This window comes from Bombina bombina, chromosome 2 (assembly GCF_027579735.1).
Source record: "Bombina bombina isolate aBomBom1 chromosome 2, aBomBom1.pri, whole genome shotgun sequence".
NCBI lineage: Eukaryota > Metazoa > Chordata > Amphibia > Anura > Bombinatoridae > Bombina > Bombina bombina.
Window position 1 is genome coordinate 53,890,724 of NC_069500.1, and position 72,089 is coordinate 53,962,812.

Consider the following 72,089-nt stretch of genomic DNA (forward strand, 5'->3'; position numbering starts at 1 on the left):
GGCATATTAGGGGTTAATAAGTGTAAGGTTAGGGGTGTTTAGACTCGGGGTACATGCTAGAGTGTTAGGTTCAGACGTAGGAAGTGTTTCCCCATAGAAAACAATGTAGCTGCGTTAGGAGCTGAATGCTGCTTTTTTGCAGGTGTTAGTTTTTTTTTCAGCTCAAACTGCCCCATTGTTTTCTATGGGGGAATCGTGCACGAGCACGTTTTTGAAGCTGGCCGCGTCCGTAAGCACCGCTGGTATCGAGAGTTGCAGTGGCGTTAGATTATGCTCTACGCTCCTTTTTTGAAGTCTAACGCAGCCATTCTGTGAACTCTAAATACCAGCAGTATTTAAAAGGTGGAGGGGGAAAAAAGGACGCGTAGCTAACGCACCTCTTTGGCCGCAGAACTCTAAATCTAGCCGTATGTGTTTAACTCATTTGCACGTGTTAAGTGTTTAAGACATAGTTATATACTGCAATAATACTTTGTAGTTTTATGTCCATTCAAGCAAATGGGCCCAATGTACAAAGCGACGGACGGACCAGGTTCTTGCAAGTACTATTGAACAAACAAGGTGGAAAAAGAGTTAAAAAGTAGTGCATGAGCGAGTCTGCACTGCAAGGGATCCAAAGTAGCATTTACTGCCAGTATTTGGAGATGTATGCTTTACAGGAGAGGACAATAACCTATTAAAGGGATTGTAAAGTTGAATGATTTAAAGCCCAGTATTTAAAAAATACTCTTAAAAACATGGGCACTTTAAGTCACTGAACTTTACAATTACTTTTCTTTTTTAAATACATTTTTGTTACGCTAAATTTACAGCTGATCCTTCGCACGCATCTCCTTCAGTATTTAGAATATCAATGATGGTACGGCTGCCAGCAATCGTTGTGTGCCTTACGAGCTGAACGCAATGAATGGAGAAAGCCGTATACATCATTGATCTGCTAAATACTGAAGGAGATGTGGGCGGAGGATCGTTGGTGTGTAAGTATTTTAAAAATGAAGTGTAATTGTAAAGTTTAATGACTTAAAGTGTCCATGGTTTTAAAAGTATTTTTAAATACTGGGCTTTAAATCATTCATCATATATCACTGGGTTGGGACTGGTGTTTTTCTTATCTACACCGGTCCTAAATACTTTAACCTATAACTAAACTTATTTGCATGAGTAAAATATTTTGCTTTCTAATATAATTGCAGTTTTTAGATACTTTGGGGCCGAATTATCATTGTACAGATGGACATGATCCACTGTAGCGGATCATGTCTGCCGCACATCGATAAATGCCAACAGCATACGCTGTCGGCATTTATCATTGCACAAGCATTTCTTGTGAAATGCTTGTGCAATACGGCCCCCTTCAGATTCGTGGACAATCGGCCACTAGCAGGGGGTGTCAATCAACCCGATCATATTCCGATTGCTGTTTGCCGCCTCAGAGGTGGCGGACGAGTTAAGGAGTAGAAGTCTTAAGACCGCTGCTTCTTAACGCCTGTTTCCAGCGAGCCTTAAGGCTCACGCGGAAACACATGCATTGGGGCGAATTGACGCTTTGATAAATCTTTATGTGGATAATATATGAGCTCTCACAAGAAAGGGGATTTAAACACTTGTACTTATATAGGTTTAATGTGACTGATTCCACATATTGGGGAGTTACTGTTTGTGGTAGCAAAACTTTTTTTTTAATTAAATATTATGGGTATAATAATATAATAATGTCATGTTAGATATATACATGGTAATACAGGGGTCAAATTTAGTTTACTAGAAGTGATGTGCAAAGTGATTTACACAGGTTTTCAAATCTAAGGTTTATAAAGGAGAGTGAATATATTATTACAGCAGAGAAATATTAACTCTATTGTGTGCTAACGTTAGCATTTCTTCAGCACAAACAATAGCTCTTCGGTTTTTGGGCTTATAGTACAAGTTAATATTTTATTTTGTTTTTTCACTGGGGCAATAGTTTAGGACAAACTAGCATCTGCATAGACTTCTATGGGGGCAGGCAGTCAAATTCATAATGGCTTGAGTGCTAAGTCAATGGTGTACTAAGCTTATGGTGCGCAAGAAGAGGAGTTATTTATGTTCTTCTCTGCTATACAATTAATAATAATGGTTTATTTCAGGTCGTAAAAAGTTACATTTTACAGTGGTATTTTTGGTTGTGCTTGAGTGCAACACTTAACTCACCACGTAAAATGAGCAAACTAATATCGCTTCATACACTATCCAATAAATGTATAGAGTGAGCTAAATAATGTTAGGCCATGTTAAAGGGACATTAAACACTAAGGGCTACATTATAAGTTCATTGAAAAAGATCGCTTCTGCGAAAGCCCTATTTGCGCTCCACTTAGTAATGCCAGTGCACGCAAATGTGTTCTGTATTACAAGTTAGGTGCAATGTGAATGCGACCTCACGTTTGCATTGCATGGAATCTTTGCGCTCAAAAGAGTGCACTTCCTTAGGCTCAAAAGGGATCCTCGTTCTCATGCTGTAAGACATATTAATTCATAAATATATATATGTATATAAGAATATACATATATATTTACAGGGAACACACAGTTCCCATAGACCGCAACGTAAATGCACTTTTCAGAATAATTTTTTTCTAACACCCCACACACGCTCACTTAAACCCCTTATAACTGCTTTGTGCAGTTTTTTTTATTTATTTTGGGGGCTATTGGGGGATATTTTGATAGTTAACCAGAGATCTGGTCACTGGTTATTTTCGGAGCTCTAATTGCTAGCACAAGCTAGCAGTAGCAATGACCAGTCACTTTTTATGGCTGGTTATTTATCGCGCTCCCGTAAATGGGCGAATTTGCCCTTTTACGGGCGTTCGATAAATGATCGCTCCACTCAATTCAATTAAAAGATTAGTTTGAGAATAATGTGTAGATGTATTTTTTACATTTTCATTAACTGTTTAAACATTGACAAAATAAGTGTAAAAATTTAGTGTCTATAAAACAACGGGAGCTGCCATGTTGTAACTTAGGTTACCTTCTCTGCTGTAGCCATTTAGGGACAGTTATAAATAGGTCACTAGAGTGTGCAGCCAATGATTGTGTGGAATAGAACAGTGTTCTGCACTTCCATTTCTAACAGGAACTGACAAGCTCACAATTTCAAAACGGAATTACAAAAAAAGGGGACAAAAGTATATTGCAGATTTTTTTATATTTATATGATTTATCATTTTATATTACCATCTCAAAGTGTTTAATGTCCCTTTAAGATGCTTTGATTCAAATATTTAGTTATCCACTTGTAACTACAGTTTTTGCATTATTCTTTATGCAATGTCCTGCAAAAAAAAAAATCCACCTTGTGCCCAAAACCTATATTGTTGACTATCAATGCATCTACCAGTAGTGGCCTAAATCATATGTGTAGTGCTATTGCTACCGTGAGAAGCACAGACGCGATTACACAATTCTTTTACTGCTAGAAAACATGTCACAAGTTTAACGTGCAAAACTAATCATAACCTCACTTGTGCGAATTCCCGGTAACTAATGCTCTGTATACTTGTAATGGTAGACACAAAGTGGAAAAGCTCATATTGTAAGCTTATAATTAAACTTTGTACTCGGGCAATAATCAATTTAATGCTAGAAATATTAACCAAAGTGAAGTGCTGGGACTTCAGAAACATGACCTCTTAGGTTTTATTTTCACACTATTTCAATAATTTTCACAAAGAACATAACTTTTGGCATAAACAAAACTCACTGATGCCATTTGTAGATGTACTGAAAGGGACACTGTGTTGTAAAATTAGTTTCACCTTGATGTGTTAACAGTGACTTGTTATACCAGCTGCAATGTTTAAAATAGGAAATTATTCCTTTAGGTGCATTTGGCATATGAAATATCTGCCTATGCTAATTTAAACCACAATCTGGCTGAGGTTGCAGGGAGTTCTTATCACAAGAACTGCTGGTGCAATGATAAATGCCAACAGCGATGTGCGGCACACATGATTTGCTATAGCGGATCATGTCTGTCCGCACCATTATACATTCATTCCTTAGAGAGAACAATGGAAAAATTAATATTTAAGTTTCCTTCAATCTTCTACCCCTTCTACCCCCATTGGGTGCTTGATTTGATATAAAATCTATTGTTTACACAACTTTTCTACCAGTACTTAAGTTTTGAAATATACAGTAAACTTGGGGAAAATGTTAGTTCCTGATTTGATAACATTCAGTGCACAGAACAAGTTACCCCACCACACTAAAATGTGAGCTCTTTTGATATACAATGTAAATTTAGATTTATTGTATGTGAACATTATGCAGACAGGTTAATGTGGTGCAAAGCCATCAATATCTATCCGAAAATCAATTACTAGCTGGCTTTGCATGAATCATCTGATAATGACCCTTTCCTAGGTTCAATAAAATGATAAATGAGACCACAAGTCACTTGTAAACTGCAATCACCCATTGATTTGCCCCACTGGCTACCTACAGTAGAAATAAATCCTTCCTCTCCTCCAGGACCCTCAACTCAGACATCTGGTTTTAGAATATGCGGGGGATTTATCAAGCAGCCGATGCTGCTTGCTCTACCTAAGGTTTCAGGTCCGCCTGAAACCTAAGTTAAGAAGCCGCGCTCTAAAGACTGCTGCTCCTTAACTTGTCTGCCACCTTTTAGGTGATCAGATGGGATCAGGATGATTGACAGGGGGGGCATTGCACAAGCATTTCTTGTAAAATGTTTTTGCAATGTTAAATGCTACAGCTAATCATGTCTGTCTGGTCTTTAATACATTTTAAATGTCTGGTCTTTAATAAAAATTGTTTTGGCAAATTAGTTATGTTAAGTTAAATCATTTTTTTCTGATCTGTTCGTTTTTTCAAATCCATTCTTTATTCATAGGCATTATTCTATTCTAAAGTTTAGAATAGAACTTGGATCAGCCAATAGGATTTTTCTACCTTAATTCCGATTGGCTGATAGAATTCTATCAGCCAATCGGAATCTAAGGGCCGCCATCTTGGATGACGTCATTTAAAGGTACCTTCATTCATCGTTAGTCCGTCGGAAGAAGAGGATGCTCTTGAAGATGGACCCGATCCGCACCGGATGGATGAAGATAGAAGATGCCGTCTGGATGAGGATTTCTGTCCATCTGGAGGACCACTTCTGCCCATCTAGAGGACCACTTCTACCAGCTTTGTTGAGGACATCTTGCCGCTTGGATGAAGACTTCTCCCGGTAAGTGAATCTTCTGGAGTTAGTGTTAGGTTTTTTTAAGGGTGTATTGGGTGGGTTTACTTTTTAGGTTAGGGCTTTGGGCCTGCAATAGAGATAAATGCCCTTTTAAGGGCAATGCCCATCCAAATGTCCTTTTCAGGGCAATGGGGAGCTTAGGTTTTTTTAGTTAGGCTTTTATTTGGGGGTATGTTGTGTGGGTGGTGGGTTTTACTGTTGGGGAGGTCGTTTGTATTTTTTTTTACAGGTAAAAGCTGATTTATTTGGGGCAATGCCCTGCAAAAGGCCCTTTTAAGGGCTATTGATAGTTTAGTTTAGGCTAGGGTTTTTTTTTATTTTGGGGGGGCTTTTTTATTTTGATAGGGCTATTAGATTAGGTGTAACTAGTTTAAATATCTGTAATTTGTTTATTATTTTCTGTAATTTAGTGTATGCTTTTTTGTACTTTAGCTAATTTAATTTAGGTAATTGTATTTAATTTAGTTAATTTATTTAATTATAGTGTAGTGTTAGGTGTTATTGTAACTTAGGTTAGGTTTTATTTTACAGGTAAATTTGTATTTATTTTAGCTAGGTAGTTATTAAATAGTTAATAACTATTTAATAACTATTGTACCTAGTTAAAATAAATACAAACTTGCCTGTAAAATAAAAATAAACCCTATGCTAGCTACAATATAACTATTAGTTATATTGTAGCTAGCTTAGAGTTTATTTTACAGGTAAGTATTTAGTTTTAAATAGGAATAATGTTGTTAATGATAGTAATTTTATTTAGATTTATTTAAATTAAATTTAAGTTAGGGGGGGTTAGGGTTAGACTTAGATTTAGGGGTTAATACATTTAATATAGTGGCGGCGACGTTGGGGGCGGCAGATTAGGGGTTAATAAGTGTAGGTAGGTTGCGGCAATATTGAGGGGGCGGCAGATTAGGGGTTAATAAATATAATGTAGGTGTCGGGGATGTTGGGGGCAGCAGATTAAGGGTTAATAAATATAATGTAGGTGGCGGCGATGTCCGGAGCGGCAGATTAGTGGTTAATAAGTATAATGCAGGTATCGGCGATGTCAGGGGCGGCAGATTAGGGGTTAATAAGTGTAAGATTAAAAGTGTCTAGACTTGGGGTTCATGTTAGGGTGTTAGGTGTAAACATAAAATGTGTTTCCCCATAGGAATCAATGGGGCTGCGTTACTGAGTTTTACGCTGCTTTTTGGCAGGTGTTAGACTTTTTCTCAGCCGGCTCTCCCCATTGATGTCTATGGGGAAATCGTGCACGAGCACGTATGACCAGCTCACCGCTGACTTAAGCAGCGCTGGTATTGGAGTGCGGTATGGAGCTCAATTTTGCTCTACGCTCACTTCTTGCCTGTTAACGCTGGATTTATAAAAACCTGTAATACCAGCGCTGTAGGTAAGTGAGCGGTGAGAAAAAACTGCTCGTTAGCACCGCACACATGTTCATAATGAAAAACTCATAATCTGGCAGTAAGATTACTAAATAATTAAAACTACAATTACAAAAAATAATAAACACTAAAAATACAAAAAGTAAAAAAAAACTACCATTACAAAAAATAAAAAACAAAATTATCCAAAAATATAAAAATTATTCCTATTCTAATACCCCTTTTAAAAAAACAAAAAAACAGCCAATAGGATTTAAGCATCTCTCATTCCTATTGGCTGATTCAAATCAAAGTTCAGATATTGCGACAGTGTTAACGTAATGGAATGTTGGCAGCGCAAGGACAAAATAATTAACTTGGATGCAGCTTCACTGCATCCAGGTGAATTCCGAAAATTTTACCACCCTGACATTTTCGGAATCCACCGGGATGCAGCAAAGGCAAACGGAGCATTATTAAAAAAAAAAAAACACCGCCCGCACGAAATATAACAAAAAAAACCTCCTACACAAAGTAGTAACACATACACCGCAAAATCCCACAGCTAAATAATAAAGTAATTAACCCGTTAATCACTTAACCGTCAATCACCCACATCGGAATACACCTAATTACTTTATTAACCTCTAAACCGCAAAACCCCCACATCGCAATAAACCTATTACCCTATTAACCCCTAAACCGCAAAATTCCCACATCTCAAAAAACCTTATTAACTTTTAAACCCAATAAACCGCCAAAACCCACAACGCAAATAACTATTTAAATAAATAACTAAGTACCCTAACCTAACACCCCCCTAAATTAACCCAAATTACCTAAACAAATAAATTGTAAAGTTACAACAAAAAAAATAAGTTTACAAAAAATAAAAAAGGCTAACATTACAGATAATAAGAAATCAAAATTACCAAATTTTACAAAATTAAACCTAATCCCTATGAAAATAAAAAAGCCCCCCAAAATAAAAACACCACCTTCTCTAAAAATAAACTACCAGTAGCTCTTAAAAGGGCTTTTTGCAGGGTATTGCCCCAACATAATCAGCTCTTTTACAAAAAATACACAAAGTCTCCCCTAACAGTAAAACCCCCCAAAATGAAAGAACCTAACACTAAAAAACCTAAACTACCCATTGCCCTGAAAAGGGCATTTGTTTGGGCATTGCCCTTAAAAGGGCATTTTGCTCTTTTACTGCTCATTCCTAATCTAATTAAAACAAACCCCCTCAGAAAATTCTTATAAAAACCCTAAGTCTAACCCCAAGGTTGGTACTCACCGTTCCTGAAGTCCGGCGGAGAAGGTCCTGTTCCAGGCGGTGAAGTCTTCTTCCAAGCGGTGACCTCTTCTTCCAGGAACAATCTGGCATGGAGCGGAGGGCAGAGCTGAAGACCGATGACCGTGGAGCTGAAGACCGGCGACCACGGAGCCATGGAGCGTGGAGGATCCTCTTTGTGCCATACACTGAATAGTGAATTCAAGGTAAGCAATTAAAGATGGCGGCCCTTGAATTCCTATTGGCTGATTGATTCTTCAAATTCAAATCAGCCAATAGGATGAGCTACTGAAATCATATTGACTGTTTACATCAGCCAATAGGATTTCAGTAGCTCTCATCATATTGGCTGATTTGAATTTGAAGAATCAAATCAGCCAATAGGAATTCAAGGGACGCCATCTTTAATCGTGTATTTGGAATTCGCTATTCAGTGTACAGCGGAGATTGTACGAAGAGGATCCTCCACGCTTCATGGCTCTGCGGTCGCCGGTCTTCAGTTCCACAGTCGCCGGTCTTCAGTTCCAGCTGGTCGCCGGTCTTCAGCTCCACGGTCATCGGTTTTCAGCTCTGCTCCACGCCAGATGTTCCTGAAAGAAGAAAGAAGAGGTCACCGCTTGGAAAAAGACTTCTCTGCCTGGAACAGGACCTTCTCCGCCGGACTTCAGGAACGGTGAGTAGCAACCTGGGGGTTAGACTTTTTTTGGGGGGGTTTGTTTTATTTAGATTAGGGATGGGCAGTAAAAGAGCTAAATGCCCTTTTAAGGGCAATGCCCAAACAAATGCCCTTTTCAGGTTAATGGGTAGATTAGGTTTTTTAGTGTTAGGTTCTTTTATTTTGGGGAGTTTTGTGGGTGGGGGGTTTACTGTTATTTTTTGTAAAAGAGCTGATTATCTTGGGGCAATGCCCTGCAAAAAGCCATTTTAAGGGCTACTAGTAGTTTATTCTTAGAGTAGAGGGTTTTTTTATTTGGGGGGGCTTTTTTATAGGGATTAGGTTTAATTTTGTAAAATTTGGTAATTTCATTTTTTATTTTCTGTAATGTTAGCCTTTTTTATTTTTTGTAAACTTAAGAATTTATTAGTTTAGGTAATTTGGGTTAATTTAAGGGGGTGTTAGGTTGGAGGGTGTTAGGTTATGGTGCTTAGTTATTTAAATAGTTATTTGCATTGTGGATTTTGGCAGTTTAAGGGGTTAATAAGTTAATTAGGTTTATTGCGAAGTGGGAGTTTTGCGGTTTAGGGGTTAATAAGGTAAATAGGTTTATTGCGATGTGGGGGTTTTGCGGTTTAGGGGTTATTAGTTTAATTATCTTTATTGCAATATTTAAGACAGTAGTCGATTATAATTATAGTATTGCTACACCTGTAGCTTAAATATTTATATAAAAGAAGAGTTACAAAATACGTTGTTTCTACATCTGAAGTCTCTGGTCAGGCTTATTGACTAGTACATATATAAAAACAAAATATACTGTCAAGGAGAAGGCAAAATATAATTGTTAATTAGTATTGATGAGGATTGTCTAATGTGTCTGAAGGATTTTCATTTTAACAATATCCCTAAATGAAATTTGTACAATTAACAATTCCTTTGCAGGAGTTAAACATATAAAAGCAATGGGGCAAAAATAAAATGTTTTATTACATTAGAGCATTTTATTATTTCTATTTTGCTGTACACAAGTCTCTTCTATGATCATTTACATTTCACACCCCAAAGAATAATATCCTGAGAATCCCAACATAGGGGAATACACTGTCAAAAGTAGGAGTGGGCTACCAAAGATCTACTATATACGTTTCCGCCAATATCTCCAGAATCCCCAGCAATGTTTTGTAGGTGTGGCCATTACGGAATAGTAAAGCCACGGTGTGTCATGGATAGAATCTGGCTAGCTGTGGGCAAGGACTGGAATGTCCTGAGTGGTGTCAGGGGAACACCAAGATGGGGCTAAGTAGAGTCTGGGCGTATCCTGGTGAAGTGGTGGTAGGAAAACATTATGGGCTAAATTACATATGGAGTGCAACTTCCCACTTCTGCGAACCCGTAATCTGCACTGTTTTTTTTTTTTTTTTTTTAATGTGAGCAGTACTGAGCGCAAGATTACGGGTTGAAAGCTATTTTTTGCAACATTTTGCGATCATATTGGTGCACACAAAGTGCAATCGTGAACACGTACCCATAGGGGTCGGTTTATCAAAGGCTAGGCGAACTCCGTATGTGCTTTGCCTGTAACTGCGCCCGAGCTCGCCTCCGGAGGAACGCACATGTGTGCCTGAATTTATCCAAAAAATAGACGTAACTGGGGCGTAATAATGATAAATTTCCCCTGACGGAAAAAGCATTTACTCCCTATTTATCACAGTACATCCCTATAAATATTTAAGCCGCCATGTTTTGATAATTAAAAAAGCATTTTTTTTTAGGTATATATTTTGCGCATATTTATATTATATAATGTTTCCGTGCTGTTTTTGCCACATGTTGGTAATTTAAGATCACAAAAATCAATGTAAAACTCTTGGTACCCGTATGCGCCTGTGAAAGCGCAAATTTTGGCAATTACAGTCTTTTCTTGGCACAGAGCCTTTGAAAAATGAGTTAAAAAAAGAAAGTACTGCATCACAAGATGTAAAAGCATTTATGATAATGGTGTTCGCCTCAGTCTGTATGGTGAAATATAGAACAAGCAATTTAAGGAGAAATTTCACTTTCCTATGGGCGCAAAGCAGTGATACACACAGAGAAAGTCTAGCACTCACTTACAAGCTCTCAGCTAAGATTAAAAGCAAACATGGAAGGGTTAGTTACCACATTTGGCCAAATGGGACCAGCCCAGGTACCATGACAAGGTCCCTTCCAAAAACCTGGGACCCTAAAACAGCCACATAATGCAAGCTCTCAATACAACAAACTGGGAACAAGTGAAGGGTGCACAGGTGTATGTAATCACCCCAGACATATACAAAATACAGAAGGGGACTGCACTCTCATACCATGAACCTGCAACATGCTCAGCCCTGGGTGCTCACTGGCACTCACAGGAAGCTGTGCTGTCCCCAGAGTCACAGGCAGTTAACCCCAAACAGGTCTGGGTGCAAGAACCATAGGGAAAATTACAAAACAAATTAATACCATGACAAGGTCCCTTCCAAAAACCTGGGACCCTAAAACAGCCACACAATGCAAGCTCTCAATCCAACAAACTGGGAACAAGTGAAAGGTGCACAGGTATATGTATTCACCCCAGACATATACAAAACACGGAAGGGGACTGCACTCTCATAACGGAATGGGTACACATCCCATGAACCTGCAACATGGTCAGCCCTGGGTGCTCACTAGCACTCACAGGAAGCTGTGCTGTCCCCAGAGTCACAGGCAGTTAACCCCAGACAGGTCTGGGTGCAAGAACCATAGGGAAAATTACAAAACAAATTAATACAACACACAGAGAAAGTCCAGCAATCACTTACAACCTCTCAGCTAAGATTAAAAGCAAAAATGGAAGGGTTAGTTACCACATTTGGCCAAATGGGACAAGCCCAGGTATCACAACAAGGTCCCTTCCAAAAACCTGGGACCCTAAAACAGCCACACAATGCAAGCTGTCAATCCAACAAACTGGGAACAAGTGAAGGGTGCACAGGCTTATGTAATCAACCAAGACATATACAAAACAAGGAAGGGGACTGCACTCTCATACCGGACTGGATACGCATTCCATGACCCTGCAACATGCTCAGCCCTGGGTGCTCACTGGCACTCACAGGAAGCTGTGCTGTCCCCAGAGTCACAGGCAGTTAATGCCAGACAGGTCTGGGTGAAAGAACCATAGGGAAAATTGCAAAACAAATTAATACAACACACAGACAAAGTCCAGCACTCACTTACAAGCTCTCAGCTATGATTAAAAGCAAAAATGGAAGGGTTAGTTACCGTATTTGGCCAAATGGGACAAGCCCAGGTACCAACACAAGGTCCCTTCCAAAACTCTGGGACCTTAAAACAGCCACACAATGCAAGCTCTCAATCCAACAAACTGGGAACAAGTGAAGGGTGCACAGACTTATGTAATCACCCCAGACATATACAAAACACGGAAGGGGACTAACTCTCATACCGTACCGGGTACACATCCCATGACCCTGCTGTGTCTATCTGCAAGTCTGCATCATGTCTCCACATGGAAAAGAATTGCCAGAGGAATTGAAAGATCTTATTGTGAGACTTCACAAAGATGGAAAAGGATACAGGAAGATTGGTGACCAACTAAAAATCAGTCAAAACGCAGTTGCAGTAGTAATCAGGAGGTATAGATTGATACACAGTGCCAAAAATCAGAGCCGCAGTGACTGTCCTCCTAAAATGACGCCACGGACAGTGCACTACTTGCACAATCTAGCTCTGAAAAACTGGCAAGTGCTTCAGATTTGCCTCAGGGATTATAGATAGAAATTGGAGTTTCTGTGACAGCTCAGACAGTGCTAAGGATAATGCATAATGTCAACTTCTATGGACAGCATCCAAGGAAAAAACCCTTGCTTGCTCTTCGGCACAAAACTGCAAGATTTTACTTTGCTAAACAACATGAAATGCCTGATGAATACAGGAAGCACATTATTTGGTAAGATGGCCAAGACCAAAATACAATTTTTTGGCTCAGATGGGGCGCAGCATGTTTGGTGTGAACCTGGTCAGGATTATTACAGTAAATGCATAGTCCCAACAGTGAATCATGGAGGTGGGAGTGTGACGATATGGGGCTGCATCACTGCAAAAGGTGTTGGGGAGATGACATTTATAGATGGCATCATGAATGCCTGGGATATACCAAAATACTGGCTGACAAGATGACTCCCAGTCTCCAGAAATTTGGCAGAGGATGAATATTCCATCATGATAACGATCCAAAGCACACTTCCAAAATCACAAAGGAGTTTCTAAAGGAGAAACAAGTGAAAACTATGACCTTGCCAAGTAAGTCGCCTGACTTGAATCCAGTAGAACACCTTTGGGGTATTTTAAAGAGAATGGCAGAACAACACAAGCCCTCCAGCAAAGAGCAGCTGAAAAATATTATATCTGAAGAACATCTCTCCAGATATTTGTACGACACTGGTTTCCTCCACGCCAAGGAGGATTGAGTCTGTCATCAAAAATAAAGGTGGACATGCAAAGTATTGAAAAAAATAAAAGATTTGAATCTCAGTAATGAAAGGTGCACTGACTTGTTGCATGGATTTCCTGCTTTGAGCCCGGTATTTTTAATAAAGTAAATCTAAACTGTTAGTTTTTCATTTTACATAAGAGCAAATACCCTACTGTAAAACTTAAACATAATACAGTTACTGTTAGGTTATACAATTTTGAATCATTTGACATTTACGTGATATTGCACTGGAGTGTACTCACCTCTGTTGTATACTGTATGTCTATGATTAAAGCCATTTAGAGGTTGAAACGTTACCATAAACCATGCATTACTATGTTTTTATTCATGTAATATTTTGTATAATTGTTATTAAAAAGTTAAATACATTTTTATTTATTTATTTGCAAGACTTCTTCAAGTTAGCCACATTTAAAAATAAGTTTTAATTTGAGTTTTAAGGCAGCCAAATATATTCCTCTAGATTTTAATGACCACATATTAATCTTTATATGATTTGTTACTGATTTATACATTTTTCTGCTTGATTTTGTTTTGCATTTCCAGCTTCTCCCTTTTTGTGTTGTAAAAGATATAAAATCTTTAATAATACAATAACTAATTTTAAGATTTCTTTTAACGTTAAAGGGACACTGAACCCAAATTTTTTCTTTCGTGATTCAGATAGAGCATGAAATTTTAAGCAACTTTCTAATTTACTCCCATTATCAAATGTTCTTTATTCTCTTGATATCTTTATTTGAAATGCAAGAATATAAGTTTAGATGCCCATTTTTGGTGAACAACCTAGGTTGTCCTTATTGATTGGTGGATAAATTCATCCACCAATCAAAAACTGCTGTCCAGAGTCTGAACCAAGAAAAAAAGCTTAGATGCCTTCTTTTTCATAGAAAGATAGCAAGAGAACAAAGAAACATTGATAATAGGAGTAAATTAAAAAGTTGCTTAAAATTGCTCTATATAAATCACAAAATAAAAAAAATTGGGTTCAGTGTCCCTTCTAAATATTCTAGGTGGTTAAGAAATTACTGTTTGGAAAAAAAAAATAGAAAAATATTAAGAAAATTTTATGTGAATCTGTAACTGCAGATGAACAGTATATTTTTCAAAATCTCTTACTTAAAAAATTAAACTAAAAAAAATGTCAGACTATAGTGATAAATGCATATGGATTACTTTTACAATGACATACACCATTCCATGATTAAAGATTAGAAAAGTTGCTCAAGCATAACCTAATTAGTATTTTTTTATGTTTTAGAATATACAGTGAATATTCTAATCCTAGGGTATTGAACATTCCGCTGAGATTGTTTTCAAAGCTTGGAGCTGTTTTACAATTCTCAAAGACAGCAGCTACAAGTATGTCAACCACGTATTTTTCTTGTTAAAGATGTCTTCAAACATTCCATAAAAATTCATTACACAATCCCAAATTGCCCCCAGAGCTTGCATCCAATTACCTAATTTAAGGTTTAATAATGAATCATGATCAATCTCATTAGACCTAAATGCAAACCCCAATTGCAAACAATTGTGAAGTTTAGAATTTTAGAAATGTTAATTATAAACAGTAATTATTTTTAAACTTCAGATAATTCTGCACTTTCTCCTTAACAAATTAGAAGTTTTGAGAGCTACAAAGTATGCATGAAAAGTAGATAGCTTATTACTTTAACTCAATCCAATCAAGTGTCAGTAGAAGGAATATGGAGCCATTTAAGATGCAACTTCTGTGTCATTGTGGTGCAGGCTCACTCAAACGAGTGTGTACCTGCACGTTAAAGGGACACTTAACCCAAATGTTTTTTCATGATTCAGATAGAGCAGCAATTTTAAGACAATTTTATAATTTACTCATATTATATTTTTTTTTCTTCGTTCTCATAGTATCTTTTGTTGACAAAGCAGCAATATAAGCTTACGAGCCGGCCCATTCTTGGTTCAGCACCCTGGATTTTGGCTGCATTTAGCCACCAATCAGCAAGCACTGCCCAGGTGCTGAACCGAAGATGGGCCGGCTCGTAAGCTTGCATTCCTCCCTTTTCAAATAAAGATACCAAGAGAATGAAGACAAATTAATAATAGGGGGCCAAATTATCAATGTGCGGATGGACATGATCCGCTGTAGCAATCATGTCCGCCGCACATCGATAAAGGCCACCAGCATACGCTGTCAGCATTTATCATTGCACAAGCATTTCACAAAAAATGCTTCTGCAATGCCACCACCTGCAGATTTGCGGCCAATTGTCCGCTAGCAGGGAGTGTCAATCAACCCGATTGTATTTGATCGGGCTGATTGCTGTCCGCCGCCTCAGAGGTAGCGGACAAGTTAAGGAGCAGCGGTCTTAAGTGTGACCGCTGCACTACCACAAAAAAAAGTTGAGAGCGGCAGGGAAGGCGAAGGAGGGAGGGAGTGGTGATCCAAGTGGATGGGGATTTTGGCCCTTGTATACTGGCTTTAGGGCTAGTAGATATATATTTTATTATAATTTTGGCTTGATTTGATTGCAAAATCTATGCTTTTTATCACTAAATAGTCTATTGTTGGTAAAGAACAGTGGTGAGGACTCAGTAATAACCCATTTACATCTCTGCAACATTTGGCACAGTGGGTGATGGAATTTTTATTGACCACCAGTAGGAATATTGTGGGCTTGATGTTACTAGCCAAAGCTTGCTCACATTATTCCTACCTAGCTGATCTCAGAGAGGACAAACCTTTGCACCTCATCTGGTTAAAGGGACAGTCTACTCAAAACTAAACTTTCATGATTCAGATAGGGCATGCAATTTTAAACAACTTTCCAATTTACTTTTATCATCAAATTTGCTTTGTTCCCTTGGTGGTATTTTTGAAAAGCTAAACCTAGCTAGGCTCAAACTGATTTCTAAACAGTTGAAAACCGCCTCCTAGCTCAGAGCATTTTGAAAGTTTTTCACAGTTAGACTGTGCTAGTTCACATGTGTCATATAGATAACATTGTGCTCACTCCCGTGAAGTTATTTAGGAGTCTTCCCTGATTGACTACACTGCATGTCTGTCAAAGGCACTTAGATAAGGAGGCTGTCTGCAAAGGCTTAGATACAAGGTAATCACAGAGGTAAAAAGTATATTAATATAACTGTGTTGGTTATGCAAAAACGGGGAATGGGTAATAAAGGGATTATCTATCTTTTTAAATAAGAAAAATGTTGGTGTAGACTGTCACTTTAAGTATCCTTATTTGACCCGCACTATAAAAAGAATATTACAGTCAATAGCAATACCGCCATCCTAAACATAACTGAAAGCCCTATTGAGTTTACTGGCTTGTTTTAATATTAACTACTTAATGATCACATGACCTTCTGTATCCAATAAAATTGAGAGTGTGTGGTCTCCATCAATGAAGCTAAGAACGTGACTTCTGAACATTCTGGTGCATGCGTCCTCATGCATTTGCAAGTTAAGAAGCAGCAATCTGCATCACATGCTATTCACCTCGGAAGTGGTACATTTACATCAACCCAGGTTGATTTATCATGTATGTCAGACATACAGGGGGATGGGCTGAGCATGTTTTTGCTTGTGCACTGATAAGTGACGGTGGCAGATGCTTCCTTCCTAGTTACAAATATGGGCTAAAAGGTTCTCTGGCTGGGAAATTTGCCTGTTCACAGATTAATTGATTGGGTTTTTTATAAAATTAAATATATATATATATATATATATAATTTTTTTAATTAAAAGTATCGATCTAAATTCCATTTGGTAAAACAATCGAACAATACTGGATGGAACAAGTTTTTTTAGAACGCTGGTTAATTTTAGAATTATTTATTTGGCATTTAAATAAAGTTTAAAAATATTCACTGAATTGGTATTTCATGTTGCAATTTCTAAGTACTCTGTGGTGAATATTTACTGTGTATGTGATTTTATTCTTTATGTTTTTCCATTATTAAATTAATGGTTACAGTTTGCTTTTATTGGGGTGCTGAATAATCTCTTATTTGCGGTGTAAATGCTTCCTGCAAGAAAAATGTATTATTTACGCAAAGCTTCAATGATCCAGCTGTATTGATCAATGGAATGCCTTGCTAATTTGCAATGTGGATGTGTGCGAGCTGGCTAAATAACTCCTGATAAATCAGAGGTATGTATTGTGGGATGAAATTAACTGATATCAAGACTGCAAGAAGGTCAGTAGATTGGCCTAGGATATAATGTAATCAGTGGCTGTCCTATAGGTGTGCTGGAGGGTGCTATGAGCATCAAACTGCAAGAATAGCACGCTGCTTAGCTGCAAAGGGCAACACGTGTCTACCAAGCAGCTCCATTAATTACGTGTGCTGTGTATTTAAAAATTTTCACCACCTTTGACAGCCCCTCCAAATTTTAGGTTTTAGAACCACCAGTGAATGTAAAAGTATAAAATAATGTCAGATAATGTGCCAGATTAGTGGAGTGCAAAAATGTGCACTGGTATTTGAAGTTCAGCAAAATATTAACGCGAATAGAGCACGCTTCTATAGGCTCCAATGGGGGCCTCGTTTGAACAGCCAATAGGATTTAAGCAGCTCTTATTCTATTGGCTGATTCCTTATCCAATAGAATTAGAGCTGCTTAAATCCTATTGGCTGATTTTAACAGCCAATAGGATTTTAGCAGTTCTCATTCTATTGGCTGATTTAAATCTTTTAGCCAATAGGAATGCAAGGGACGCCATTTTGAATCGCGTACCTTACATTGAAGATTCAGTATACGGCGGCGACCGTATGAAGTGGATGCTCTGTGCCAGATGTCTTTAGGAAGGAACTGCTCCGCGCCAACGGGATCAAGATAGAAGATGCCGCCTGGATGAAGATTGAAGAGGCTGCCTGGATGAAGACTTCTCGCTGCCTGGATGAGGACTTCTCCGCCGGGATGAAGATTGTTCAAGCGGGACTTTAAAAACTGTAAGTGGATCATTGGGGGTTAGTGTTAGGTTCTTTTAAGGTTTTTTGGGTGGGTTTTATTTTTAGATTAGGGTTTGGGCAGTAAAAGAGCTAAATGCCCTTTTAAGGGCAATGCCCATATAAATGCCCTTTTCAGTGCAATGGGTAGCTTAGGTTTTTTTATTTTGTGGGCTTGGGGGGTGGGGGTTTGTAATGTTATGGGTGTGGGTTGTGGGTTATGGGTGTATGTATTTTTTTTTTCAGAAAAAGAGCTGATATCTTTAGGGCAATGCCCTACAAAAGGCCCTTTTAAGGGCCATTGGTAGTTTATTCTAGATTAGGTTTTTTAATTTGGGGTATTTTTTTTTTAATGAGTATTACAATAGGAATAATTTTTATTATTTTTGATCATTTGTTTGTTATTTTGTGTAATGCATTTTTTTAGGGGGTGTTTGTTTTTCTTTTGTAGGAAAAGAGCTATTACAGTATCTTTAGGGCAATGCCCTACAAAAGGCCCTTTTAAGGGCCCTTGGTAGTTGGGGGGGGGGGTTGTTTGTTTTTTGTAGCAAAAGAGCTTTTTAACTTAGGGCATTGCTCTTCAAAAGGCCCTTTTAAGGCCCCCCAAAAGACTCTTTTAAGGGCCCTTGGTAGTTTGGGAGATGTATACTGTTAGGGGGTGTTTGTTTCTGTAGCAAAAGAGCTGTTTAACTTAAGACAATGCTCTACAAAAGGCCCTTATAAGGGCCCCCAAAGGCCCTTTTAAGGGCCCTTGGTAGTTTATTTTAGATTAGGCTTTTTTATTTTGGGGTGTTTTTTTTTTTTTTTTTTTTTTAAAGGTTATTACAGTGATTTTCAACCTTTTTTTTGCCGTGGCACACTTTTTTACATTAAAAAATCCTGCGGCACACCACCATCCCAAAATTTTACAAAACCACACATTGTAGCCTAATACAGCATATATATATATATATATATATATATATATATACACACTGCTCAAAAAAATAAAGGGAACACTTAAACAACACAATGTATCTCCAAGTCAATCACACTTCTGTGAAATCAAACTGTCCACTTAGGAAGCAACACTGAGTGACAATAAATTTCACATGCTGTTGTGCAAATGGGATAGACAACAGGTGGAAATTATAGGCAATTAGCAAGACACCCCCAATAAAGGAGTGGTTCTGCAGGTGGTGACCACAGACCACTTCTCAGTTCCTATGCTTTCTGGCTGATGTTATGGTCACTTTTGAATGCTGGTGGTGCTTGCACTCTAGTGGTAGCATGAGACGGAGTCTACAACCCACACAAGTGGCTCAGGTAGTGCAGCTCATCCAGGATGGCACATCAGTGCGAGCTGTGGCAAGAAGGATTGCTGTGTCTGTCAGCGTAGTGTCCAGAGCATGGAGGCGCTACCAGGAGACAGGCCAGTACATCAGGAGACGTGGAGGAGGCCGTAGGAGGGCAACAACCCAGCAGCAGGACCGCTACCTCCGCCTTTGTGCAAGGAGGAACAGGAGGAGCACTGCCAGAGCCCTGCAAAATGACCTCCAGCAGGCCACAAATGTGCATGTGTCTGCTCAAATGGTCAGAAACAGACTCCATGAGGGTGGTATGGGGACCCAACGTCAACAGGTGGGGGTTGTGCTTACAGTCCAACACCGTGCAGGACGTTTGACATTTGCCAGAGAACACCAAGATTGGCAAATTCGCCACTGGCGCCCTGTGCTCTTCACAGATGAAAGCAGGGGCACACTGAGCACATTTGACAGACGTGACAGTCTGGAATCGCCGTGGAGAACGTTCTGCTGCCTGCAACATCCTCCAGCATGGCCAGTTTGGCAGTGGGTCAGTAATGGTGTGGGGTGGCATTTCTTTGAGGGGCCGAACAGCCCTCCATGTGCTCGCCAGAGGTAGCCTGACTGCCATTAGGTATCAAGATGAGATCCTCAGACCCCTTGTGAGACCATATGCTGGTGCGGTTGGCCCTGGGTTCCTCCTAATGCAAGACAATGCTAGACCTCATGTGGCTGGAGTGTGTCAGCAGTTCCTGCAAGATGAAGGCATTGATGCTATGGACTGGCCCTCCCGTTCCCCAGACCTGAATCCAATTGAGCACATCTGGGACATCATGTCTCGCTCCATCCACCAACTTCACTTTGCACCACAGACTGTCCAGGAGTTGGTGGATGCTTTAGTCCAGGTCTGGGAGGAGATCCCTCAGGAGACCATCCGCCACCTCATCAGGAGCATGCACAGGCGTTGTAGGGAGGTCATACAGGCACGTGGAGGCCACACACACTACTGAGCCTCATTTTGACTTGTTTTAAGGACATTACATCAAAGTTGGATCTGCCTGTAGTGTGTTTTTCCACTTTAATTTTGAGTGTGACTCCAAATCCAGACCTCCATGGGTTGAAAATTTTGATTTCCATTTTTTAATTTTTGTGTGATTTTGTTGTCAGCACATTCAACTATGTAAAGAACAAAGTATTTAATTAGAATATTTTATTCATTCAGATCTAGGATGTGTTATTTTAGTGTTCCCTTTATTTTTTTGAGCAGTGTATATATATATATATATATATATATAAACACACACTGTACTGTGCTGTCATGCCATGCCTCCTACAAACTATACGTGACATATTGACATTCATTCACAAACAATCATAATGATTGTCTGTGAATGAATGTCAATATGTCATGGCTGTAAATGATGCCTGCCTGTCTGCCTGATGAGCCTGTCACATCAAAACAAGCAAAATTTTAAAAATATGTCACACTGTTGTGAGTCTGCCGCGGCACACCTGAGGATCTCTCATGGTACACTAGTGTGCCACTGCACACTGGTTGAAAAACACTGGGTTATTAGAATAGGAATAATTTTTATTTTTTTGGATAATTTCTTTTTTTTGTTTTTTTTTTGTAATTTTAGGTTTTACTGTAAGGCAGCTTAGGTTTTATTTTACAGGTAAGTTTGTATTTATTTTAACTAGGTAGTTAGTAAATAGTTAATAACTAATAACTAATAACTAGAAATAAAAATAAAACCTAAGCTAGCTATAATATACTTTTAGTTATCTTGTAGCTAGCTTAGGTTTTATTTCACAGGTAAGTATATATATTTAGTTTTAAATAGATATTATTTAGTTAACAATTGTAAATTTAATTTAGATCTATTTTAAGTATGTTAAAGTTAGGGGTTGTTAGGGTTAGGTTTAGGGTTTGGGTTAGGTTTAAGGGTAGGTGTAGGGGTTAATAGTTTAATTTAGGTTGTTGTAATGTGGGGGGCTGGCGGTTTAGGGGTTAATAGGTTTATTTAGTTAATCATTGTAAGTTTCATTTATCTCTATTTTAATTATGTTAAAGTTAGGGGGTGTTAGGGTTAGGGTTATGTTAGGGTTAGGGTTATGTTAGGGTTAGGGCTAGGGGTTAATAGTTTAATTTAGGTTATTGCGATGTGGGGGGCTGGTGGTTTAGGGGTTAATAGGTTTATTTAGTGGTAGTGATGTGGGAGGCAAGAGGTTTAGGGGTTAATAGCTTTATTTAGTTGAGGCGATGTTGGGGAGAGGCTGAATAGGGGTTAATAGATTTATTATAGTGTGGGCGATGTTGGGGTGTGGCAGAATAGGGGTTAATAACTTTAGTATAGTGGCGGCGATATCGGAAGCGGCAGATTAGGGGTTAATACCTTTATTTAGGTGGCGGCGATATCGGGAGCAGCAGATTAGGGGTTAATTACTGTAGGCAGGCGTCGGCGATGTCAGGGGCAGCAGATGTTTTGACTCGGGTTTTATGTTAGGGTGTTAGGTTTAAACCGTATTTTCTTTTTCCCCATAGACATCAATTCGGGTGCGTTACGGAACTTTTCTTTCCTCGATCGCAGGTGTTTTCTATTGATGTCTATGGGGAAAGCGTGCACGAGCACGTCAAATCAGCGCTTGTTTTTGGTGCGTTATGGAGCTTAAAAACCCCATATCGCCCACACAAGCCTGTTTTTTTTAAACTTGTAATGGCAGCGCTATAGGGGATTAAATAATGACACTTTTGTTGCGTTCGTTAATTTCCCTTTAGCGATCAAAGCTCGTAATCTAGGCAATTGTTAAGTTAAATGGGTGTATTCTGTGGAAGTGTTCAATATAATTATAGTTGAGTGAATGTTAATGTCAACAGTAAAATTGGCTGGTATTTAAAGTTGCAAGTGGAATTAATAAAGGTAGATTATCTATCTATCTATCTATCTATCATCTATATATATGTATCTATATATCTATTTATCTACCTATCAATCTGTCATTCATAGGTACAAATATGCATTTCACCCAAAGCTTTTTTTTTTTTTACAGCAGATGAATACAGGTGTGGCAAGATATTTATATTTTAAATTATTTACTTATTTATGTATGTATTTATTTATGTATTTTATTAAGATGAATTTCCTTATAACAAGTTGCCAGTGTTGCTTGAGATTATTTTTATCTGGAAGTCTAGAATGAAGCATAAGAAAACTGCACATGCCCCCTTGTCTTTATATTTATAGAAATACTTCCACCACAAAACTCACTTTCCTGACTGGGGTAAAATACAGTATGTGATATTTTAGATAATGCTTTATAATTTGCCTTTTACTGGTCCATATATCTAAAGGTTAAGGGGCATATGTCGGAACAATGTATTTCCTCTTTGACTGTCAGGATATTTTAATCCCTAGTACAATAAGATATATTGGTCTGGTTCAAGATCTTCTGGACAAAGTGTTAATCCAGTTTTATTTATGACATTATTATAACTGTGCCATCTGTGACAGATATAAACATGGCTCTGAATGGTTAATAATTTATTACGTGGTTTATAAGTGGTTAACCCTTTCTATAAATGGATGACATCATTATTGCCCTATATGTAAGATATAATATGGATTCCAAAGGTTTTCCCAAGTCTATGCAGCTTATAAAGGGATTAAACAATGCTCTGTATTTGGCTGACACACACATTCTTTTTACATTTATGAGCAACAATGTATCGCTATATTAACTAGACTTGTGAAAAACATTCATATAGATCCCACAGGCTAATTGCTTCTGGTTTAGTATAATTTTTAGGTGAATTTCAATAGTTATTGATAAACATTTAAGGCTAAGAAGTATTTTTAAAACAGTGCTCTAGTAGAAATTGCTATAGGCCAGCTGTGTATAGTGCATAGGTATCCTATGGATGACTGGAAGCAGGTTGATTAGATTGTGGTTGAAAATTGCCTGTTCTTAGTATGAAGAAACAGCTCAGATTATTCAAGTCAAGAAACAAGCAGATTTACTGCTCGCTTACAGTTTATTTTTTATGATTGCAGTAGCTTCAGATTTGTGTTTGTTGTGTATATTTGTCATATGTCATTGTCATTGCTTCCTGATATTGCCTCATTAAACTACATATGGGCTTGGAGATAGCGTACAGATGCTGATCCATCTACAGCAGCTGTCATTTTAAATGCAAAAAGCTTTCTATCTGGGAATTCAGCCACAGGAATTATTCTACATATGCACTGCACTGCTCACTTTTTTATTTGTATGAAAGACAAACACAACTTGAGAGCAAATATTCCATGGTTTATATACAACGTTTATACTATTATGTTCTTTCTTTTGTAACATGTGTAACAGATGGTTTTCCTCTTACATTGCTGAAAAATGGTAACATGTTTTTCTTTAATTTTTGATAATTAACTTCTTTATTTATGACATTTTAGGGTCAATTCTAATCTTTCCAAAATACATTTTTGATATTTGAAAAAATAGGATGGTTTGTTATTTATTTAGGGCCAGATTACAAGTGGCGCATTTAATATTTTTTTCTCTAGGACACTAACTGCGCTTAAATTAAAAAAAGAAAAGCGCGAACGCATTAGCATGTGCATTACAAGTTGAAAGTAAAAACTTAGCGCATGAGCACAAGACCGAGGTGCACTAACTTCAGGAGTTTGGATATTGTGACTACGCTAACCTGTTCTTCCCATAGACTTCTATGGGGCACGTTATCCTTTTTTCGCTTGCATGCTAACCTGACACTAAGCTAGACCAACTGCGCTAAACCCGAAGGTGTTAGAAATACTTTACACTCCAATGTTCTTTACATAGAAGAAAATGTTCTGTTAATTTTTAAATATACAAATTCAATATATATGTGTATATATATATATATATATATATTATTTTTTGTAAAATATATTTTTATACCTATATATCTATAGGAATATATATAGCTATATATATATATATATATATATATATATATATATATATATATATATATATATATATATATATATATATATATGGCTGCAGCACACCAAGTTGGAATTTATAACATTTTTATTACAAGCAGTGAAATACAGGCGACGTTTCGGGCTTCTGCCCTTTCTCAAGCCAAGTGATTAGTACATAATCCAACTCCACCCTTTATAGGCAGTACATGTGACAAACTACAGGTGTAAATAATTACAATTGCAATAGTGTATCTTCTTTCAACAAAAGAGAAATAATAAATAAACAATCAGTGATTTTGTGGCATAATCATAACTATGCATATCTTGTACAAAAAACCTTGTGATTCTAAACATTTATAATTATTTAAACACCTTCTTATTGTTAAATACCTAGTGATAATATGAGAAAAAGATATATATAAAAAGTGACCTTAACGGTTCATTATCTTATCTGTGAATTATGTGATATATTTTCTTGTTAGTGAATTTCATTACCATCTATTAATAATATTAGAAAAAACCTTTATTTTATTAAAAACAATGATCAAACTAACAACTAAATTCTAATCTTGCAAGATATATTATTTCTCTGATGGATGTTAACAGGGGAATGCACACACTCAATTGTTATTTACTATATGGAAACCATCAAGACAGCGTTCCAAAGAAAAAATTTATAATCCTTTCAAACAACCTCTTTTTATATTATGTTATTCAGCACATTTCTTTTTCAAGTTGTTCTTTTTTCTTTATGTGAATCTTGATCTAAATCATGGAGAAAAAGTTTACAATAAATTATCACAATCAACCCATTATAGGAACAAAAACAGGTTATAATCTTTATTTAAACCTTTAGGGTGCATACTTTCTAGTCTATTAATCCAAATAACCTCTCTCTGTTGTAATTTTTTAACCCTATCCTGGCCCCTTCTCTGTATCGGAACATGTTCTAGGATTTGAAACCTTAACTGGTTAACATTATGGTTTTTTTCTTTAAAATGTGCAGATACAGGCAAATCTGAGATGGCTTTACGTATAGTGTATTTGTGTTGTGTGAGTCTGTCTTTCATTTTTTGAGTGGTTTCCCCCACATATATTAATCCACAGGGACATTTTAGAGAATATATAACATGATCTGTTTGACAGGTAAATAAACCATTAATCCTATATTTTTTACCCGTATGTGGGTGGACCACCTCACTACCTTTAATCACACAATTACAATGTGAACAATTATAACAGGGAAAAGTACCTTTCTTTTTTGAAAATGACATCCTTGTCTTACTGCTGCCTATATCAGTTTTAATTAAATAGTCCTTTAAACTTTTAGGTCTTTTATATGACAGCAATGGGAAAGATTGAAATTCTTTTATATCCTGATAATTATTTTTTAAAATATGCCAATGTTTTTTGACTATACCAGATATCTGCTTACTATTAACATTGTATGTACTCACAAATGGAATTCTATCCATCTGTGTGTTTTTCAATGTTTTTTGTAGGAGTTGATTACGAGGGATTTGATTAACTTTTTTTAATTCATCTTCCAATATTTTTGTCAGGTAACCCCTTTGTTTAAATTTTTGACCCATTCAAGCAACCTTTTATTACATACATCTTCATCGCTCACTATTCGTTTGACACGAATGTATTGTGACTTTAATATTTTTTTCTCTAGGACACTAACTGCGCTTAAATTAAAAAAAGAAAAGCGCGAACGCATTAGCACGTGCATTACAAGTTGAAAGTAAAAACTTAGCGCATGAGCACAAGACCGAGGTGCACTAACTTCAGGAGTTTGGATATTGTGACTACGCTAACCTGTTCTTCCCATAGACTTCTATGGGGCACGTTATCCTTTTTTCGCTTGCATGCTAACCTGACACTAAGCTAGACCAACTGCGCTAAACCCGAAGGTGTTAGAAATACTTTACACTCCAATGTTCTTTACACAGAAGAAAATGTTCTGTTAATTTTTAAATATACAAATTCAATATATATGTGTATATATATATATATATATATATTATTTTTTGTAAAATATATTTTTATACCTATATATCTATAGGAATATATATAGCTATATATATATATATATATATATATATATATATATATATATATTTAATTCCAATGATAATTGAACTCACACAAACCGATTAGTCTTAATACGAGGATGCAGTATACACTTTATAATCCACAAACAATTGCACTGGGTTTGCACTGGGTTTAAGATCCACTGAAATCCTTCAGGGAGTTCACCCCTTCATCTATGTCAGGGTTTTTTCCCTCCTTTGTTTGACATGTGCTGCTGGCAGCCATTTTACTCACCTCTCTTGCTGACTCTGGTGCATACTGTGTGATGCTGCTCATTTCCTGCACTTCCTTTTATGGCCAGACTGGTGTTCATCATCAATGTGAGACAGAGCTAAGGTGGGATTTCTCATCTTGTTACTTTCTGACACAGCTCTTGCCTGGGCTAATCCCTTGTGGGAGACTAATAAACCTGTGATTTCAAATTACCCTGAATTTGTGGCCTCCTTTTGAAGGGAATTTGATGTTCCGGCTCGCTCCTCCTCTGCTGCTAAACGACTCATGTCCATTCAGCAAGGTACAAGATCTGTTGCTCAGTATGCCATTGAGCTCCGTACGCTTGCCGCAGAGGTAGGTTGGAATAATGAAGTCCTTGTTGCCACCTTCTTTCATGGGCTCTCTAATGCGATTAAAGACGAAGTTGCTGCCAGAGATTTGCCAGAGGATCTCGAGGCATTGGTGTCTTTTTTATCCTAATTGACATCAGACTCAGAAAGAGGCCCTCTTTCAAGGAGCGCTTGCGGAAGCCTCCTGTTCCATTGTCTCCTATGTGTTCATTCCCACCCATGCCTCCCTCTCCTCCCATGCCTCCTAGTCCCGAGTCACCAGGTACTGCTGAGCCAATGCAGTTGGGATTCACACGTCTCTCCGCGGCGGAGAGGGCCTTTAGGAGGAGGGAGGGGCTCTGCCTCTATTGTGGGTTACAGGGCCACCTTTTGAAGTCTAGTCCTACACGGCCAGGAAACGCTCACACCTAAGGTCCTGTCGGGGGCAGACCTTGGGTGGTTTATCCTCGTCACCGCTAAAGGAGAAACCTTTGGTCACGGTTGTCCTTTCCTGGGTGGACTCCTCCATAGTCACCCAGGCTCTTGTTGACTCCGGTGCTGCGGGCTATTTAATTGACAGTGCTTTTGTATCAAAGCACTCCATTCCTGTTTTGCCTCGGTCCATTCCGCTTGCTATTGAGGCCATTGATTGCAGGCCCCTTCAGCCCGCACTCGTTACTCATGAAACTGCTCCGTTAATCATGGCTGTTGGGGCTCCATTTTGAAACCCTCCAGTTCCAGGTGATAAACTCTCTATGTACACACACACACACTGTATATTATATATATATATATATATATATATATATATATATATATCCTCTCCAAGAACACAGGCACTCACTGGTCTTTATAAAAGGTAATCCTTTATTCAATCCATTAAAACGATAATAATACCATGACGTTTCAGCACACCATCGTGCCTTTATCAAATGTATCAAAATATTAAAAAGTTTCATATCAAACTTACCCTAAATCACCTCTTAAATACTACTGGAATATAGCACATGTCGCCAGCTCATCGTGTGTAAAATCGGCGCCTGACGTCATCAGGGAGCGCTGATCTGTGCGCCCTGTGAGATCGTAGGGCCGACGTTGCCATGGCAACATGTAAACTATACACAGTTACTCGGCGAATGTGCAATAGACCAATAGATATATTTGCATATCGAGTGTGTCGCCGATTACACATACTGACAGAGTTCCCCATACTTATTATAATGGGGCAAGGTACCGCAAATCTCCAAACTATTGGACAAAACGATGTCTATATCAGCGCAACACTCCCAGCAGATAATACTAAAAATAAAGTGCGTAAAAAACATAGTGTATAAAATTCAAAAATGTGTTAGAAAGGAGCATCTATATAACATTGTATCCATATCATAATGAGTGAAAAGTATCAAAAAAGCATTTGATGTCATCGTGACAGTAAACTACTTCAATTTACATATAAGGTGAGATACTAGCTCGCGTTCATGCCTACTAGTATTATGGTAGAAACATGGGAACAATATGTGAGAGATGATTATATGTCCATTTTTAAGCCCCATACGCTATAACAGGACAAATCTGTGTAGTCTGATTATGTTGCAAAAACAGAATTTATCTAGTAGAAAGGGCTGAAGTCCAGTGAGGTATTGAGGCCATGTGGAGAGATGGTATTTAGCCTGTAAATCCACTTGGTTTCGCATTGTGGTAACAGGTTCCCCCTGTCACCTCCCCTTGGGAGTGGGGGTATATGATCTATAAGCATTGTGCGTAAACTTGAAACTGCATGTTTATATTGGATACAATGCCTAGCTACTGGTTGTTCTGATTCACCAGTGCGTAGGGCCTCCCGTATAGCACACCGGTGGTTTGCCATATGCTCGCGGAAGGTTGTTACAGTTTTGCCGATGTATACACTGGAACATGGGCAAATAATCATGTATACTACATATACGCTGGTGCAGGTAAGGCGATGCCTAATGTCGAATCTTTTGTTGCTATGGGGGTGCTGAAACTAATTGCCCCTAAGCATACCATTGCAGGTTACACATCCAGAACAGGGAAAACAGCCCATCTTTGTGGGTTTAAGTCATGTATCCTTTTTGTAATTCCTTATTGGATCTGACTTAACCAATATGTCCCTTAGGTTATTTGCTCTTCAGTATGCTATTCTGGAGGCAGCCACCCTCCCAAATGGTAGTGTGGGATCACTGCCTACCACTGGCCAATGCTTCCGGACCGCCTCAGTGAGGTGTCTCGAGCCTGATGTATATGTAGTAACCATGTTGATCCGGTCAGGGTCTGACTTGGTTGTCCTTTGCCTTTTTTCCAGATTAGTGGAATCCATAAGATCATCACGTGCCCTCTTAACCATCTCTCTAGTATAGCCTCTCTCCACTCATCTCACTATTGTTCCTAATGACACGAGTGAGTTGGGAGGTGACAATCCCTTTCTTTTGGTGCAGAGGGTGAAAACTCCTCGCATCCAACAAGGAATTGCGGTCAGTTGGTTTAGTATAAAGAGAGGTACCAAAACGAGTGATACCCTCTGCATCAACTTTGAAAATATTAAGATCCAAAAAATGTACAGATACTGTACTGTATTCCAACTTAAACCTGATTGGACAAGCCATGGTGTTCAAATGTAACACCCACTCAAGCAATGCTGGCTCACCACCTCTCCAAACCAAGAACACATCATCGATATAGCGTGTGTAGTACATGATGTTGATATTATCATGTGGCCGCATCAGCGTGTGTTCATACCACGCCATGTAGAGGTTTGCATAAGTGGGTGCCACATTCGAACCCATGGCTGTACCTGCGATTTGCAAAAAATAGTCATTTTCAAATTTAAAATAGTTCTTCTCAAGACAATGTGTTAACATTTCGCAAAGGAACTCTATGGGTGGACCATTGTACAAATCATTGCCCGTCACCATGGACCTGACAGCCTCCACACCCTCATGATGAGGTATCACAGTGTAAAGGCTGTCCACGTCCATGGTGACAAGCACATCATCAACACTTAAACCAACATATTCCTTGAGAACACGAATCATATCTGGGGAATCCTTTAAATGAGATTCAGTATGCTTAACAACATGCTGGAGGTGCGAGTCAATGTATATGGCCAAACTGGACAAAATTGAACCCCTGACAGACACAATCGGTCTGCCAGGTGGATTTTGAAAGGTTTTGTGCACCTTTGGCAGTAAGTAGAGTACAGGAACCTTTGGATAATCTGTAGTGAGAAATGTCTGCTCCTGTTCACTAAGTATACCTGCCTCAAAGCCCTCCTGTAGAAATCTGTCAATGACCCTTTTATAGGTTGATGTAGGGTTACCAGATAATTTCTTGTACATTTGGCTATCTCTTAACTGTCTAAGTGCCTCATTCCTGTACTCTGTATAGTCTAAAATGACAACAGATCCCCCCTTATCCGCAGGGCGGATAATGATGGATGTGTCATTTTTCAGGTCCGTGAGTGCTTGGGCCTCAGCTTTACTCAAGTTAGAATATGTCTTGTGTTGGGGTATTTGTTTGATGTCATGGCTAAGAGCCCGTGTGTATCCTCTGATGGAGTTATGTGTATTTGCAGGTTCAAAGGTGGATTTTTTCTTGAATGGAGTGGGGACATAAGTATCATTTCTAAAATGATCTCTTAGTTTCAGCTGCCTTTGTAACTTATGTATATCCACCAGCATATCAAAAGAATCAGTTTTGGGGGTCGGTATGAATGATAGCCCCCGATTTAACAGGGATATTTCAGCTTCATTCAAATGTCTGCTACTGAGGTTAAATATAATATCTACTTTTTCCTTGCCAATTGTTTTTTTGTGGCCCCCCCTTCTGATTTTTGTAGTGGGAATAGTTGGTGGTTTTGCTGCCGAGCGTGTCCCCACTCCTAAAAAAGAATTGGAGTGTTCGCTGTTGTTAGTATTACTCTGGCTAGAGGTGATACCCTCCGGGCCTGAGGAGTCTCCTCCACTGCTATCGACTATACTTAGTGTGTTTCTAGGGCGCAGATTACGTCGCCGTCTATTCTGTGTAGTGTCATCTTTGCCATATAGCCACTTATATACACGTTTCTCTCTATAATCAGTTTCAACACTGTTAAGTTTCTTATTTTTGAATGCAATAAGATCACTACGGTATTTACTGACTATACCTTCCAGTTTGGTAACCCAATCCTGACTCTTATCCTCCAGCAGGATGTGCATACTGTTTTGTTTAATGATGTCAGTTTCATTTTTAATTTTATTCTCTAACCTAGTGACCTCCTCTATCACCAACAACATAAGGTCATAGGAGCACTTGTTTAACACGGAGCACCACCTCCTACAAAATTCAACATTATTGCGGCCTAGGGTGGGTATATTTTTCACCCTAAATCCCCTTGGGATATATTTCTTCCTATGATACCCAGATAAAAAAACTGCATGTAAATGATAATCTATTTGCTTCCTCCTTAAATTTAACAATTTATGATATACGTTAATGGGGGTGTCACCCCCCAACTCACTCATTTCGTCACTTATTCTTATTCTCTCCGCATCGTCATCTGTAAACACCAATGGCTCTGTGTTGAAATCTTCATCCTGATACAGATTATCGAACTGTGCTGACATCTTTAACAGGAATTTTAACAGTTAGTGCATAAATAGCAAGTATACAAGACTGTAAGCCGGTAGCTCAGTGTCACATACAAATGAACATCAAGCAATGTATATCCGATGCTCCTCTAGTTATGTACTTAAAAACAGGTAAAGATTAGATGTGAAGTTTCCAATATCAAGTTAGCATATCCATGTAACAATTATAATGCAACATCCACAGTTCATGTGTATACAAATGATCGGAGTGCTTATCCCAAAATGCAAAAGCATAAATACAGTCCAGATAGAGGACAGCACAATCCCACACCAACTCAACTGCCAAGGTGCACTGCAAGGTGCATCAGTGTCTGACGTCATCAGGGAGCACTGATCTGTGCACCCTGTGAGATCGTAGGGCCGACGTCGGCCCTACGATCTCACAGGGCGCACAGATCAGCGCTCCCTGATGACATCAGACTCCGATTTTACACACGATGAGCTGGCGACATGTGCTATATTCCAGTAGTATTTAAGAGGTGATTTGGGGTAAGTTTGATATGAAGCTTTTTAATATTTTGATACATTTGATAAAGGCACGATGGTGTGCCGAAACGTCATGGTATTATTATCGTTTTAATGGATTGAATAAAGGATTACCTTTTATAAAGACCAGTGAGTGCCTGTGTTCTTGGAGAGGATACGAATTGGCTTGCAGTGCACCTTGGCAGTTGAGTTGGTGTGGGATTGTGCTGTCCTCTATCTGGACTGTATATATATATATATATATATATATATATATATATATATATATATATATATATATATATACACTGTATATATATATATATATATATATATATATATATATATATATATAAATATATATATATATATATATATATATATATCACAAAATGTATTACACCAAAAATGTATTAAATTCCTATGTGGTAAAATATCAGCCTAGTTTTTTTTTCCACAATTCTCACTTATATATCTGCCACTGTCATAGCTTGCACATGTGCCAGTATCTGTCTTGTAAACATTATGTAATGATTTTCCTTTTATCTCTATCACTACATATTTCCTGCTTAAATATTACTAATATTACTGTGCTAACAATTGCTCCATGTTCACACACACACAGACAGTATTAATTTTAGTTAAGTAAAGGATAAAACAAAATGCTTTAGTGGACAATATTGTGGCCCACATGGGTTAGACAATCCTGCAACAATGCCTCTAAACCTGACTGAACTGCAGTTGCGACTGAACTATTGAGCTAATAAAGCCTGATTTGCCTGTCTCATACAGTACAGCGTGTTAACTAAACAATAAAATGAACATAAACACCCACTCTCCTTACAACGAAGCAGTAGATATAAGCCAAAGAAAAAACTAAATGTCTAATTTTCTACATCCACGTAAAGGTGTAATAGCAGGAAAATAGTGTAATACAACAATGCAGCAACACTGATGGGAAATAACACAATCAGTTCTGGGTGACAGGAAGATGAATACGATAAAATTGCATTATTAGTTTATTCAACAGTATAATTACAACAATATCATAACGATAGAGCAGCACAGTAACAGTACAAAAGAGAAAGAGGTTAAAATAACAGCACTGCTTATATAACAGAAGCCAGTGAGGCTACAAATAAATGATCGCAGAGCAAGAAAGTAAAGTGCAACCTGCATGAATATTTATGTATGGAATTTAAAATCCTAGCCAGTGTTTACGTGTGCACTCCCTCTCCCCTTCTTCTTCCTGTTACTTTCCAATAAAGTGCAAAGTATCAACACTTACAAAAGTGTGTAAAGGGAGTACCTTATATGAAGTCTTTTAGAGCTGAGGTCTCCAGAAACTGTTGCGTGTAGACAGGAGGCTAGGCTAATGCCATAAACCAGGGGCCAATCCGTGTAACAAACGGACTGAGAGCTTACCTGGTATGCTGTATCAGCTGATGGCCCGGCGTAGGCTCCTCCACATTCTGAACTGTATTCGAATGATCCATAACTGTGACATCATGTGTGACGCTAGACGGGGGGAGTGGCTAAGCACATACCTGGTTACTGCTTCTAGATATATAACCGGATTCAAATTGGGGAAACAGCGGTTCCTGAAACTGGTGGAGATCAAGTAGAAAAATTGAGTGGAGCCACTGTTGTAGATAAAAAATCCTTTATTGTTACAACAATGTTAAAATTATTATTTGGAATTATCCCATATTGAAAGGAGACGTAGCACCAATAAAGGATTTTTTATCTACAACAGTGGCTCCACACCGTTTTTCTACAAATAAATGATCTCATAGTCTGATACAATAAAAAATATATGTACAATAGTAAAAAAAAATATGAACAGTAAATACCGAATAACACTAAAAGGAAGTACCCAATATACTAGCAGACATCTTGTAATCAAAGAGACGATAAAACAGCACAATACTTCCATTCTAACACACAATAAATAATTGGACAAGTAAATGATCATCCATGATTACAGCAGGAAAATATAGAAAGTGTGCGAGTGTCACGTGACAGCTGGCTCTCGCACACTAAGAGCTGTGCGATTAAGAAGGCTATGGGCTGGCCTGTAGGTGGCGCTGCAGTCAATGCAGTTTTAAAGTGGAAAGGGCTTTTGCCTATACTTCTATCTATCGCACTGCACAGCATGTGCGATAGATAGAAGTATTAGGCAAAAGCCCATTCCACACTTCAGCCTAAAACTGCAATTTTAATGTTTTATAGACAAAACTGCATTGGAGCCTGGGGATTTTATTATTTAGTACATTAATAATAAAAATTTAATTAGTTTTTTTTATTTCTCACTCTTTTTTTTTCTCTTTTTTTTTTTCTTTTTTTTGTTCATCAGGGGTCAGGTTCACAGGGGGTTCACGTGCCCAAGTGCTCTTATAGAGGAGCCTCCACTGATCCGGATGATCCATAACTGTGACATCACATGTGACGCTAGACGGGGGAGTGGCAAAGCACTTACCTGGTTACTGCTTCTAGATATATAACCGGATCCAAATTGGGGAAACAGCGGCTCCTGAAACTGGTGGAGATCAAGTAGAAAAATGGAGTGGAGCCACTGTTGTAGATAAAAAATCCTTTATTGTTACAACAATGTTAAAATTATTATTTGGAATTATCCTATATTGAAAGGAGATGTAGCACCAATAAAGGATTTTTTATCTACAACAGTGGCTCCACACCGTTTTTCTACAAATAAATGATCTCATAGTCTGATACAAAAAAAAATATATGTACAATAGTAAAAAAAAATATGAACAGTAAATATTGAACAACACTAAAAGGAAGTACCCAATATACTAGCAGACATCTTGTAATCAAAGAGACGATAAAACAGCACAATACTTCCATCATAACACACAATAAATAATTGGACAATGAAATGATCATCCATGATCACAGCAGGAAAATAAAGAAAGTGTGCGAGTGTCACGTGACAGCTGGCTCTCGCACACTAAGAGCTGTGCGATTAAGAAGGCTATGGGCTGGCATGTAGGTGGCGCTGCAGTCAATGCAGTTTTAAAGTGGAAATGGCTTTTGCCTATACTTCTATCTATCGCACTGCACAGCATGTGCGATAGATAGAAGTATTAGGCAAAAGCCCATTCCACACTTCAGCCTAAAACTGCAATTTTAATGTTTTATAGACAAAACTGCATTGGAGCCTGGGGATTTTTTCTATTTAGTCCACAAATAATAAAAATTTAATTAGTTTTTTTTATTTCTCACTCTTTTTTTTATATTTTATTTTTTTAATTTTTTTTTGTTCATCAGGGGTCAGGTTCACAGGGGGTTCACGTGCTCAAGGGCTCCTATAGAGGAGCCTCCATTGACTGATATACTACAGGAAAGTTCTACTCTGAGAAAAGCATTACTGGGCTTAAAAGAAGCTGCACCCAGGTGGTAAATCACCAGAGAACAGGCTAACAATGGTATTGAGTTGGTTGTTTGTTTCTGTGAGTGTGCTTCTCTCTGTATATATATATATATATATATATATATATAAAACACGGAAGGGAACTGCACTCTCATACCGGACCGGGTACACATCCCATGACCCTGCAACATGCTCAGCCCTGGGTGCCACTGGCACTCACAGGAAGCTGTGCTGTCCCCAGAGCCACAAGCAGTTAACCCCAGACAGGTCTGGGTGCAAGAACCATAGGGAAAATTACAAAACAAATTAATACAACACACAGAGAAAACCCAGCACTCACTTACAAGCTCTCAGCTAAGATTTAAAAGCAAAAATGGAAAGGTTAGTCACCGCATCTGGCCAAATGGGACAAGCTCAGGTACCACGTCAAGGTCCTCTCCAATACCTGAGACCCTAAAACAGCCACACAATGCAAGCTTTCAAATCCAAACAAACTGAAAACAAGGGAAGGGTGAACAGGAATATGTAACCACCCTAGACATATACAAAACACGGAAGGGAACTGCACTCTCATACCGGACCGGGTACACATCCCATGACCCTGCAACATGCTCAGCCCTGGGTGCCACTGGCACTCACAGGAAGCTGTGCTGTCCCCAGAGCCACAAGCAGTTAACCCCAGACAGGTATGGGTGCAAGAACCATAGGGAAAATTACAAAACAAATTAATACAACACACAGAGAAAACCCAGCACTCACTTACAAGCTCTCAGCTAAGATTTAAAAGCAAAAATGGAAAGGTTAGTCACCGCATCTGGCCAAATGGGACAAGCTCAGGTACCACGTCAAGGTCCTCTCCAATACCGGAGACCCTAAAACAGCCACACAATGCAAGCTTTCAAATCCAAACAAACTGAAAACAAGGGAAGGGTGCACAGGAATATGTAACCACCCTAGACATATACAAAACACGGAAGGGAACTGCACTCTCATACCGGACCGGGTACACATCCCATGACCCTGCAACATGCTCAGCCCTGGGTGCCACTGGCACTCACAGGAATCTGTGCTGTCCCCAGAGCCACAAGCAGTTAACCCCAGACAGGTCTGGGTGCAAGCACCATAGGGAAAATTACAAAACAAATTAATACAACACACAGAGAAAACCCAGCACTCACTTACAAGCTCTCAGCTAAGATTTAAAAGCAAAAATGGAAAGGTTAGTCACCGCATCTGGCCAAATGGGAGAAGCTCAGGTACCACGTCAAGGTCCTCTCCAATACCTGAGACCCTAAAACAGCCACACAATGCAAGCTTTCAAATCCAAACAAATTGAAAACAAGGGAAGGGTGCACAGGAATATGTAACCACCCTAGACATATACAAAACACGGAAGGGAACTGCACTCTAATACCAGACCGGGTACACATCCCATGACCCTGCAACATGCTCAGCCCTGGGTGCCACTGGCACTCACAGGAAGCTGTGCTGTCCCCAGAGCCACAAGCAGTTAACCCCAGACAGGTCTGGGTGCAAGAACCATAGGGAAAATTACAAAACAAATTAATACAACACACAGAGAAAACCCAGCACTCACTTACAGGCTCTCAGCTAAGATTTAAAAGCAAAAATGGAAAGGTTAGTCACCGCATCTGGCCAAATGGGACAAGCTCAGGTACCACGTCAAGGTCCTCTCCAATACCTGAGACCCTAAAACAGCCACACAATGCAAGCTTTCAAATCCAAACAAACTGAAAACAAGGGAAGGGTGCACAGGAATATGTAACCACCCTAGACATATACAAAACACGGAAGGGAACTGCACTCTCATACCGGACCGGGTACACATCCCATGACCCTGCAACATGCTCAGCCCTGGGTGCCACTGGCACTCACAGGAAGCTGTGCTGTCCCCAGAGCCACAAGCAGTTAACCCCAGACAGGTCTGGGTGCAAGAACCATAGGGAAAATTACAAAACAAATTAATACAACACACAGAGAAAACCCAGCACTCACTTACAAGCTCTCAGCTAAGATTTAAAAGCAAAAATGGAAAGGTTAGTCACCGCATCTGGCCAAATGGGACAAGCTCAGGTACCACGTCAAGGTCCTCTCCAATACCTGAGACCCTAAAACAGCCACACAATGCAAGCTTTCAAATCCAAACAAACTGAAAACAAGGGAAGGGTGCACAGGAATATGTAACCACCCTAGACATATACAAAACACGGAAGGGAACTGCACTCTCATACCGGACCGGGTACACATCCCATGACCCTGAACATGCTCAGCCCTGGGTGCCACTGGCACTCACAGGAATCTGTGCTGTCCCCAGAGCCACAAGCAGTTAACCCCAGACAGGTCTGGGTACAAGAACCATAGGGAAAATTACAAAACAAATTAATACAACACACAGAGAAAACCCAGCACTCACTTACAAGCTCTCAGCTAAGATTTAAAAGCAAAAATGGAAAGGTTAGTCACCGCATCTGGCCAAATGGGACAAGCTCAGGTACCACGTCAAGGTCCTCTCCAATACCTGAGACCCTAAAACAGCCACACAATGCAAGCTTTCAAATCCAAACAAACTGAAAACAAGGGAAGGGTGCACAGGAATATGTAACCACCCTAGACATATACAAAACACGGAAGGGAACTGCACTCTCATACCGGACCGGGTACACATCCCATGACCCTGCAACATGCTCAGCCCTGGGTGCCACTGGCACTCACAGGAAGCTGTGCTGTCCCCAGAGCCACAAGCAGTTAACCCCAGACAGGTCTGGGTGCAAGAACCATAGGGAAAATTACAAAACAAATTAATACAACACACAGAGAAAACCCAGCACTCACTTACAAGCTCTCAGCTAAGATTTAAAATCAAAAATGGAAAGGTTAGTCACCGCATCTGGCCAAATGGGACAAGCTCAGGTACCACGTCAAGGTCCTCTCCAATACCTGAGACCCTAAAACAGCCACACAATGCAAGCTTTCAAATCCAAACAAACTGAAAACAAGGGAAGGGTGCACAGGAATATGTAACTACCCTAGACATATACAAAACACGGAAGGGAACTGCACTCTCATACCGGACCGGGTACACATCCCATGACCCTGCAACATGCTCAGCCCTGGGTGCCACTGGCACTTACAGGAAGCTGTGCTGTCCCCAGAGCCACAAGCAGTTAACCCCAGACAGGTCTGGGTGCAAGAACCATAGGGAAAATTACAAAACAAATTAAAACAACACACAGAGAAAACCCAGCACTCACTTACAAGCTCTCAGCTAAGATTTAAAAGCAAAAATGGAAAGGTTAGTCACCGCAGAGAGAGAGAGAGAGAGAGAGAGAGAGAGAGAGAGAGAGAGAGAGAGAGAGAGAGAGAGAGAGAGAGAGAGAGAGAGAGAGAGAGAGAAAATGGAAAGGTTAGTCACCGCAGAGAGAGAGAGAGAGAGAGAGAGAGAGAGAGAGAGAGAGAGAGAGAGAGAGAGAGAGAGAGAGAGAGTAAATAAGCACTTACTGGACTTTGGTCATCTGTGTGAACAAAAAGTATTTATTTGTGACGTTTCTGGACACCAAACAGTCCCTTCCTCTGACAAGCAACAATACAAAAATGGCAAACTTTTAAAGGTGAATAGATATATATATATAGCACTGATTAATTGGAACACCCAATTGGTTTGGTGAGCCCATTAAGCCTTGAACTTCATAGACAGGTGTATCCAATCATGAGAAAAGGTATGCAAGTTGTTGTTCTCTTTGACTCTCCTCTAAAGAGTGGCAACATGGGGGCCTCAAAACAACTCTCAAATTACCTGAAAACAAAGATTGTTCAACATTATGGTTTAGTGGAAGGCTACAAAAAGCTATCACAGATATTTAAGCTGTCAGTGTCCACTGTGAGGAACATAGTGAGAAAATGGAAGACCACAGGCACAGAAATTTTATTTATTTATTTATCAAATATTTTACCAGGAAGGATACATTGAGATTTCTCTCGTTTTCAAGTATGTCCTGGGATCACAAAACATTGCATTGATACAATAGGGTACAATAAAATACAAAAACAATAATAATACACAATATATGCAAACATTTAACATAGAGCAGGTACGAAATATTTAATCAACCATGACAGGAGCATTCTGTTTTGAGATCTGTATAGAGGGATCTCTTAAAGGATTTTAGGCTTGGGGAAGTTTTTAAAGTGTGAGGGAGTTCATTCCATAATTGTGGCGCTCTGTAGGAAAAGGGGGATCGAGCTGCTTTCTTTTTGTATTGAGGCAAGCTAAATAATGTGCTGTTATTGGATCGGAGGTTATAGGAGGTGGGAATAGCAGGGGAGAGCATTCTGCTCAGGTAGGGTGGGAGCTTCCCAGAAAGGCTCTTAAAGACAAGGCAGGAAAGATGGAGGGTGCGTCTGGATTCCAGCGACAGCCAGTTTAGTTCTTTTAGCATGTTACAATGGTGGGTCCTGTAGTTACATTATAGCACAAAGCGGCAGAATGAGTTATACAATGTATTTAGTTTATTAAGGTGAGTTTGCGGAGCAGGTGCATATACTATGTCCCCATAATCCAAGATAGGTATCAGCATTTGCTGTACAATCTTTTCCTTTACTGTAGGGCTGAGGCAAGATTTGTTTCTGTACAGGGCACCTAGTTTTGGATAAAGTTTAGAGGCAAGTTTTTCTATGTGGAGTCCAAAAGATAGATTAGGGGTCTAACAACATACCTAAGTATTTAAAAGAGTGGACTGCGGTCAGCGTGCAATTGGATTTTGTTTTGATGCGAAGATGGGAATTTTGTAATTTTTGTATTTTAGGTCCCGTTCCAAAGATCATTGTGACAGTTTTGTCAGTGTTTAGGAAGAGTTTGTTTTTCGAGATCCACTTTTCTACCTCTGTGAACTGGTCTTGGAGCACTGCTTCAAGCTGCGGTAGATCAGATTTGTTTGCATAGATTACCGTGTCGTCTGCGTACATGTGTACAGTTGAGGATTTGCAGACATTAGGCAAATAATTTATAAATAATGTGAATAGTAGGGGGCTGAGAATGGAACCTTGGGGAACACCACACGTGACTGGGAGAGGGAGTCACTGTTAGAAACAGAGACATATTGTGATCGATCCGATACATATGATTTAAACCAGGTTAACGGGCGATCAGCATTACCAGAGTTTTTTAGTTTGAGAAGTAGTATGTCATGGTCCACTGTGTCAAAAGCCTTAGCAAAATCAAGGAAAATAGCTCCAGTTAGGTCTCCTTGTTCCATGCCAGTTTGGATGTCGTTGCAAACTTTTAGGAGGGCAGTTGTAGTGGAGTGATTCGGTCTAAAACCTGATTGATCAGGGGTCAGATAGTAAGAAAGTTGATAATACTCACATAATTGCGTATGGACGCATTTTTCTAAGATTTTTGACAATACAGGGAGCAATGATATAGGACGATAGTTAGAAACCAAGGTTAACTCCCCACTTTTATGAATAGGCACTACTCTTGCTGTTTTCCAGAGTTTGGGTATGTATCCAGACACCAAGGATTCGTTAATTAGGGTTGTGACAGGCTTAGCAATTGCCAGCGCACTGAGCTTCAACAGCATTGCTGGGATTTGATCAGGTCCTGACTGGTTTTTCATTTTTAGATTATTGAGGTGTTTCTTAATGACATTGAAGGGTACAGGTCTAAAATTTAACTTTTCTATATTGGGTCTTTGCTGTTTTAGTGGGGCTTGATCCACATTTGTAGCTTCAGGATGCGTGCCATTTATTAGTTTGTCAATCAGGGTGGTGGAGCATCCGACAAAATAATTGTTAAAGGCATTTGCTACTTCTAAGGGGAGTTGCAGGTTTTGGTTATCCACATTGACAGTGGAGGGTTGGGAGTGGATTGGTGGATTTTGTAAGTTATTTATGAGTTTCCAAAACTTTCTAGGGTTAGATATATTATTGTGCAGATTTTCACAGAAATATTGTGCCTTAGCCAATTTTGTTTGTTTAGTACATATATTTCGCCATTGTCTATATACACAGTGATCATTCATAGAGCCAGTATGCTTGAACATTGACCACAATGAATCCCGAAATTAGTACAATTGAATGAGGTCGGCTGTGATCCAATTTAAGTGTGCTCCTTTTACTCTCACCTTACGCAGCGGTGCATGTAAATTCCAAACTTGTAGGAGTTCAGACTGAAAGAATTCAACTGCAGAGTCTAGATCTGGGATTAGGTTTAATCTGTGCCAGGGGAGGTTCTTGATGTCATTTAGAAATGATTGAAGATTACATTTTTTGAAGGACCTGGTGATTTTAACCTTGGGAGAGGATTTAGTAGCCTTTATTTTGAGTGGTCACTGAAATTGTAAGGGAGAACACCTGCCTCTTGGATTTGGTTGGGAGAAGAGGAGAGAATCCAGTCGAGCAGGGTATGATTATGGCTTTTTATGTTTATGCGAGTTGGGGAGGAGATTAATTGCGTTAGCTGCAAATATTTAAAGTGCATGTAAAGTCAATGGTATCGCACAATCTGAAAATGTTTATCAATAAAAATTAACTTAAGTTTAAGTCATCGTTTATTTTAAAAAGTTCAATTATATCGATCTATATACTTATTTAATGTGAATCTTCTTGCTCGCTTCCTCCGCCCGCCATTTTGGACCGCGTTTATAACCTTGATTGACACTGTAGTCAACTAATAATCAGTCATACCCCGTTGCATCCAGCCCCTTTTCATGTACGTCACTATTTATTTATGCGCATGCATCTTTCTGTATGTGCATGCGTAAACAAACTGCTCTTTGATTTAGAAGCGCTGCGCGTCCACAATTAGGCAGTGGATTAGATTAGGCAGTTAGGCAGTGGATGTTAAACGCATGCGCAAAAGAACAATACATCTTGAACGAGCATTTCAAATACGTCATAGAGCGGGTGGGACCGCTCTATACGTTATGAGGAATAAATAGAGGAAGTAATGGATGGGAGGAGCTACAAGCGAAAACGGAGATACGTTTTAAAATAAAATATATAGTGATATTTTGCAAATTTGGTAAAAAAAATAATGCGTTTTGACTAATACACTGACTATGAATAAATATATGTTCTTTAAAACTGCAAAATTTACATTCACTTTAAACAGCGAGCGACAACTGTTATATTTTGGATTCAGCCAATCGATGTTAAAATCTCCAAAAACCAAAATGGAATGCACAGGGGAGCTAGGTGGGCGGTAGATTCCTGCAACAATGATTGATTTACTGCAAGGGATCTCAATTTTGCCAGAAAGGAAATCAAAGGTGGCATAAGAGCTAGATTTTTGTATGGGTGTGAACTTTGTGGAGTTGCAACATAAATTACAATGCCACCTCCTCTCTTTGCTTTGTCAATTCTATGGCATGAATACCCATGTATTGCAATGGCAGAGTCAGGTATTTTTGCAGTTAGCCATGATTCAGAGATCACAATGATTTTTGGCTTGTATTGTAAACACCAAGCTTGCAGTGCATCGATTTTTAAAAATAAGCTGCTTATATTACAGTGCACAAAGGAGAGGCCTTTTTTAGCTGGAAGGCTAGGAATGGAATTTGCTGGGGGACCAGGGTTAGACTCTACATCATTGGCAAGGGCAAGTAGCATAAGGAATAGGAATTTGGACATAGTTTTTGTTTGGCCATATAGTGAATGGCATACTTTATAATTTTGTCAGGTGGGGGTAGGAGGGCTATTTTTTATCACTCTCCACCAGCACTCAGCAGATAAGTTACAGCAACAGAGCAGGCCATGGTGTATGATAATTTGTTTTCCAGTTTGAGGTGGGTGCTTATGGCGGTAATGAAGTGAACAAAATTGGAGTGAGAAAAGGGTTGTCACGAACATCAGTATGGTCATATTTTGATACATGTTAGTGCTAGGAGGTGTGTTGATGAAAATAAATAAAAAATAGTACAATATAAAAAAGAAATATATATATAAGTGTGTGTATGTATATATATATATATATATATATATATATATATACACATATATATATATATATATATATATATTCACACACTATTGATGTGGGATATATAGCTATTTGTAGGGAGAGAGGGTATGTATTCTAAAGGGTTAAGTGAATGGAAGGATGTGCTGATTAGTGTTTGCAGCTGTCAGTTTAGGAGAATGAAAGGTGTGTGGGAGATTATCTATAAATGGGGGAATGAACCTGTGACATGACATGGATTATGTGAAATACCACATAATCCATGTCAAAAGGTCTACAGAAATGAATGGTACTTTCATTCATCAAAAAAAATATTTTTATTTAGAAAGTTAGTTTTCACCGTTTTTCGCCAATTCGTAAATGCAGCCCGTTTTTTTTTCCCTTTCAGGTCACATTTTGACATCATCTAATTTAAATTCTAGCCGTTAGGCGGCTGACATTTTATGTCATTGTGCTATCGGATGATCTGCGCATGCGTTCCCAATAAGTACTTGTACTACGAAGACAGGCACGCTCACGTTTTGCGCATGCTTATTGCGAGTGTTCAGATTTTATCATTATCACATAGATGGTTGGTTACACGTGAACACGCTTTTGAGACACGTATAGAGTGGGTGGGACTGCTCTATAAGTCGGACGGACAGAAATCAGGAAATGGCAAATGGGAGGAGTAAGTATCGGCATGGTGGGGAAATAAAAAGCATCTTTATTATATAAATATAAAATATTTTTTAAAACATAAGTTAGCGATTAGATAGTTTACAATCTCAATAAAGCATAAGTGTATAGAGATAGTGAAAACTTTACTTTCACTTTAAGGCCAGAAGTGGCAGGCCAAGTAAAATATCGGCGAGGCAAAGGATGGTGAGAACGGTCAAAAACAGCCCACAGACCACCTCCAAAGACCTACAACATCATCTTGCTGCAGATGGTGTCACTGTGCAACATTCATCAATTCAGCACACATTGCACAAGGAGAAGCTGTATGGGAGAGTGATGCGGAAGAAGCCTTTTCTGCACACATGCCACAAACAGAGTTGCTTGAGGTATGAAAACGCATATTTGGACAAGCCAGCTTCATTTTGGAAGAAGGTGCTGTGGAGTGATGAAACAAAGATTGAGTTATTTGGTCATTATCATTACAAGGGGTGTTAATCATGGTGGCAAAATAACTCAGCGTTTCAAGACAAACACTTGCTACCCACAGTAAAATTTGGTGGATGTTCCATCATGCTGTGGAGCTGTGTAGCCAGTGCCTGTACTGGGAATCTTGTTAAAGTCGAGGGTCGCATGGATTCCACTCAATATCAGCAGATACTTGAGAATAATTTTGAGGAATCAGTCACAAAGTTGAAGTAACGCCAAAGCTGGATATTTCAACAAGACAACGACCCAAACAATGACCCAAAACACTGCTCAAAATCTACTCTGGCATTTATGCAGAGGAACAAGCAGGGGCGGAACAATCAGCGATGCAAAAGTCGCGATTGTGACCAGGCCCAAGAGGTCCCGCCCTCAGGGGGGCCCAATTTCAGGCTGTGTTATGTTGTTTAAAAAAAACTAAAAAAAATAAACTTTCCTGCACAATTTCACATTTTCTTTGACCTGCTGGCTGCCACCCAGAACTTCCTCCTCCTGACTGACTGCACGTGGAGTCGAATGGGAGTCTGCAGTGCGGCAGTGAGAGTGGAGTGGCAGCCGCAGAGAGGAGTCTCAGGCAAGGCAAGCACAACAATGGTGAGTGGTGACTGAGCTTAGGCTGAGAGGGGGCAGCCGTATTGGCTCTGGCTGGAGGGATGGCCATGCTGTGCTGAATGGACTAGCAGCGTTTTCTTATCATGTGCAGCAGCAAGCACAGCGGCTCCCTCCCACCATGAATAGAAAGCTGGCCTGCAGGATGCACGGTCTGTGTCCAAATACTTAATTCAGACTGTGTCTCCTGCTGGCCAGCTTTCTATTCATGGTGATAGGGAGCTGCTCTGCTTGCTGCTGCACACTGGGCAAGAAAATGCTGCTTGGGGGCCAGCAAGTGGTACATAGTAGTGGGACTCAGTCACTCTGTCGGTATAGGTGACAACTGTACAACCTGCAGAGGAAAGTATGGAGTAGTTAGCAGTAAGAATATCCTGGCCAGCTGTATAATGAAAATTACAGCCTTTTTAATGAGCCCAGTTTGCGTGAGTCATGACTAGTATATGTGTCCTGAGCTGTGATAAAACTTTAGGCACTATGGCTGGGGAGAAGTGCAGGGATTACAGCTGCTACACTTCTCCCGGTAGAGCCTATGACAGCTGGACTAGAGCGTGTTTGCTTCTAATGCTAACTTCCCTGCTGACGTAGCTGTGAAGACTGAAGACAGCAGCAGGGGGTTGGGCTTTCAGCACCAAGAACACAGAGGAGGTAGGTTAATTACTTAAAAAAAATGCTCTGTTGTGTTTTTTCTTTCTTTCTGCTGTTTTATGGCCTTTCTCCACTGCAGATAATGAGAATGTGTGTTTCAAAAGGCCGGGGAAAGGGGAGCATATTTAGGACTTAGTACTAAGTTTAATTGCACCAGGACACCAGGAAGCTAAAAGGTCAGCTAAATGTGCTCCTTTCTTAAAAAATAAATAAATAGAATGAATAGTGCTTTGGTCTTTGCTCTACTAAACAAGTTGAACTGTAATGGTGCCATTGGGGTAATGCCCAGTGTGTGGGGGAGAGTTTGTGTAAGTGTGTGTGTGTAAGTGTCTTTATGTCTGTGTATGTGTGTGTGTAAGTGCCTGTGTGTGGTGTGTGTGTAAGTGTCTTTATGTCTGGGTGTGTATGTGTAAGTGTCTTTATGTTTGTGTGTGTGTGTGTAAGTGCCTGTGTGTGTGAAAGTGTCTTTATGTCTGTGTGTGTGTAAGTGTCTTTATGTCTGAGCGTGTAAGTGCCTGTGTGTGTGTAAGTGCCTGTGTGTGTGAAAGTGTCTTTATGTCTGTGCATGTAAATGCCTGTGTGTGTGTAAGTGCCTGTGTGAGTGTGTGAAAGTTTCTTTATGTCTGTGTATGTGTGTGTGAGAAAGTGTCTATGTCTGTGTGTGTGTGTACATGTGTATATACTGTGTATATATATATATATATATATATATATATATATATATATATATATATATATATACACACACACACATCTATGTATTATATATATGTACACATATAAATGTGTGATTACTAGGTCTTTGGCTCCTGCCCCATATATGGTTCTTGGAGACACTTGTGCTGATTGACTGTGTCATGCAGAACTATGGCTATTTGATTTACTCTGCAGTTACCTATATGGTCCAAAAACAAAAATTGGATCCAGTACCGGAACATTATTTAGTTTGCCACAATACAAAAAGAAAAGCAGCTCAATCCTCCTTTTCCTACAGAGCACCAAAATTATGGAACGACCTCCCGCACACTTTCAAACCTTCCCCAAGCCTAATATCCTTTAAGAGATCCCTCTCTACATATCTCCAAACAGAATGCACCTGTCATGGTTGATTATATATTTCCTTCCTGTTCTATGTTAAATGTTTGCCTATATTATGTATTAATATTGTTTCTGTATTTTATTGCACCCTATTGTAACAATGCAATGTTGTGTGGTCCCAGGACATACTTGAAAACAAGAGAAATCTCAATGTATCCTTCCTGGTAAAATATTTTATAAATAATATTTATATGTGTAAGCTATGTATCTGTACATAGTTTACACGTATAAATATAATATATTATAAAGGCTATAAAGTAAAAGGGACATTAACTAGGGATGGGCGAATGTGTAAATTTCCGAATTCAAATGTTAGAATGAATGTTATTACCAAAATTCGAATTACAAATTCGAATGTTGATACGAACGAATATTCTTAAAAATTCTATAACCGAATGCTATTTACAGTTTTTGAATGACACTTTTGAATTTGAATGTTTATAATTAGATTGAATGTCCACATTTGAAATTTCGAATTTAACATTCTATTTAAAGGTAAAGTAAAGTCGAGCATACTACTTAACGATATTTTAGATAGATTAAAAAATAAGCATAACTTTCATTCATCAATATTATCATAAGTATCATAATTACTAAAATTTCTACTTTACAAGTACTTGCCCGACACATATTTTTCGCCCGCCCGCCATTTTGCAATAGTTGATTGACAGTTTTGATCTATATTAATGCCCAATTAGCTTCTTCCCCATGAGGGGGTCAACCCATCCATTCATACGTCACTAGATTCCTGTGCGCATGCGTTTAACTTCAATCATTGTAGTTCCACCCGTGCTCGTTCATGAGACGCGCATGTTTTGTGAGACCTGTGTTACTATTCATTTGTTTTGTCTCATAATAAGCATCGCATCGATTGTGAAAAAGGGGTTCCAGCATTATTATGTTTCAGCAATCACTGGCACTATAACAATCAATCAATACTTTGTATCGGGAATTGGCGCATGCGCAGAGCAAATCTAAATCGTGAACGCGCTTTCACGTGACGTAAAGAGAGGATGAGACCACTCTCTGACATGCTACAGAGAAACACGGAAGTGGCATGGGGGAGGAGTTGGTAAATAAACGGTAGGAAAATAAAAGATTAGATTACATAAAAAGTATAGCATGAAATTAAAAATAAAGTTAGCGACTACTTTGTTATTGAGTATTACAAAGCTTACAGGCTTTCAATACAGCTAAAGTTTACCTTTACTTTAACCAATACTATTCAGAAGTTCAATAGTTCATGTGGTAGGGAGGGAATCTAGTAAATTGATACATAATAGATACAAATATATCAATTTGAATGTTTCTATTTTGATCAAATATTGCATAATTTGAATATTACATTTAAAGAAAGCATTAGAAATACTATTATATATAAATTGGAATTTTTCGAAACAAATATTTTCGAATGTAATCATAAAATTTGAAATGAACATTCGAAAATCGAATGTTAGAATGTTATGTAAACACGAATGTGTTAAATTTTGTTTCATTTTTCGAATGCTACAAAACATTCACCCATCCCTAACATTAATATTGGGGTAGCCAATGACAATAGGCATATATGCACAGACACGAATCAGCACATAGGTTCCAGCAGTGCACTGCTGCTGCTTCTGAGCCTTTTCAATAAAGCATACCAAGAGAACAAATCAAATAAGATAATAGATTAAAATTAGAAATTTGCTTAAAATTGCATGCTCTATCTAACACATAAAAGTTTAATTTTGACATTATTTTTCGTTGTTACACAGGCACCTTTATCAAATGTAGTACATGCTGGCAAAAAAACCCGATACCAAGATTCCAAACAACTTCACTTTTTTTTTTTACTGTGTTAAAAGTAAAAAAAAAAAAAAAAGAAAAGATATGTATCAAATTCACATTTTTTGGGGGGGAGTGTGTGTGGGGGGCCCTTCTTAGATTCTTGCACCTGGGCCCTGTGGTTTCTAGTTACGCCTCTGGGAACAAGTACAATGTTCTGGAATGGCCGTCCCAGTCCCCAGACCTAAATATCATTGAAAATCTGCGGAGTGATTTGAAGCGGGCTGTCCATGCTCGGCAACCATCAAACCTAACTGAACTGGAGATGTTTTGCAAGGAGCAATGGTCTAAAATACCTTCATCCAGAATCCAGACACTCATTACAGGCAATAGGAAGCATCTAGAGGCTGTTATTTCTGCTAAAGGAGGCTCTACTAAATATTGATGTAATATTTCTGTTTGGGTGCCCAAATTAATGTACCTGTCTAATTTCATTTGATGGATATTGCACATTTTCTGTTCATCCAATAAACCTCATTTCACTACTGAAATATTATTGTGTCCTTCAGTTATTAGATAGATCAAAATGAAATTGCTGATCCAAACACCCAATTATTTATAAATGAAAATCATAATCAATGTATATTCTACCAAAAACATTATATATATATATATATATATATATATATGAATTTATGAATACATAGAACATATTCTGTTAAGTGAAGAACATTGTAACGTGAAATATTCATATTTTCATGTCGGGTTAGCACACTTGAGAATATGCAATCGTGTTTGTGCAAGAGGGGGTGTTGTTTTTTCCCCACTTTTATTGCTCTATTGACTGCTATAGGGGAATACGTGAATGCGCACGCAAGGGAAAACAGTTTACTTTTAACTCATAATAGAAGCGCAACCAGACGCGCGCAAAAAGCCAAACTTCTAGTGTAGTTAATGCTCCACCCACTTTTAATCTGGCCCATATTGTTTGCATGTTTTTTCTAGTGTGCGATTCGATTTGGTCCGAATTGAAATTCGGCCAAATTTGTCGAATTCGGAGATTTGGATCGATTTGAATTTTTGAATTGCGGTAGTGCCGAATCTACCTAATAAATCTGAATCGATTCGAATTTATTCGGTAGATTCGGATGGCCGTGTATTACACTAGTTTTGTACAGTATATTAGGTTTTATCACTCTGCTATGGGTTAAACATAATATACAGTACATAAACTAGTGTGCCACCTAACACTTACCAAAATTTTTGAATTTCCAAATTGAACCGAACCGAATCGAACCGAATCCAGACAAATTTTTTCGAATCCGAAAGAATCCGAAACAAACTCATTCGTTTTTTTCCAAATTCGAATTGATCCGAACCGAAATTCGAATCGATCCGAACCAAATTTTTCGAAGCTGCACAAGTCTAGTTTTTTCATTTATGAATCTATTTATTTATTTATTTATTATTTTTACTACAATTTACTAATTTCCAAGAAACGAACATCAAGATACAGGAACAAAGAAGTTTTTAGTGAATCATGAATTACAATATAGAGGAAAAAGAAATTGAAATAATAAAATGAAAAATAAATAAACATAACAGTGTTTGAGAATACCTGACGCTAGAAACTCTCCAGATGTAATAACATTTCTATATTATGCCTTTAGGGACAGTCTGCACTAAAACTGTTATTCCTTAAAAAGATAGACAACACCTTTACTACCCATTCCCCAGCCTTGCACAACCAACATTGTTATATTAATCTACTGTATAACATTTTAACCTCTAAATGTCTGTCTGTTTCTAAGCCACTAGAGACAGCCTCTTTTTGCTTTTTTATTTGCTTTTCAGAACAGAAGACTGCTAGTTCATCTGGGCCATATAGATAACATTCGGGTAGATTACAAGTTTTGTGGTAAACAGGGTGCGAAACTAACGCCAAAAATGTTGTTTTATTTCACTCTCCATAGCACTGCCATTACGAGTTACTGAAAATCCTCCTTGTGTGTGCGATATGGTGGCGCACAAAATCCAAGGGCTGCTTTGACATGCTCATGCACGCTTTCCCCCATAGACATCAATGGGGAGAGAGTGCTAGAAAAAAACCTAACACCTAAAGTGCGGAATGAAATATCTCCGTAAAGCAACCCTAACATAAACCCCAAGTTAAAACACCCCTAATCTGCTGCCCCCGACATAGCCGACACCTAAATAAAGTTATTAACCTCTAATCTGCCGCTCCCGACATTGCCAACAGTAATAAAAGTTATTAAACGCTAATCCGCCACCACTATAAAAATTTATTGAAGTTATTAAACCCTATTCCGCTGCTCCCCGACATTACCGCCACTATAATAACGTTATTAACCCCTATTCCGCCGCTCCCCGACAACCTCCAGCCTCCCACATTGCAGCCACTAAATAAACCTATTATCCCCTAAACCCCTGACTTCCCACATCGCCGCTACTAAATAAACCTATTAACCCCTAAACTGCTGCCCCCCCACATCGCAAAACACTAAATTAAACTATTAACCCCTAAACCTAACACCCCCTAACTTTAAATTAAAATTACAATATAACTATCTTAAAATAAATAAAAACTTACCTGTGAATTAAAAAAAACTAAGTTAAATATATAAATTAATCTAAAAATAAAAAAGCCCCCCAAAATAAAAACACCCCCTAGCCTACAATAAACTATGAATAGCCCTTAAAAGGTCCTTTTGTAGGGCATTGCCCTAAGTTAAACAGCTATTTTACCTGTGAAAAATACAAAGTCCCGCCAAACAGTTAAACCCACCACCCAACCAACCCCCCAAATAAAAAAAAAAACTAAATCTAAAAAGAAACTAAGCTACCCATTGCCCATAAAGGGGCATTTGAATGATTTGAAAAGCCAATAGGATTTAAGCAGCTCCATTCTATTGGCTGATTCATCATCCAATAGAATTAAAGCTGCTTAAATCCTATTGGCTGATTTGAACAGCCAATAGGATTTTAGCAGCTCTAATTCCTATTGGCTAATTCAAATTTTTCAGCATATAGGAATGCAAGGGACGCCATCTTGGATAACCTATCTTGCATTGAAGATTTAGTGTACGGCGACGACTGTATGAAGAGGATGCTCCACGCCGGATGTCTTCAGGATGGACCCACTCCGCGTCGCTGGGATCAAGATAGAAGATGCCGTCTGGATATAGATTGAAGAGGTCGCCTGGATGAAGACTTCTCACTGCTTAGATGAGGACTTCGCCCATGGGATGAAGATTGAAGAGGCCGTCTGGAAGAAGACTTCTTGCCACCTGGATGAGGACTTCTCTGCCGGATGAAGATCATTCATGCAGGACATCAAAAACTGTAAGTGGATCGTCTTGGGGATAGAGTTAGGGTTTTTTAAGGTTTTTTTGGGTGGGTTTTATTTTTAGATTAGGGTTTGGACAGTAAAAAAGCTAAATGCCCTTTTAAGGGCAATGCCCATCCAAATGCCCTTTTTTAGGGCAATAGGTAGCTTTAGGTTTAATGCCCATCCAAATGCCCTTTTCAGGGCAATGGGTAGCTTAGGTTTTTTAGATAGTTTTTTTATTTTGTGGGTTTGGGGGGGTTGTAATGTTAGTGGGTGTTTGTAATTTTTCTTTCATAAACAGAGCTGAGTTCTTTAGGGCAATGCCCTACAAAAGGCCCTTTTAAGGGCCATTGGAAGTTTATTCAAGATTAGTTTTTTTTTTATTTTGGGGTGTTTTTATTTTAAAGGGTATTAGAATAGGAATAGTTTTTATTATTTTTGATAATTTGTTTGCTAATTTGTGTAATGTATTTTTTTAGGGTTTTTTTTTTTAGCTAAAGAGCTGTTTAACTTAGGGCAATGCCCTACAAAAGGCCCTTTTTTGTGGTGTTTTTTTTTTTAAAGGGTATTAGAATAGGAATAATTTTAACATTTTTTTGGATATTTTCGCTTTTTTTTGTAATGGTAGGTTTTTTTATTTTTTGTAATTTTAGGTTTTAGTGTAAGGTAGCATAGGTTTTATTTGACAGGTAATTTTGTATTTATTTTAGCTAGGTAGTTAGTAAGTAAATAGTTAATAACTATTTACTGACTAGTCTACCTAGTTAAAATAAATACAAAATTACCTATGAAATAAAAATAAAACCTAAGCTAGCTACAATGTAACTATTAGTTATATTGTAGCTACCTTAGGTTTTATTTCACAGGTAAGTATTTAGTTTTAAATAGGAATTATTTAGTTAATAATTGTAAGTTTAATTTAGCTCTATTTTAATTATGTTAAGGTTAGGGGGTGTTAGGGTTAGGGTTACGTTAGGGTAGGTTTAGGGGTTAATATAGTTTAATTTGGGTTGTTGCGATGTGGGGGGCTGGCAGTTTAGGGGTTAAAAGGTTTATTTAGGTAATAATTGTAAGTTTAATGTAGCTCTATTTTAATTATGTTAAAGTTAGGGGGTGTTAGGGTTACGTTAGGGTTAGGGGTTAATAGTTTAATTTAGGTTGTTGCGATGTGGGGGGCTGTTGGTTTATTTAGTGGTAGTGATGTAGGAGGCCAGAGGTTCAGGGGTTAATAGCTTTATTTAGTTGCAGCGATGTCGGGGAGCGGCGGAATAGGGGTTAATAGATTTATTATAGAGTGGGAGATGTTGGGGTGCAGGGGAATAGGGGTTAATAACTTTAGTATAGGGACAGAGATATCGGGAACGGCAGATCAGAGGTCAATAACTGTAGGTAGGTGTCGGCGATGTCGGTGGGGGGCAGATTAGGGTGTTTAGACTCGGGTTTATGTTAGGGTGTTAGGTTTAAACAGTATTTTTATTTTCCCCTTAGACATCAATAGGGCTGCGTTACGGAGCTTTTCATTCCGTAATCGCAGGTGTTAGACTTTTTTCTGACCCGCTCTCCCCATTGTTGTCAATGGGGAAGCGTGCACGAGCATGTCAAAACAGCACTTGTTTTGTGTGAGGTATGGAGCTTAAAAAACCCATATTGCACGCACAAGCCTGTTTTTTTTTTTAAAGTTGTAATGACAGCGCTATAGAAGATTAAATAACGCCACTTTTGTTGCGTTCGTTAATTTCCCTATATCGCTCTAAACTCATAATCTAGCTGATTGTGTTCACGCCCATTGAGTTATTTAAGAGTCAGCATAACACTAATTGGCTAAAATGCAAGTCAATAGATAATAAATAAAAAGGCATGTGATCAGGGGGCTGTCAGAAGATGCTTAGATACAAGGTTATCACAGAGGTAAAAAGTATATCAATATAACCGTGTTTTCTGTGCAAGTCTGGGAATAGGTAATAAAGGGATTATCAATCTTTTAAAGCAACTTCTGGTGTAGTTTATCCCTTTAAACATTACATAAATTCTAGATAGAATTATACATTCAAAGAAAGGATTAAAGGGACATTAAACCCAATTTTTTTCTTTCATGATTTAGTAAGAGCATGCAATTTTAAACACCTTTCTAATATACTTCTATTATCTAATTTGCTTCATTCTCTTGATACCCTTTGCTTAAAAGCATATCTAGATAGGCCCAGAAGCTGCTGATTGGTGGCTGCACATAGATACCTCGTGTGATTGGCTCACCCATGTACATTGCTATTTCTTAAACAAAGGATATCTAAAGAATGAAGCAAATTAGATAATAGAAGTAAATTGGAATGTTGTTTAAAATTGTATTATGTATCTGAATAATGAAAGAAAAATGTTTGGTTTAATGTCCCTTTAATCTGAGAATAACATGAAGATGTATTTTTTAAAAGTTTTATCAGCTCTTTAAATATTGACAAAATAAATGTAAAGTTTTAGTGTCTATAAAGCAATGGAAGCTGCCATTTTGTAACTTAGGTTGCCTTCTCTGCTGTGGCCAATTAGAGATATAGGTCACTAGAGTGTGCAGCCAATGGCTGTGTGGAATATAACAGTGTTCTGCACTTCCATTGCCAACAGGAATTGAAAAGTTTAAAATTTCAGAATGGAATTACAGGAAAGGGGGCAAAATAAATAATTAAAGTATAAATAAAATAATAAATAATGAAAGTATATTGCAGTGTTTTTTTATATATACAATTTTATGCTATCATTTTATACTACCATCGCAAAGTGTTTAATGTCACTTAAGTATTTAAACAATGTAGAAGCAACAATTTAAACATAAAGTTGTACCTTTATATTTTATTTAGTCAGCATGTAATCCATGTGCAGTTAAGTTGCAGTGGGTTTTTCTTAATTATACAACCTAATATATAGATTACAAAGGTTAGGTTATGTGGAGTGAAAAAAAGAGAAAGATATAAAGAAGTTGTGATTCGAGGGGGTGAAAGCAAACTACAGGGCAGCGGAAGGTTCCCTACATCCCACCTAAGATTTTTATTTTAGTTCCTTTTCAGGATCCCTGCTGGGATCATTGTCACTTTCTTATCAAGTGCAAACTACAGTTTATCATTTATATTTACCAAAACACTGGGGAAATGTAAATGTTAATTTGAGTGTAGTGAATTTCATTCAATTGTTACCTGTTGCATCAGTGTCTCAAGATTATTATTTCTGTATTGTAATTAAAGTTTTAAAAATGTTTATAGTTTATTTATTTTGTGCTGCTTGTATTTTTTTTTTACTAAGTAAAAAAAAAAACCTTAAACAACAAATCAACTCTTTCCCCTTTTAAACATTGTAAATGAATTTTGATCTTTTGCTATGAATATGGGCAAGCTAGATGAGGCTTCAGTTTTTGTTTTTTATAGAATAATATTTCTTTCTTTAGTTTTATTGTATTTGAAAGGCTGCTATGTAATGAGATCTGAGACCTAAATACTCAAATTGTTAGCAATTCATTGAACAAACATATTAACCCTTTACTATGTACAAAACCCTTGTTTCTCCCTTCTGTTGAGTAACCATGGATCGTGTGTCTGATCAATATGATATAACAAACAAAAATTAAAAAAATTAAAATAGAATGGAATAGCCGACAAATGTATTGTAGTTGTTTACAGCCTTGTCTCTCAAATGTTAGTACTTGTACCCAGTGTATTTGCTTTTTCATTATTTTTTGCACTCATGCAGTTAAGGTGAACAATGTATGACATTAATATTTTTTCTCAGTTCTACCCTAAGGCATCTCTAATAGGCCACACTGTATTTCCCTGTCTGGGCTGATCAGATGCTAATTCACTGGGATTGACTCATCTATACTCAGCTATGGAAAAGGGTAGCATTGGGCTGGTTATGGACATTTGAGGACTGGATTTGAGAAACGCTGATATAAAGTGTGTCCAGGGAAATTGACATGTAAAGTGTATAACTGTAAAAGAGTGTAACAGGGAAAATTAAGATATATGGCCACATTGATATATCACAAGGAAAAATATAATTGTGAAATATCTTATACCGGACGGACAAGGTTCGCTATCAAGAACCTTTTCTGCCTTGCCTACTTCATTGCACAATCACACCTGAGCAGGGGTTGTCAATCATCTCAAATGGATTGAATCTGGATGATTGAAATCTGCAACATTTTAGGTGACGGATAGGTTAAGTAGCTGGTCTTAAAGTGATTGTCAATTTCCTTGTGAAGGTGCCTGGTTTTTAAAAAATGATTAAAACAGGGGCACTTTCATTCATGAAAATTGACATTTAAAAAATACTTACCTTTTTCTTCTGAAACGCCGGATCGCCGATGCCCCCGCATGCTTCTTCCTGATTAACCTACCCAGCAATGACGAAACCGTCTTCCTCCAATCACGGCGTTGCACTCATTCTTGAAAGTTTACATTCACATTAATACCGCAGCTACTTAACTAGCGTTTCATGCTCACTAAGCATTTGCAGCTTAATAAAGGGGGCACAAAAGTGTTTAATGCCAAATGAGCCTGAGCTGAGCCGTGTGATGAAATTAGACACATAAATAGTTTTAATTCACTCATCATTTTTTTTTCCTTTTATAAGTGTGTGTGTGCTTTAACCCATTACCCAAATAGACGTATATATATATATAAATATATATATATAAATATATATACGTTGTACAGTACTTTGGCTATTGTACCGTACGACATATATATATATATACATCTGAGCTTCAGGAAGCTCCAGTAGTCTAGGCTGTTAAGTTACAGCTGAGAGCTGAAGTTCCTGAGCTGCAGGCATCTTCTTGCATATGGAACCGGAGTGCAATCAGTGCTCTGGTTCCATAACTTTGACAGTGCCTCCATTCCATTAATATACCTCTTGAGTAACTTACAACACTGAGACAAATGGATGACCCAAAATGTTCTGCGGTAGTAGGCCCCTTGCTGAGGTCTATGCATCCTTCCTCTATCTGGTCCTATGCAGTCCTTTTGAGCCTGCCTACACAGTAACTTTACAAGGCGGTAGCGACAAACCCAAAGCCTTATCTGATTGGTTGTGCATCCGGTAACCTCACAGAGACATACACCAATCAGATCATGCATTAACGCTCAAGGGCAGATATGCTCCAGAGAGTTCTAATCAGAGCCTCGGGTGCCACAACCACCTCTGGAACCTAACCGTGGGTCCCACACCCCACAACATGATTTTAAAGGTTCTCGGACAGAACGGACAGATCCATTGCACACGCTTTCTCTCCGAGAACCTTTAAAAGCATGTTGTGGGGGGTGGGACCCATGGGTAGGTTACCAGAGGTGGTTTCGGTGCCCAAGGCTCTGACTAGAACAGAACTCTGGACCGTATCTTCCCTTGGGTGTTAATGCATGATCTGATTGGTCCGTGTCTCAGTGAGATCACCGATGAACAACCAATTGGATAAGGCTTTGGGTTTGTCGCTACCGCCTTCTGTAACTTTGACTATAAATGTCCTTAAATTCTCTGATTGGCTGATGAAATCACATGTCCTTGACCCCTTCGGAATCTATGGTTTACACAATATTATTTTGTGAAATTAATGGTGAGAATAAGTTACAATTTTAAACAACTGATTCTCTGTTAAAAGGCACAATATTTTTTAACAACAGAAGCCATGGTATTGTATTGTTTATACCTTCATTTCAATGCATTTTTCTTTATACACCTAAAAAAAAGAATACTCTGAATACCTTTTTGCTTATAAATATTAAAAGCATCATATACATAATCACAAAATATACAAATGTTAGAGATACAGCAATGCTGGAAACTAGGATTAGGGGAAAAATAATGAAGTCATTTGTATTATAAAAACCATTTTATGCTAAATTTATTTTGCAGATTTTTGTTTTAATTTGGCATCACACGTTTCTCAAAGTTCCCAAAGCGTTATGTGAGTGTAAGTTAATGATAATATATTGTTAGAGATTGTTACATCTGTATTGCTGTTTCAAGTCATTACTTCCAAATTGCTGTTTTTATTGTGTACTGAAATGTACTTTATAAACTATTAATTTCCTACCTCTACAAATGGTTTGATTTATTGCCATAAGAAGCATATATGCATATGATTGCTGCGTTTTGTAGAGTCATTTTCTTGTTATCTTCTTTTATTCTGGTTAACATCATAGACAAAATTAAAATAAAAAGAATGGTCTGTATAATTTTCCCCAATTAAGTTAATTTCATATCCAAATTACTTTCCTCAAGATGAGCAGGACAGGACTGGGAATAAAAAGCAGCCCTGGAAAAAAAAATGGGATTACTCATATACTGCTCCCCCCAATATTTTTTTTATATAATTAAGTTATATTAGTTTGTAATAAAAAAGTCAGATTGTTGTAAAATAGACACCCTACAACCCAATATTACCCATAAATGAATTTCTTAGTGTGAAGATGATTATCATAGTGTGATCTGGAGAAGCCAATGAAAATATTGTGTCACTGTCTGACAGTGTGACTTGACTAGACAGTAGAAACCATTCAAATGAAAGCTATTAAAATGGCACATGGTCTGGGAAATACAACTTAAAAGGAAATACTTAAAGGGACAGTCTACACCCAAATTGTTATTGTTTAAAAAGATAGATAATCCTTTAATTACCCATTCCCCAGTTTTGCATGACCAACACAATTATATTCATACACTTTTTACCTTGTATCTAAGCCTCTGCAGACTGCCCCCTCATTTCAGTTCTTTTGGCAGACTTGCATTTCAGCCAATCAGTGCTGACTCCTAGGTAACTCCACTGGCATGAGCACAATGTTATCTATAGGGCACACATGAACTAACGTCCTCTAGATAACGCCTTCAGATAAGAGGTGGCCTTCAAAGGTTAAGAAATTAGCATATAAGCCTAGCCTACCTAGGTTTAGCTTTCAACTAAGAATACCAAGAGAACAAAGCAAATTTGATGATAAATGTAAAGTTGTTTAAATTACATGCCCTATCTGAATCATGAAAGTTTATTTTTGACTAGACTGTCCCTTTAAAGGGACATGAAACGCAAGATTTTTCTTTCAAGATACATAATACGATTCCAAACAATTTACTGTTATCTTATTTGCTTAATTATCTCAGTATCCTTTGTTGAAGAAGCAGCAGTGCACTACTGGGAGCTAGCTGAATACTTGGCGAGCCAATAACATGAGTGATATATATATATATATATATATATATATATATATATATATATATATATATATATATATATATATATATATATATATATATATGAGCAACCACCAATCAGCTGCACCGTATGCTCTATGTGAATTATAAAAGAAAAAAATTGGGTTTCATGTCCATTTAATGCATAAAGCTCAGAGGAGAAGAGAGGTGATAGATCTGTACTGCCTCACCAGCAACATCACCCCCTTAAATTGCAGCTCGCCAACCCCAGCTGCTGCTGGCCACCAGAAAATGTCCTGGTGTCCTGATAGGCCAATCCAGCTTTGAAGATGATCGTAGATCCCCTTGAGATTTATGAGAGTAACTGGATAAACCTGACAAAACCTATATGCAGCTTGCAGACAGTATATCCCACGGCCTGTAAGAGGAGATCCTGCTGGTTTACTGATGGGATTAGAGTAGGGTGACCAGATCTAAGGGAAACTTCACCAACAACATGCAACATACTCAAAACTAAAAGGGCAATTTTTTAGATTAGGTTTTGGTTGTAGCATTTCAAACCATTTATTTTAAAGGGACACTGAACCCATTTTTTTTTCTTTTGTGATTCAGATAGAGCATGCAATTTTAAGCAACTTTCTAATTTACTCCCATTATTGATTTTTTTGTTCTCTTGCTATCTTTATTTGGAAAACAAGGCATCTAAGCTAAGGAGCCAGCCAATATTTGGTTCAGTACTTTGGACATCATTTGTTTATTGGTGGGTGAATTTATCCACGAATCAGCAAGAACAACCCAGGTTGTTCACCAAAAATGGACCTGCATCTAAACTTACATTCTTGCTTTTCAAATAAAGATACCAAGAGTATGAAGAAAACTTCATAATAGGAGTAAGTTAGAAAGTTGCTTAAAATTGCATGCTCTATCTGAATCACAAAAGAAAAGAAAATTGGGTTCAGTGCTCCTTTAAATTAATTAATGAATGCACATGTATAGCTTGTTATTAATTTACAAACTCATATACAAAATTGCTGAAAAAAACAGATAACAATATATACTGTACCAGGTATAATCAGTAACCAATCATTCGTGCCTGGTGATTTTTTACGTTTGTTAGGCAGAAGAATACCTCTATGTATGGTCCTTTTCATTTTATAATTTAAAATGTGGTTCTTCTACCTCTTATACAACCACAGCTTAACACATTTGGTAATACAAATATAATATTCACAACAGATATCCCTTCATAATAAAGTACATTAGTAGTTATCAACTATATATAAGTAGAAGAAGGGGTGTGCGCGGGGACAGTGTAAACCACTGCCACAGGTAGCCTCTTCACTAGCGGCTAGATTTAGAGTTTGGCATTAGCCGTCAAAACCAGCGTTAGAGGCTCCTAACGCTGGTTTTGGGCTACCGCTGGTATTTAGAGTCAGTCAGGAAAGGGTCTAACGCTCACTTTCCAGCCGCGACTTTTCCATACCGCAGATCCCCCTACGCCAATTGCGTATCCTATCTTTTCAATGGGATCTTTCTAACGCCGGTATTTAGAGTCTTGGCTGAAGTGAGCGTTAGAAATCTAGCGACAAAACTCCAGCCGCAGAAAAAAGTCAGTAGTTAAGAGCTTTTTGGGCTAACGCCGGTTTATAAAGCTCTTATCTACTGTACTCTAAAGTACACTAACACCAATAAACTACCTATGTACCCCTAAACCGAGGCCCCCCCACATCGCCGCCACTCTATTAAAAATGTTTAACCCCTAATCTGCCGACCGCACACCGCCGCCACCTACGTTATACTTATGTACCCCTAATCTGCTGCCCCTAACACCGCCGACCCCTATATTATATTTATTAACCCCTAATCTGCCCCCCACAACGTCGCCGCCAGCTACCTACAATTATTAACCCCTAATCTGCCGACCGGACCTCACCGCTACTATAATAAAGTTATTAACCCCTAATCCGCCTCACTCCCGCCTCAATAACCCTATAATAAATAGTATTAACCCCTAATCTGCCCTCCCTAACATCGCCGACACTTAACTTCAAGTATTAAACCCTAATATGCCGACCGAACCTCGCCGCTACTCTAATAAATGTATTAACCCCTAAAGCTAAGTCTAACCTTAACACTAAAACCCACCTAAGTTAAATATAATTTTTAGCTAACGAAATAAATTAACTCTTATTAAATAAATTATTCCTATTTAAAGCTAAATACTTACCTGTAAAATAAACCCTAATATAGCTACAATATAAATTATAATTATATTGTAGCTATTTTAGGATTAATATTTATTTTACAGGCAACTTTGTATTTATTTTAACCAGGTACAATAGCTATTAAATAGTTATTTACTATTTAATAGCTACCTAGTTAAAATAATTACAAAATTACCTGTAAAATAAATCCTAACCTAAGTTACAATTAAACCTAACACTACACTATCAATAAATTAATTAAATAAAATACCTACAATTATCTACAATTAAACCTAACACTATACTATCAATAAATTAATTAAATACAATACCTACAAATAAATACAATTAAATAAACTAACTAAAGTACAAAAAATAAAAAAGAACTAAGTTACAAAAAATAAAAAAATATTTACAAACATTAGAAAAATATTACAACAATTTTGAACTAATTACACCTACTCTAAGCCCCCTAATAAAATAACAAAGCCCCCAAAATAAAAAAATGCCCTACCCTATTCTAAATTACAAAAGTTCAAAGCTCTTTTACCTTACCAGCCCTTAAAAGGGCCTTTTGTGGGGCATGCCCCAAAGAAAACTGCTCTTTTGCCTGTAAAAGAAAAATACAACCCCCCCCAACATTAAAACCCACCACTCGCATACCCCTTATCTAACCCAAACCCCCCTTAAAAAAACCTAACACTACCCCCCTGAAGATCATCCTACCTTGAGTCGTCTTCACTCAGCCGAGCCACCGATGGAACTGAAGAGGAGATCGGAAGCGGCAGAAGTGATCCTCCAAGGGGCGCTGAAGAAATCTTCCATCCGATGAAGTGATCCTCCAAGCGGCGCTGAAGAAGTCTTCCATCCGGGCGATGTCATCTTCCAAGCGGGGTCTTCAATCTTCTTTCTTCAGGATCCATCTTGCAGACCTCCGACGCGGAACATCCTGCTGGCCCGACGGACTACCGACGAATGAAGGCTCCTTTAAGGGACGTCATCCAAGATGGCGTCCCTCGAATTCCGATTGGCTGATAGGATTCTATCAGCCAATCGGAATTAAGGTAGGAAAATTCTGATTGGCTGATGGAATCAGCCAATCAGATTCAAGTTCAATCCGATTGGCTGATCCAATCAGCCAATCAGATTGAGTTTGCATTCTATTGGCTGATCGGAACAACCAATAGAATGTGAGCTCAATCTGATTGGCTGATTGGATCAGCCAATCGGATTGAACTTGAATCTGATTGGCTGATTCCATCAGCCAATCAGAATTGTCCTACCTTAATTCCGATTGGCTGATAGAATCCTATCAGCCAATCGGAATTCGAGGGATGCCATCTTGGATGACGTCCCTTAAAGGAGCCTTCATTCGTCGGTAGTCCGTCGGGCCAGCAGGATGTTCCGCGTCGGAGGTCTGCAAGATGGATCCTGAAGAAAGAAGATTGAAGACCCCGCTTGGAAGATGACATCGCCCGGATGGAAGACTTCTTCAGCGCCGCTTGGAGGATCACTTCATCGGATGGAAGATTTCTTCAGCTCCCCTTGGAGGATCACTTCTGCCGCTTCGGATCTCCTCTTCAGTTCCATCGGTGGCTCGGCTGAGTGAAGACGACTCAAGGTAGGATGATCTTCAGGGGGGTAGTGTTAGGTTTTTTTAAGGGTTGTTTGGGTTAGATTAGGGATATGTGGGTGGTGGGTTTTAATGTTGGGGGGGGGTTGTATTTTTCTTTTACAGGCAAAAGAGCAGTTTTCTTTGGGGTATGCCCCACAAAAGGCCCTTTTAAGGGCTGGTAAGGTAAAAGAGCTTTGAACTTTTTTAATTTAGAATAGGGTAGGGCATTTTTTTATTTTGGGGGGCTTTGTTATTTTATTAGGGGGCTTAGAGTAGGTGTAATTAGTTTAAAATTGTTGTAATATTTTTCTAATGTTTGTAAATATTATTTTATTTATATGTTAAGCTATGTGTGATCTTCTTTTATAAGTGTCTACCACCACAGCATGCAGGGAACTGTAGTTCCCGGGCTGCAGACCTGCTAACATCTGCAGATATTGTATGTCACAGCACTGTGATCAACATAAACATAATACCAGTGTGAGCATTACATACATATAATAAAAATAAATAAATATGGAAACAGTCCGGATCTGATTTAAAAAGGGGAGAGTTTACTCCAAGGGGTAGAATCACTTCTCTGTTACTAGAAACCAAGGGGAGGGTCAGATCGCTGTCCAGCTTTTGCTTCTGGCACCCGAGGGGTAAAAACACTTTTAATATTTATTATCAGCAGCTTACTGCTCATTTGTTAAAAAGTCAATATCTAGAGGGGATTTTAGGTAAGAGTTTTCAGACGGGCTCCTTTGTGTGACTCCACCTACAGCTGACAACTATAGGTGGGGTACATGCATTTACCTCAGTATCAGTGGGCGTGGGCCTAGCTCATTTTCTTTATTTATGCAATAAATAAACTGTTATGTACCTGATCATTCAGAAGTCAAACTGATATAATGATACAGAACTTAGCATTATTTAGTGACTCAGTGGACATAATTATGATAACATAGCTGTTGTGTTTAGGTTTCTTGCTATCCTTTGTTAAAGAGTAATTCTAGGTGAGCTCAGGAGCATTCTCGTGTCTTTAGCCACCCGGCAGCACAAACTGCTGCCATAGACTGCTAAAGAAAAGTGCTCGCTCCTGAGCTCCTATCATCCTACCTAGGCTTACTCTTCAACAAAGGATACCAACAGAACAAAGCAAATTAGATAATGAAAGTCAATTGGAAAGTTTTTTTAAATTGCATGCTTTGTCTAAATCATGAATATTTTAATTTTGACTTTACTGCCCCTGTAAACTGTTTGAGATATAGGGGTCAATCACAATGCTTTAGAAATACATATTAAATGATTTTATTTATATATATATATACACAAATATATGAGTAACACGAGAGTAAAGTAAAAACAAAACTTTCATGATAGAGCATGCAATTATAAATCAATTTTCAATTTACCTCTGTTATTTCATTTGTTTTGTTCTCTTGTTATCCTATTTAGAAAAGTATACCTAGGTAGCCTCAGGAGCAACAATGTACTTCTGGGAGCTAGATGGTGATTGGTATTTCTTCATAATGCCTCAAGTCATTGGCTCATCTGATTTATTTAGCTAGTTCCCAGTAGTGCTTTGCTGCTTCTTCTACAAAGGATACAAAGAGAATGAAGCAAATTTGATAATAGAAGTAAACTGTAAAGTTGTTTAAAATTCTATGTTCTATCTGAATCATGAAAAAAAATGTGTTTTATGTCCCTTTAAAGTATATGGGGGTTTTCGCAGATAAATAATTTGATAATCAATTGATACGGTTTTCTAAAGGATTGCAATCAACTTCTTAGTGTTCTCCTCTATCATCAAGCGTACCTCTATTTCCTGGTATCCATTGTTGAATCTTAGCTCCTTTCCATGTGAGCATACTGTGGTAGTCTAAAGACATATGCACACTCCAGAGCCTACCTCAATATGGTGTCACAGAAAGGAGCTTTATTAAAGGGACAGTCTACTTCAAAATGTTTATTGTTTAAAAAGATAGATAATCTCTTTATTACCCATTCCCCAGTTTTGCACAACCAATACTGTTATATTAATATACTTAATACCTCTGTGATTACCTTGTATCTAAGCCTCTGCAGACTGCCCCCTTTATTTCAGCTCTTTTGACAGACTTGCATTTTAGCCAATTAGCGCTGACTCATAAATAATTCCACGGGAGTGAGCACAATGTTATCTATATGGCACACATGAACTAGCACTATCTAGCTGTGAAAAATGTCAAATTGCACAAGTAAATTTGATGATTAAAACAAATTGTTTTAAAATTGCATGCCCTTTCTGAATCTTAAAAGTTTAATTTTTACTTGACTATATCTTTAAACAAAGGAGACCAGGAGAAAGAGAAGATTTTTTAAATTTGAAATTACATGTAAATTGAACTTGCTTTTAATAGTGTCCTCTCTGAATCATAAAAAAGTTAAATTTGAGTTTCAAGTCCCCTTAAGAAGAGGAGGTGTTATTATTTTTATATATTTTGTTACATCTGCTAATGCAGTCTAGTCTAATGCATTTAAACTTTGGGGACAGAAAAAGAGATAATTCTTCTAAAATCCTATTATTATAATCAAAGGTTTCTAACAATTGGACTTGCAATAAAAAAAATGGTGCTAAGGAAATATATAGGCATATCTCCCATAGGTTACCCCATCAGGATAAAAGTCCTAATTTACATGAACTGCCCTGGATTCGTCCACCACAAAACACAACTTCACCCAACCCTGCCCATGACATGCTTGGCCCCTGCCCATGACACTGCCACTACCCACCAGACACACTCATTACAACAGACAAAATAGCACCTGTATAGTAGATAGACCTATAAGAGGTATATAGAATTTCTGGAATCCAAAATGGTTTTCATTTAAACCAAAGGACGCAAAGATTTAGCTCAATGAGATGTTACATGTTCAATATATTGGACTTTGCCATCTGTAAGCATTATACTCCATTGGTTTCTACTCAAGTTTCTATTCCATTTCACAGTTTGAATGAATTAAACCCAATTCCATGCCAGCTCCCTTTCACGGCACAACCCTGACCACAACCTTCCTGTCTCGGCTCTAGCCACAAAACATAGTTGGGCCACCGCCAATAAAATTCCTCTCACCTCCCTTTTGCCAGTAAATCTTGAGAGGTTTCTATCTATAGGTGTCTTTCCTTTTTAGTATTTTAGTGTTATTGTGTAACATTAAAACATGCCAGTTTGTTTGCTGGAATGCCCTGTCCAGTAGTCAAGTATTGATTTAAAATAGATTACTGGATTACTACCATACTGAATGAAGATATAAGACTAACTAAATCAGAAATTATATTTTTTGTTGATGGAAATGTCTTCAAATAAAAAACTAGATTTATTAAAGGGATAGTCTACTCCAGCATTTGTTTTGCTTTAAAAGACAGATAATCCCTTTATTACCTAGTCCCCGGTTTTGCATAACCAACACGGTAATATTAATATAATTTTTACCTCTGTGATTACCTTGTATCTAAGCCTTTCTAGACTTTTTTCAGTTATTTTAAAAGACTTGGATTTTAGCCAATCAGTTCTGACTCATAAATAGCTTACGGGAGTGAGCACAGCGTTATTGGAAATTTGTTTAAAATTGCATGCCCTATCTGAATCATGAAAGTTTCGTTTTGACTAGACTGTCCATTTAATCTAGTAATATTAATTGCTAGAAATGGAATCTTTAAATATTGAAAAAGACGTAAAACATCGCCCATAAAATAATTGAATCTGGAGTTATTCCGGGTTTTAGTTAATGAACAAAATGATAAGGATATTTATAAAGATAGTATAGTACGTACATTCTTGACTAAATGGGAATATTTCATTAAACAATATTCATTAGGTTTACAAAAATAAATTTTGTCACAAACTAAGAATTCTTTGGTATTGTTGGAAGAACCTTTTTGTACAATTTGGAGAGAGGTGGGAGAGGGTTTGTACTGTTAAGTTTTTTCCCCCAACTTTCATAAGATAATGAAGTTTAGAGTGTAAGTGTAATATTTTATTGTGATAGGCGGATATATAAAAAAAAAATTCACTCTTGTTCTCTTTTGTTTTGTTTTATTTTTTGTATTTTTTTGTATATATGGAATGATTCATGTATGCTGTCTATAAAGTTATAATTTAAATAAAAAGATTTTAAAAAAAAATCATGCCACTTTCTCCTGAGCATCTGTAATGATCTTGTAATAGCAAACCATGAAATAAGAAGAAAGGGCAGCAAATACTGTGCATGAGCTAATTAATTTGAGTAAAAATTACATAATTTTTACAGTAGGGGCACTTTGCAAAGGTTTCTTTTTTCATAACTTTCTTTTATTCTGTATCTCTGCTTAAATATGTTTATACGTCTCATGAGATTATAAAATATGTCCTTCTCCCTGCAAGAGCTTCCTAATAATATATTTCAGCAGCAGGAAACCTGAATTATCTCTTCTACCTTTTACTCTGTGTCATGAGCAGGCAAATAAAAAATCACTGCATCTTAATCTAAAGTTACAAAACCTACAGTAGGAAATAATTATGCAATATATATATATTTTGTGCATGTACAGATATACAGACTTTAAATCAAATGGGGGATTTATGAAATAAGATTCAAAGACATTCAGCTATGATCAGTATTAATACGATTTTAGAGTCTGAGATCTGAGCTTTAAAAACTTGAAAAGGATGTTTCAAAAATTAGCCTTTTTAATTTCAATATACTGCTTTGATTTCTGGTATAACACAAAGCTAAAACACTTAATTGCATCACTTTTCTCAGCTCAGAGGGGCTTGTTACTTTCAAAATGAATGTATGAAATGAGAAACACAGCTTGATAATTCTGTATCCTTTACCAAAATCCTCATGGGTTCTATACTTTTTTTATTTCATGGATTATAGTAACATTTCCAAGAAATAAAAATATGAGCCACAAAAATTACAAACTAGTGCTAAATATTGATTTTTAAATCCCAATTTCTTATTTATAATAAACTCTTTTTTGTGTAATAATATTTTAAAAGTTTATAGTTAGCAAACCAACAGCTAGATCCTTAAAAAGCAGCGTTGAGAGGTCCCAACGCTGCTTTTTAACGCCCGCTGGTATTACGAGTCTGGCAGGTACAGGTGTACCGCTCACTTTTTTTCCGCGACTCGAGCAAACCGCAAATCCCCTTACATCAATTGCGTATCCTATCTTTTCCATGGGATTTTCCTAATGCCGGTATTACGAGTCTTGGAAAAAGTGAGCGGTAGACCCTCTCCTGTCAAGACGCATTTAAAAGTCAGTAGTTAAGAGTTTTATGGGCTAACGCCGTAACATAAAACTCTTAACTAAAGTGCTAAAAAGTACACTAACACCCATAAACTACCTATTAACCCCTAAACCGAGGCCCCCCCGCACATCGCAAACACTTAAATACATTTTTTAACCCCTAATCTGCCGACCGGACATCACCGCCACTGTAATAAATATATTAACCCCTAAACCGCCGCACTCCGGCATCGCAAACACTAGTTAAATTTTATTAACCCCTAATCTGCCTTCCCTAACATCGCCGACACCTACCTACATTTATTAACACCTAATCTGCTGCCCCCAATGTCGCCGACGCTATATTAAATGTATTAAACACTAAATATAAGTCTAACCCTAACCCCCCTAACTTAAATATAATTTAAAATAATCGAAAAAAAATTACTACAATTAACTAAATTATTCCTATTTAAAACTAAATACTTACCAATAAAATAAACCCTAAGCTAGCTACAATATAACTAATAATTACATTGTAGCTATCTCAGGGTTTATTTTTATTTTACAAGCAACTTTGTATTTATTTTAACTAGGTACAATAGTTATTAAATAGTTATTAACTATTTAATAACTTCCTAGTTAAAATAAGTACAAATTTACCTGTAAAATAAACCCTAACCTAAGTTACAATTACACCTAACACTACACTATAATTAAATGAATTACCTAAACTAACTGCAATAAATTATAATTAAATTAAATAAACTAAAGTATGAAAAAAACAAACACTTAATTACAGAAAATAATAAAATAATTACAAGAATTTTAAACTAATTACACCTACTCTAATCCCCTTAATAAAATAAAAAATCCCCTCAAAGTAATAAAATTCCCTACCCTATACTAAATTATAAATAGCCCTTAAAAGGGCCTTTTGCGGGGCATTGCCCCAAAGTAATCAGCTCTTTTACCTGTAAAAAAAATACAATTCCCCCTCCAACATTAAAACCCACCACCCACCCAACCCTACTCTAAAATCCACCCAATCCCCCTTAATAAAACCTAACACTAACCCCTTGAAGATCACCCTACCTTGAGATGTCTTCACACAACCGGGCAGAAGTGGTCCTCTAGACTGCCAGAAGTCTTCATCCGATCCGGGCAGAAGAGGACCTCCAGACGGGCAAAAGTCTTCATCCAGGCGGAATCTTCTATCTTCATCCATCCGGAGCGGAGCGGGTCTATCTTCTCTTCCATCCGACGACTAACACTAAATGACGGTACCTTTCATTGACGTCATCCAAGATGGCGTCCCTTCAATTCCAATTGGCTGATAGAATTTTATCAGCCAATCGGAATTAAGGTAGAAAAAATCATATTAGCTGATGCAATCAGCCAATAGGATTGAAGTTGAATCCTATTGGCTGATCCAATCAGCCAATAGGATTGATTTTACAGGTAAATTTGAATTTATTTTAACTAGGTAGCTATTAAATAGTTAATATCTATTTAATAACTATTCTACCTAGTTAAAATAAATACAAACTTGCCTGTAAAATAAAAATAAATCCTAAGATGGCTACAATGTAACTATTATTATTTTGTAGCTAGCTTAGAGTTTATTTTCTAGGTAAGCATTTAGTTTTAAATAGGAATAATTTAGTTAATAATAGTAATTTTATTTAGATGTATTTAAATTATATTTAAGTTAGGGGGGTGTTAGGGTTAGACTTAGATTTAGGGGTTAATAACTTTATTATAGCGGCAGTGACGTTGGCGGCAGCAGATTAGGGGCTCATAGGGATAATGTAGGTGGCGGCGGTGTCCGGAGCGGCAGATTAGGGGTTAATAATAAAATGCAGGGGGCGGCAGATTAGGGGTTAATAAGTGTAAGATTATTGGTGTTTAGACTTGGGGTTCATGTTAGGGTGTTAGGTGTAGACATAAAAAGTATTTTCCCATAGGAATCAATGGGGCTGCGTTAGAAGCTGAACTATGCTTTTTTGCAGGTGTTAGGTTTTTTTTTCAGCCGATTCTCCCCCATTGATTCCTATGGGGAAATCGTGCACAAGCAAGTTTTAGCAGCTCACTGCTACCATAAGCAGCGCTGGTATTGAGGTGAGATGTGGAGCTAAATTTTGCTCTCCGCTCACTTTTTTGCGGCTAACGCCGGGTTTAGAAAAACCTGTAATACCAGCATTGTCTTAAGTGAGCTGTGAGAAAAAAATGCTTGTTAGCCCCGCACACCATTACCGACAAAAACTCGTAATCTAGCTGCACGTTCTTGTGTGGATATTTATGAATGAATACAAATATTTTTAAACACACATTTATACAAAATCATGCATGCAAGCATGTGCACATGCACCAAAGTTGCCACATGGCTGACACAGCAGATATTTTAATTTTACTGGCCAATTATTATAATTATTATTATTAAACTTTATTTATAAAGCGACAACATAGGCCTAGTTTCCATTGAGGTGGTAACGTTTGAAAACTGGTGATAAAAAACATTTATCTCCATTAAAGTCTAGGGAGAATTTTTATGTTACCACCAGTTTCCCAACTTTACTACCTCAATGGGAACTAGGCCATAGGGCTCATTTCCGTTGAGGTGGTAAAGTTTGGAAACTGGTGGTAACATAAAATGCTCCAAAGACTTTCATAGAGATAAATGTTTTTACCACCAGTTTCCATACTTTACGTCCTGAATGGAAACTAGGCCATATTCGGCAGCGCTGTCCATGGGTACAATTTATATAAGTAAAACAATAATACAATACTTGAAAAATACATGAGGAATTTAGGGCCCTATTCCCATGGGAACTTAAAATCTAGAGGGCCAATGACGGTATTTTTAGAAATACTGATAAATGTAGTGCTGGTAATAATGCAAGACCTAGGAGATAACACTAGTGGGCTGATATGACACCTATAAAGTATTTTCTGTTTGACACCCAGGTCTTTTTATAATTGTATTTATGTAAACTATTCTGATTTTTTTTTTAACGTTACCAGATATTTAGCAATATTTTGAAAGATGTATCAGTTACCTCTCTAGAGGTAAATCTGCTAATCAATGATTTGTTACTTGAGATTGCCTCTTGGCAGTATGTAATTGGACGACCATCTTATAGACCATTATTGGTCTTGATGTGGTACCACTAGTTTTTTTAAAATAAATTATTTTACTCTGTTTTGTAACCTAGTCCAGACAGAGCAACTAGTATGTTATTTATTAAGTGAACTATCCACGATAAGTTATAAAGCGCAACAGCTATTACAATATATTAAACTGTTACTTAATTCTTACATTACACCATTTTACTATAGTTACCATGTTTTGTGTTTTAAATGTGATGCTAAATAATATGGCAGGAAATGTTTTTTTCCCAATAATAGTGGTGGCAAACCTAACACATACTCATGAATGCACAAATCTCCTCACAAGTACACCCCTGAAGACACCTACTCACATGCACCTTCAGACTCACTCTCACACACACAGGGTAAGATGTGTACAGTGGACAGACTCAGGCCGGACTAAGCATAGGACACACAGGGCATTTGCCAGGTGGGCTTGGACCAGACCCAATTGTGGGACGGTTATTGTTGCCTTAGCCCCACCCAGTAAACAGCTTTTATGCCCTGCACAGCCAATGGTCCCCGCCAGTAGTCTTCTTATGCCAGCATCAGGTGAAAAGACAGGGAAGGACAAAACATAGAAGAAGAACCAGAATGCTGCAAGTGACTGCAGGCAAAGAAAAAATAACATGAACAAAATCAGAATCCAAAAATCAAGAGCAGGCAAAGGGTCA